Here is a 70062-nt window from a genome sequence, read left to right as displayed (position 1 = left end):
GCAAGGTGGGCTGGGGAGGAGCAGGCTGGCCAGCCTCCTGACCCTGGTTGTGTCTGAGCAGGTAAGCAGGCAGTGGAGTGCTGACTTCTGAGTCCTGAGTGCGTGGCTTCAAGCCGGGGGGTCCTCATTAAGTGGCTCAGGCAGCGCAGGGGCGGGGGAGGCACAGGCGATTAGGGAGGGCATCTGATCCCACCTACTGGGGCTGCTGCCCTAATTCCTGAGGATATCGGGTGTGGCTGAGGCTTAGCCTAAGCACTAGTGACAAGGGACACAAGAGGGCTAAGTCCTGGAGCAGGGCAGGGAGCTGGACATGCCCGGGGCACAGAATGGAGCTGGATCAATCATCACACACCCCCGAATTTCAAACAGGCTTTCAAGATCAGCACACTCAGAGCTCAGCCTGGGTTGGAGCTGCCCAGGCAGGCTCTGTACAGAAGGTTCCAGAAGGAGATCTGGCTCAGCCTTTAGGTCCCTGTGTTGACTGCCCTGGGTGGCCTAGAACTTTCTATATGGCTGAAGATGACCTTGAACTTCTGATCCTCCTGCCTCCACCTGCTGAATGCTGGGGTTGCCAACTAAACTACAGCCCCGGTACCAGCCTTTTTATAGAAATATATATACACATATAAATACATATATACACACACCGGGCTGGCCTCAAACTCACAGAGATCTGCCTGCCTCTGCCTCCTGAGTGCTGGGCTTAAAGGTGTGTGCCCCCATGCCCGGCCATACACAAATAAAGACATACATACACATATAATTTGCATTTTGAAGACTTTGGCTATGCTGTCAGTTTTGGAAAACAAGTACCCCAATTTACCACTGTGGAGAAATCAATAGGCTTTTTGGACCAGACCACTGAATATTTTTGCTGTTTGTACAGAGTAGCACACTGTACTAAGCCTGTAAGGTCAAATCTACATAGATCTGATTATGGAAACTAATAAATTATTGTTTATAATGGGGATAGTTGGGACCCAGCACACAACACCTGACCCATCCTGGAGGCCATATTGCTACAGACCCCCTGAGACACTCTGGATGGCTCTCATATGTGTCAAAACTTTGCATCCCTGGGCTAGAAAGTTCTGAGTGGGGTACCCGACCATCTGGGGATCCCTTGAGCAAAAAAAAGGGGGGGGGCTAGAAGAAATGAAGGTACTTTATTTATTCTACTGACCCACAGGTCAGTACACTGACCTAGTTGTCAGGTCTTGGGGTCTAATTGCTAGCCTAGGGGGCTCCTGTTAGCTGGTGGTCTAGAGGGGACTTTAATGAGCAGGCCAGAGTTAGGGGTGGGTGATAGTGGGGCTGGTGTTGGCCCTCCCTCTTCCCTTCCTCTTCTGGAGTCTTAGAGTTGGCTTTCAGAGCTAAAAGGCACGCATTTCCAAAAGCTGAATCTGACTCTCTCTGGAGGCCATTCTACTCTCCTGCTCCCTTAGGACAGTGATTCTCAACCTTCCTAATGCTGCGATCCTTTAATACACTTATTCATGTTGCGGTGACTGCCCCCATAAAATTCTTTTTGTTGCTACTTCCTAACTTTAATTTTGCTACTGTTATCCATCATAATATAAATATCTGTATTTTCTGACTATCTTTGGGGACCCCTGTGACTCACAAGTTGAGAACCACTACCTTAGGAGTTGTGACAATGGAGGTACAGCCCTCCTCACCCCCTTCTTTCTAAGCTCCCAGGAGGACACAGAGACTGGCCGACCAACTTTGTGTTGATGGATTGGGCTCCATCAGCCACTTGGGCTAACCTCTGTCTATCTCCTCCAGCATGGGCAAGTGTCCTGGAGCTTGCTTAACAAATGGCCACAAACAGCGTGACTTGAGACAGTGGGACTTTATGCCCCACAGCTCTGGAGACCAATAGCCTGCCATGGAGGTGGTGTTTGGGGCCAGGAGCCCTCGGGAGGCCCCAAGAGTGACTCTTTCCTGCCTCCCTGGTTCCAAGTAGCACAGGCTCTGCTGACACTTCTCATGGCCATCTGCCCATGTCTCTCTGTCCATGAAGACGCCAATCACTGGGTTTAGAGTTTAGATAGAGCCCCTCAAATCAAGTGTGAGCTCATCAAAGATCCTCAGCTAATACATGGACCTCATGTCCAAAAAAGCAAGGACCCTACAGTCTGTGATGCTTACCTGAGGGGGACCCTGTTCAGCCCTCCTAAGTCACCTCCCATCTCTACTGTACTGTGTCCTTGACCTCCTGGCTTGTAATGTCCCCATCTATAAAATGGGCTCCAGCTTTCAAGGGGAGTCCCCAACCTCAATGCCTGGCAATGCCACTACCATGGGGTAGGGATCGGGTGTATCTGAGTCCCCAAAGAAGCTAGATACACATGGGACTCCAGGAGGCTGAATGCCTGCTTTGGGAGTAGAGCCCACACCAGGATGGTAAAGGGGCAGGGTTTCTTTTACCAACAAGCATACTGAGTGTCCACTATGTACCATCACTGTGCGGGAACCCTGAGCGGAGGCAACCATGGACGGCTATGTGAACATACAGCCTAGGCTGACAGAGGAAGGGGGTACAGGAAAGAAGCTGAGGAGCCATGAGTGACCCCAACATTAGTTTGGACTGGACTGGAGCCACCCTGAGTATGGAGAGTTGTATCTCAGGCAGAGGGAGCAGCTGGTGCAAAGGCCCTGAGGCAGAAGGAGACAAAGTGGCGGCAATCAGACTGTGGGGAAGAACAGGTGTGGGAAGCAGGGGTCACTGAGGTAGGCAGCACTGTACGGTCCAAACTGTGCCACTGAGAAATTAATATCTGGGGATGGAGGCTGGGGAGATAGCGCAGTGATCAGAAGCATTTGCTGCTCCTGCAGAGGGCCTGAGACCTGAGTGTGGTTCCCGGCACCCACATCAGGCAGCTCACAACCACCTGTAGTTCTAGTTCTGGGGACTCTGACACCCTCTTCCGGCCTCACCTGAACTCACGTGTGCATACCCACACACATACACATACTTAAAAATGAATCTTAGCCAGGAGGTGGTGGCGTACACCTTTAATCTCAGCACTCGGGAGGCAGAGACAGGTGGATCTCTTTAAGTTCAAGGTCAGCCTGGTCTATAAAGCCAGTTCCAGGACAGCCACAGCTGTTACATAGAGAAACCCTGTCTGGACAAACAAACAAACAAACAAACAAAAGTCTTTAAAAAATATATTATCTCTTCAAAGAATATTTATCTATTTTATGTGTGCGAGTATTTTGCTTGCACATAGGTCTGTGTTGGCATGCAGCAGAAGACAATGTTGGATCCCTGGGACTGAAGTTATGGACAATTGTGAGCCACCGTGGGAGTACTGGGAATCAAACCCGAGCCCTTGGCAAGAACAGGTGCTCTTAACTGCTGAGTCATCTTGGCAGCCCAAAATTTATATATTTTTTTCTTTAAAAAATTTTTTTTAATTTATTTACTTTTTTATTTTATGTGCATTGGTGTTTTGCCTACAGGTCAGATCTTTGAGTTCCAGATAGTTGTGAGCTGCCATGTGGGTGCTGGGATTTGAACCTGCATCCTTTGGGAGAGTAGTCAGTGCCACTGAGCCATCTTTCCAGGCCCCAAAATTTATATTTTTAAAAACAAGGGTTCACTGTGTAGGCCAGGCTAACCTCTAGCCCACCATCCTTCTGCCTCCAGGATCTGCCACCATGACAGCTACAAATTTCTGAGTGTCCTGGCCTCTAAGGGGACGGTGCTCTCAGCTGGTGAACCCTCAGGAGAATCCACATGTGCAACTCAGTAGAATTCTCTAGATGATTCTCAAGCCATGGTGTGGCTGGGTGGAGGATGTCTCACTTTTCCCTGAAAATTCTAAGCCCAGAGACACACACAGGGGCGTCCTGTCATGGGGATTCACGGGAAATGAGTTTGGAGTGCTAAGCTGAGCCAGGCTCTGGGGTGGCGGGATGTTGTGCTATACACTGGAGAGTTAGCTGCTCTGTGCTGTGTGCACGCTCTGGATAAGGAGCAGAGCTGATCTGGAGCCCTGACCGTAGCCTGGAGCTGGGAATGTTACAAGGAAGATAAACTAGAAACAGCTGAGTCCCAGGGGCAGTCTTGGGGATGGAGGGACAGAGGATCCAGGGAGGTCCCGGCTGGGTCCTTGCCTGTTGCCCCATGAGTGACAGCAGCACTCCCCCACCTCTAGGGATGAACTGGCTCCAGGGTGAATCCAGCCTTGTTAGAACAAGGTGTTTGAAGGTTTAATCAGACTGAGAACCTCACAGAGACAGCGTCCTGGAACCGGGTGACTGAGCCCAGCACCTGCGCACTCAGAAGCGAAGAGGAACAAATGATGAGAGGGCAGCTGCCTGAGCACATAGAAGACAGAAGAGGACTGCGTGAGGATGGAGGCAGATGGTGGAGTGGCTAGAGCAAGGCTTCTGGAAGAATGCAAATACTGCCTGGGCCCAAGCTGTGTGACCCCAGGGAAGCCGGACTTCCTCTCTGGGCTTCAGTCTCCTTGTCTTGGAGACAAATGATTTAGTCCATGTAGAATTCACAGAAAAAAGCCTTTCCTAGGCTAAGCCCCCAAATAAAACAGCCATTTGATCATTCTGATTCCTGAGATTTATTCCAAACAAATCATCATCATCATCATCATCATCATCATCATCATCATCATCACCATAATGCCCAAATATCCAATGGCTTACCTATTAAAGCAACAGTATAGAACTCAAAGTCATCCTTGGCTACATAGAGCTTGAGGCTAGCCTGGGCTACATGAGACAGTATCTCAAGGAAACAAAACAGACAACATACAGTACCACACAGAGCCAATCCTGTGGCTGTGCTGGAGCAGGCCACACAGGAAACTGAGTCATGACTAGGCCAATGGGACAACATCACTCGTGTGTGTGTGTGTGTGTGTGTGTGTGTGTGTGTGTGTGTGTGTGTAACTAGGCTCTACTGTGGAGGAAGGTCTGCGCTGGTAGGTCTGGTAGGTCATTCTTGGCTTCATTATCTCCAGGGACCAAGGCTGGGTGGCTGAGGCAGACACACTCAAAGCATACAAGAAAAACTGCAAGAGGTGACGCCTTGAAGGGGCCCTTGGCAACCAGTGTGGCTTTTTGGCTTGTGGTGGGGCACGATAGAGGTGTATCCTGTTGGGGGAATTAGTCTATGTCCCAGGTTGAACCATCTTGGACATCCTGATATAACTAGGCAAGACTCCACTGATGGCTGGGAGAAAAAGAAAACATGTCCCATCCTGCTGGACCACAAGTCTACTGCTTTTTTGTTGAGATAGGGTGACAGTGTAGCCCAAACTGGCCTAGGACTCACTATGTTGCCCAGGCTGGCTTCAAACTTGCAGAAATCCTCCTGCCTAAGCCTCATGAATGATGAGATTACAGGTAAATGCCTAGTTTGATTTTTTTTTAAATAAAGATTTATTTATTATGTATACAGCATGTATGACTGTAGGTCAGAAGAGGGCACCAGATCTCATTACAGATGGTTGTGAACCACCATGTGGTTGCTGGGAATTGAACTCAGGACCTCTGGAAGAGCAGTGAGTACTCTTAACCTCTGAGCCATCTCTTCAGCCCCACCTAGTTTGATCTTAAATGTCCTAAAAGGCCCATGTGTCATAGTCCTGGTCCCTAGACCATGGGAATAGTTGTAAAAAGCAAGCCCAATAGGAAGTTAGTTCATTGGGGACATGCCTTTGAGGTGTATATTAGGACCCTGGCCTCTGTCCCAACCCTTTCTATCTTCCTAGCTGTCATAGACTGGCATCTCATTCTTTCTTTCTTTTTTTTTTTTTTAAGTTATGTGCATTGGTGTTTTGCCTATATGTATGTATGAGAGTGCTGGGTATCCTGGAATTGGAGTTACAGATAGTTGTGAGCTGCCATGTAGGTGCTGGGAATTGAACCCAGGTCCTCTGGAGGAACAGACAGTGCTCTTAACCACTGAGCCATCTCTCCAGCCCCGGCACCTCATTCTCAACACTCCTCAGTCCTATGACATACAGACACTTGCCACAACAGAGCCTGGAAAATGCACAGAGCCTGGAAAATGCGATGCTCAGTGAACAAAGCCAGAAAAAAAAAAAAAAAAAAAAAACCCTGGTCCATGCTGTTGTGGAATTTTTGTTTACACTGTGTAAAGATGTGTTACTGTGATTGGTTTAATAAAGAGCTGAATGGTCAATAGCTAGGCAGGATAGAATAGGTGGGACTTCCAGGGAGGAAGAGGAACTCAGGATCAATCTAGTGTGCAAGAGGCACCAGCAAGACACTGAAGAAGTCAGACAGAGGAGAGGTAACCGAGCCATGTGGCAGAACATAGATCAATAAAAACAGGTTAAGTTATAAGAGCTAGTTGGGAAAAAGCCTGAGCTAAGGCCAAGCTTTCATAATTAATAATAAGTCTTCATGTTGTTATTTGTGAACTGGAGGCCCAAAGAAAAGTCTGACTATACCCTGCATTTGAGCACTAGAATCTCTAAGAACCCTGGGGCCCACATATACAAGACCTTAGAGCTGTTGATACTGTAGAGAAGTAAGTACAGGATGTCAGGGGCACTGACCCCACAGTGGCACTAAATTGTGCACTCATTGGCATATCCCTAAACTGTGCACTCACTGGTATATCCCCAAACTGTGCACTCACTGGTATATCCCCAAACTGTGCACTCACTGGCATATCCCCAAACTGTGCACTCACTGGTACATCCCCAAACTGTGCACTCACTGGTATATCCCCAAACTGTGCACTCACTGGTGTATCTCTAAACTGTGCACTCACTGGTACATCCCCAAACTGTGCACTCACTGGTATACCCATAAACTGTGAACTCACTGGTATATCCCCAAACTGTGCACTCACTGGTATATCCATAAACTGTGAACTCACTGGTATATCCATAAACTGCACTCACTGGCATATTCCCAAACTGTGCACTCACTAGTCACCAGGTAAACTCTCCATTCTACATGGATACAGAAAAGTGACATCACAGAGATGCTTTGTGTGGGCCACTAGGAGGACCCACAAACACAGTAGAGACACGTGAATTCACAGCTACAGAGATAGAGGAGCCACAGCCACGATGAGGCTAAGACTCATGGCCACAGCAAGAGAAGGACCCACTCAGGCTTTAACCACCCTGCCACCAGCTGCCCCACGTTCAGCCACTCCCACACATGGGCACTTTCACCTGCTCCTGGGAGCCTGGGGTCTTAGAGAAAGCCAGCCCTGGAGTGTGGTGAGGGCTGACTGCTCCTCCAACATCTGGGCCATCCTGCAAGCTGCACAGTGCCCCCCTTGCTACAAGTTCTGGTGGAGCTGTCAGTCAAGATGCCCCACCCTCCCAGGCCAAGGTGCAAGACCTCAGTTGGGCCAATCAGATGCTGTCCTATATCTGCCCCTCTCCCACTCCACCCCCCACAAAAAGTAAGAAGAAGCTCAGGAGACATCCACCCACTCCTTCCCAGCCTTTCCATTTCTCCTGGGGGGAAGGTTCTATCTGTCTTCCTGGAAGTTCATCTTGTTCATGTGAACTGCAATCAATGCCTTAGCTGTACCCAGAGACCTCAAGTCTCCTAAGACCTCGGAGTAGGGGCTGGAAAGCCCAGGAAACAGAAGGGAATGGGGATGAGATAATCACAGGAGTTGCACTCCAGGGACAACCTGAGCGCTGGGAGCCTGGCACTCCTGAACACCACAGCCATGCCATGTCATGACCCCACTTTATGAACAAGGAAATCAGGTCTCCAGAGCTTTGAGCAGGTTGGGGAACACGAGACTCTGAGCAGGCTGATCTTGGAGGGCAGAAGTGCTTGAGAAGGCTGAGGAGGGGAGCCTGGGGTGGGCAGGGAGGAGAGTTCAGGCTAGTGGTTCAGCATGTGGGGTAGTGAGTACGTGTTTGGCAGTGGCCATCAAGAAAAACACACTGGGCTGGGTGTTGTGGTGCACGCCTTTAATCCCAGCACTTGGAAGGCAGAGGTAGGTGGATCTCTGTGAGTTCGAGGCCAGCCTGGTCTACAGAGTGAGTTCCAGGACAGCCAGGACTGTTGAAAACCCTGTCTCAAAAAACAACAGCAACAAAGAAAAAAAGAAAAGAAAAGGAAACACCCTAGGCAGTGAGAACTAAGACTGGGATGGCTCCTGCAGCCTGGGAGAGCTGTGGAGACAGATGGAGTCACAGCAAGCTGGATGCCAACAAGCAGTTGGGGGTGGGCCTCTGTTACCTTGCAGGGCTGTCCAGGGCAGGCCTGGACCTCAGGGCTGGAAGATGAGGGTGGGGACCATGCCTGTGTCACAGGGGGACATCAGAAGGTTCAGGTGTCTCCCACAGGGGCCATAATGCCTCAGGTTCCCTCTGGATACCAGAAGAGGTCTGTGCTGCCTCCACCAATACCACTCACTGATTCTGCACCCTTCTAGAACTTTTTTTTTTTTTAAAACTATTTATTTTTATTTTATTTGCATTGGTGTTTTGCCTCCAAATATGTCTACGTGAGGGTGTCAGATCTTGGAGTTAGAGACAGTTTTTAGCTGCCACGTGGGTGCTGGGAATTGAACCTGGGTCCTCTGGAAGAGCAGTCTGTGCTCTTAACTGCTGAGCCATCTCTCCAGCCCCCCACCTTCTAGAACTTTTTGATGGCCTTTTTTTCTCTCTCAGTCCTAGCCAAGCTGACCTCTTGCCTGGGTGAGGGCAGGCATCCAGGGTGTCCTGGGAAGCAATTCCCCAAGCTATGCCTGGCTTCTTGCTCAGGCTTCCTTCCCCCTTCCCAGGTACCCTCTTTTTCTGGGACTTCCCCTCTGAGTAGGAAGTTGAAGCCTTTGGGTACCAACCTCTGGTGAAGGAAGGCCTGGAGGGGCTCACAGAGGCAGAGTAAGCATTTATAGAGTACCTACTGTATATATGGTCTGCCTTTACAGACGGGGACCCATCAGTCTGGACCAGCATCCCAGGCCTCTGGGTCATCCCACACTATCTCCAGCCCAGCTCCTCCTTCCCTGCTCCCCCAGTCCCCTTGCCCCAGCACCCCCACTGTCTTACCTTTCAGACAGGAGGGCTTCAGCCCCATGGCGTCGCCTCTGCAGGCCTGTGAAGAGAGGAGAGCACTCAGAGAAGGGCGACGGATGTCACTGTCCCGGCCACATGTGGCCAGGCCCCTACTTGGCCAGCTGGGCACACAACAGGAAGCAGTGATGGAATAAGCCAGCTACGAGGTCACAGTGCCTGCTGACCACGTCTGGGCAGAGTGTGTGCCAGGGGCAGAGGGTTGCTGTCCAGGAAAGTTCAGGTGAGGTTGGTCAGGATTGAGGGTGTGGAAGCAACACTCCAGTCTCTGCTTTCAGGGGCCACAGGACAGTGGTCAGCCTCAGGGATAGAGGACCCGCAGGCTGTGGGGCAGATGAAACCCACCACGGCACGTAACCTCCCATCTGTAGCCTTCTCTGCTGACTTCTCAAGTGTTCTAGTCAGTGCCCACATTCTACTTCATTGTCTACTTCATTCATTCATTGTGGTGCTGGGGATAGAACCCAGAACCTCGTGCACAGCAGGCATGTCCACTGTACCACTGAGCCACAGCCCAGCCCCCCCCCCCTTCTCAGTACAGATTACTGGAATGGATTGAACTCTAACAGGCTAGTCCGTGTGTCCCTAGTCCGTGAAGAATCAGAACAGCTCCTACCCATGTTCTCCTGACCTTCCTGCCACTCCTTCCTTAGAACTCAAGCAACTGATCAATACAAGCAGGAGGCGGGGGAAGAGACACAAAGTGGACAATGAGGTCTTCCGTGGACCAGTGTCCATCAGGAGTGACTTCACCACCTGGCTTTCACAGGTTTGCAACCCAGGAAAAAGAAGTCATTATGGTATGCACCTGCTCACAGAAGGCGACACAAACCTAGAGCTGCTGAGGGATGGAGTGACAGGCCCCAGGCTGAAGGCAGGATGCCTGGGTCCCACATGTGGTTCAGTGGGGACCTGCAACTGGCCGGAGCTGGGCCTCTTCACTTTCTCCTTCAGAACCTTGGCTACTTTAGTCATAGCCCTGATTCCGACATCAGCTGTCTTGAGTGGAAGAATGAACAGTAAGTGGGCAGTTGGACTGGGAGCACCCTGGCCATGGTCTCTGCCCAGTCACCTCCCACATGAGATGAGAATTACCCTGCCAAGACAGCCTGAGTGGCACTGTGCCTGACCTCCTTAACAAAGCCCTCCTTTAAGGACCAGGCTGCGCAGGAGCAGTCAGACCATTGGCTACCTGAGAGGCTGAAGGAGGCTGGGCAGGACAACCTGGTCCCTTAGCTGTTTCCCAGCTCCCACACACAGCAGAGCCCAGCAGTTTCATGCTTCAAGCACCCTGGGCACGCTCACATCTGGGTTTCTTCCTTGCTTAGGAAGGTCACTTTGTGTGACAGGATTAGAATTCTTTCAATTCCAGCCCAGGCACCATGCTGAGAACAGATGCTGGCTGAGGTACCTCCCCGCCAAGGCCACCCTGCCAACCTGAAAGTCTCAAGGAAACTAGAGAGGCCAAAAGCCACCAAGACCCCACCTAGGGCTAGCCCCAGCTTCTCACCAGCCTGCTGCCTGCTCTGGGTCACTTTGTGGTACTTAATGCCCTACTCTCTCTTCATACCATTAAAAACATCTGCTAAACAATGAAGCCTACAGTGCAAGAGAGTGTCCTCATGGTTTCTGTAGCAGTCAAGATTGAACATGGAGGGTGGGATGGGGTGAGGGGAAGATGGCTCAGTGGTTAGGAGTATTTATTTCTCTTGCAAAGGACCTGGATTCTGTTCCCAGCATCCCATGGTAGCTCACAACCATCTGTAACTCCAGCTCTACGGGATCCAGTGCCCTTCAAGGGCACTAGGCATGTATATGGGGCAGACATACATGCAAGCAAAACATTCGTACACATGAAAATAAATTAAAAATTTTTTTTTTTCTGAAAGATTGAACACAGGGACATAGGAGAGGTGGGTACTATGACCTTAGTGACTACTATCAGGAAACCAAGGCTGTGTGGGGCCTGGAGAATGATGGGTTTCTTTTGAGTGGGCTATCCTCTATCAGTCTCTATGGTGGGTTTATTTCCCATGATTCTACAGGCCTGGCCTAGCTTTCCCACCCCAGGATGAGAGCCGTTCCCTGCTGCCTCAGGGCTGACACTTGGTCTTATCTACCTCCTTGCCTCAGTTGCCTGCCTTTAAAATGGGGACAAGAAGAGGCTTTGGTTAGAGGGCTGGCGTGAGTGTGAAAACAGCCAGTACAGGTCTGGCACAGGCCGACTGCTGGCTAAGCAATGACATCTCAGCGTCCTCCGCCCAGGAGGCGGACGAGGAGTCTCCTGAGTGACCTACGCCTCCCTAGGGGACGCACACTCCTGCCTGGTGCGTGCCCACCAGCTGAGGCCTTCCAGGGACAGATTAGACACAGCTTTCCAGGCCTTGGGGCTGGTGGAGGGATTAAGTCTTTCCATAAATACACCGCCTCTCTCCTGTGCAGAGGACCTGGACCCAGGGGAGGGGACCAGGACAGGACCGGAGGTGGGTATGGCCTAGACAGCACCAGTCTACATTGTGGCCTGGGTAGGAAAGGGGTCTGGACAAGTAAGGGGTTCTCTTAGCTGGTAGCACAACCCAAGACAGGGCCTCCTGGAAGTGTCTCAGGCTGGAGAGAGACATTAGAGTTTGCCACTCGGGAGAAGCTGCCTGGGACTCAGTTTCCTCATCTGTAAAACAAGGTGTGTTCTGACATTTCTATGCTCTCTCGGGAATGACTTCTACAATGCTGCTACACTGTTCTCTTGGCAAAGGCCAGAAGTCCCTCCTGCCTTCAGGGTCCCCCAGGGAAGCTGCGGGTCCTCTTTTAAATAAGCACCCTCCCCAGGTCTGCCCAGGCCAGCCCTGCCAGGAGAAGTGCCTGCTTTGCGCGGGTCGCCCTTTGCGGTCTCGCGGAGCTGCTTTGATGTGCTGGGCGCCCCTAAGCGAGGCAGCTCATCAATAATACATTCGAAACACTTGGTGGAGGGAAGCGGTTCCTCCCGAGGCCTCCTGCCCCCACCTCGCCCGACTGCTTGGCAACTTGACAGCCAAGCCCGGTGCATAGAGGGGCCTGAGGCTGCCACGCGCGGGACACGCCCCCGCCCAATGCCAGGCACGCGGCCAAAAGGAGCCGAGCTGGGCAGCGAAGTCTGCGGGAAGTTGTGGGACGCCTGGGGCCATAGGGTCCCCCAATCACTCTAGAGTCCCCACCACCTGGGGGTCTCCACAGCCCCTCCCCCGGCGTCTCCACCCCACCCTGGGATACCTACCCTCCCGGGTTCTGCAACCCTGATCTCTCCACCGTCCCGGCTTCCCACCCCACCTCGGGATCCCCACCGTCCTGGTCTCTACGGCCCTGGGGTCCCCTGTCCTGGGTCCCTCCCATGTCCCGATTCGTCCGCCGTGGCGCTCACGGCGCGCGCGCACTCACCTCTTTCTGGGGCGCGCTGGGCGCGGACGCTGGCGGCCTTGCGGGACACCAGGCGACACGCCTGCAGCCGCGGGCCGCGGGGGTCATGGCCCGGCCTGCTCTCCCCGCAGCGGCGCTGGCCTCGGCCCCCGCCCGGCACCTGGAGGGCGGCGCCGCCCAGGCCGCTCCGCCCCGCAGCCCGCCCTGGGAGCTGTCACAACCCCGGCCGCGGCGCCTCCCAGCCTTCCTCCCCCACCCCCTCCGCGCTCCCTGTACCCGGGAAAGTTTGGGCACCGGCTGGCTGTCCCCGGTGCTGTAGAGGGAAAGGGGCACCGGGCTCCTCCTCTCTTGCAGAGACGTAGAAGTAACGCCCCCAGCTCGTTGCTGCGGTTGGGAGGTTCAGGTGGCATGGTGACCCGCGGGCTTCCCCGCTGCTGGGTTCTGGCATTTTGACTGGCCACGTGCCTCCGTCCGCCACAGCTGGCAGAGGATCTGAAGGTGCAGGCTAAGAGGACTCGGGCTGCCGCCTCCCGACTCCCTACCCCTAAGGCTAGCTAGCGTCATGTTTTCTTTGTATGATTTGAGATAGGGTCTCTGGCAGCCCACCCAGTCTGCCCTTGAACCCCTGATCCTCTGGCCTCTATCTCCCAAGTGTTGGGATCACAAACACGGGCCAATGCCCAGTCTTCTTTGTTTTTATGTTTTCGGTGCCAGAGATACGACATGCCTTCCCCATTTCCCCTCCTCCACAAGCCCAGCAAACGTGCACTACTGAGTCACACACCCACACACTTCCAACCCCAGGCGTGGCTTCCAGGCCTGTCTCTTAATGGCTTTCTCAGGAGGCCCTCCTCGAAGCCCCACTCAGCTGCCTAGCTCAATTCTTTGTCACAAGCCTGTCCGTGCCATGCCCACTCTACAAGCTCCAGGTCTCCACACCCGGTGCTATTTCCCCAGGCATTACAAGGGGAGACTGAGTCCAGGACAAGAGAGTGGAATCCCTGTGGAGGCTACACAAGTATTCATCTTCCTACTTTGATATATCACTAAAAAAGAATGTAGTGAAGTTTCAGGCCCTGGCTTTGTTCAGGCCAAAGTGATAGGAAATGGATCATACATTCTTCAGAATTCCAACAGAAGTGGGCGGGTGGGCAGGATAGTCACTGCCCACCTTCCTCAGACAAGATGGGAGCTGCCCCAGCTTGAACCCCCAGGGAGGTCTTGGTGTGAGCTGGGCATTCCTGGCCAAGCATTATGCTCCTGCCTGCCATGCCTGTCTGCAGGCATGAACCAGGATGAGCAGAAAGTGCTTAGCACCTGTGGCAGGGCATTTGCTCTGGTCCCCAACTTCAAAGCACAGCATCTCACATCAGTTCCCCGACCCTGTTCCTTCACCCAGGGCAGGGAGGGGATGCTTTCACATGTGTGTGAGTATTTGATGAACATTTGCCTCTTCCATCCCCAACATTCTCAAGGGATCCCTGGTATCTCCCAAAAGCCAAGGTTATGTCCCCTAACTGTACATCACCTCCCAACAGGCTACTCTCTGAGCTGCCAATGGCTCTGTGTTCAGGTTTTGCCCTCTGCAGCAATGTGGCAGGGTTACTCCAAACTATCTCGTCTCATGGTAACAAAGGACATATGGGAGCCCCTGGGGACAGCAGCAAGAGTCCTTGAATTCCTGTTCTGGACGATAAAGGACCTGGGTTGACCAAATTCAGGTTCTGGTGGAGGTCAGCCTGTCTCCCAGCTTCCGAATTTCCCCAGAATTTGGGGTTGTTCTTTCCTACTAGTACTGATCCGGTGCCAACAAGTCAAGAGGCCTTGATATCACCATGTGCCTGTGACACCCCTCCAAGGTAGATGTCACTTATCCTCAATGTGGGAACCTTGGCTTAGGGAAGTCACAGGCCACCCAGCAAATAGAGCTTCTGGACTGAACATCTGAGTTGTCCTTAGGGAGGGAAAACCAGTCATTCTGGTGTGTGTGTGTGTGTGTGTGTGTGTGTGTGTGTGTGTGTGTGTGTGTAGGGGGGAGGCGATGACAGAGAGGATACAGGGTGATGCTCCTGTCACCTGCCTGAACTGAGATGAGGGCTCCTCCACATGGCCTCTGAGAACTTGGGTCTGAGCCCTCTGGATTGTGGCTTCTCTCTCCATCCCCACCCCCTCCCCCAGGTGTGGCTCCACCTCCCAACCTCCACCGCCGCTGGATGCCTGTAGCACTGTCCTCTGATGATAGTTAGGAGTACCAAAACTACCTCTGTCCCTAGGGCGTCACAGCTCGGAGATGAGAGCCCTGGAGTATTTCCCAGTTGCTCTCTGAGCCAACAACCTGCAGGAGTCACCTGGGGAGCTCAAAATGAGAAAAGTGGGTGTGGCTCATCTGGTAGTGCTTGCCTAGCATGGCAGGCACCAGAACCCAATACACTGAGACTCCAGCACTCCGGAGGTGGAGGCAAAGGGATCATCAAGGCTGTCCTCGGCTACATAACGGGTTCAAGACCAGCCTAGGCTACAAGAAAAGTCTCAGAAAAAGTAAGTGAAAATGGATGTGGTAATTGTCCCCACCTCTGTCCAGCCTGGAGTCTGACTTAGCTGGACCAAGCAAGGCTGGAAAGGAGTAATCATCACCCAGTGACAGCTGGCCACAATGGAGACCTGAAAATTTAGTGTCAAGAGCCCATCTGGCAGGCAGGCTGGGCCTTGTGCTGAGGTGCATGGCTGATTTTTCAGCAGGATGCTGTTGGAAGCTTCTGGGACACTGAGTTCTGGAGGAGGAGGGTCACCTTAACCTCCAGTGGTAAACAGCTGCAGAGACATTGATGACCAGGTCATACCTGGGAAGCCCTCTCTGAATCATCTGGAGCTTTAGGGCAGGGCAGTGGCCAGGTTGGGCATCCTAGGTATTGGCCTGGGTGGGTGGCTGTGAAGTCAGGTCCCCTTTTAGCTCTGGAACCCCTTCTATCTGTGTGGGCAGTGGGACAGTTGGTTCCCCACCCCCTTCTCAGCCCCAGGGATTATCAGCCTCAGGAGCAGTTTCTGTGTGCTATTCTACACGATCCAAGTACTTCCTGCGTCGGGTGCATCTGCCCTTCTTGGCATTAGACTCTGAGGACCAAGGAGAGCCAGAAACAGGCATCAGGAAGCTCTACAGACTGGGGTGGGGCTGGCCTGGTAGGGGAGGCAGACTAGAAAAAGGCTGAGAAAGTTCTGGGTGTGGCCAGGAAAGACGCAGATGGGAGTGGAGGCATGCCTGCCTCCCTGGCTGCCCCTCTTCATCCCTCTGCTCCTCCCTGTTTGGTTCCCTGCCACCACGGGAGTCCCACCCAGCACTCTGCCTGCTCCTCTGGCTGCCCTGCTGCCATGGGGCACTCAGTGTGAAGTGCAGGGCCTGGCTGGCATGCAGCAGCAGCAGCCCTCTGCAAGGGCATAAGTGGGAGGGCCAGGAAGGCCTGAGTCCCCAGGCCTAGGATGGGGTGTGATGGATGCCAGCATCCATCCTCAGAGGAAGCCACCCGTCAGCTGCCCAGCCAGCAGGGCTGCCTGAGGAGCCACAGCGGGCTGCTGCGCAGGAAGTGGGGCTGGCTCTGCCTGTGGCGAGGAAACTCTTGGAGCACCCCCCACCCCCCACCCCAGTGCATAAAGTGGCTGCATGGCAGCTGAGACGACAGTGGTGAGTCCGCAGGGAAACGGGAGCTGTGTGGGACCACAGTGGCAGCTGTGGGGACAGTGGTACAGGAGCCCTGGCCCCTACTGACCTGGGCTAAAGTCCCTGAGTCCCCACAGCTGGCTAAAGAAGCCTCAGGAAGCTGCTCAGGCTTTCTCAGACTCAAGGATCAGGCTTAATTTTTGATTCTGAGTAGTGCCCTACATAGCCCAGGCTGGCCCCCAAATCCCTATATAGCTAAGGCTGGCCTTGAACCCCTGATCCTACTGCCCCCACCTTTCAAGTGGTAAGATTAAAGGTGTTTGTTACAATGCTTGATTTTTCTTTTTTTTTAAATAAATGTGTCATCATCATCATCATCATCATCATCGCTGGGGACATATTGCTGAGGTCCACTTGTGGAGGTCAGAGGGCAACTTTATGAAGTCACCCCCCCCCCCCTTTTGAGACAGGGTCTCACTATGTAGCTAGCCATGGATGGCCTGGAATTCACTATGTACTCCATAGCAAATCCCACAGAGATCCACCCTGCCTTTGCCTTTGCTAAAATTAAAGGTTTGTTACACCTGCCTGGCCTTGGAGTCAATTCTCTCTTCTACTATGTGGGTCCCAGGGATTGAACTCAGGTCATCAGCTTGGCAGCAGCAAGCGACTCTATGGGATGAACCCTCTTGCTCCCTCCCTTTAACATTTATCTATCTATCTATCTATCTATCTATCTATCTATCTATCTATCTATCTATCTATCTATCCATCTATCCATCTATCTATCTATCCATCTATCTATCTATCTATCTATCTATCTATCTATCTATCTATCATGTATCTATCTATCTATCTATCTATCTATCCATCTATCTATCCATCCATCATCTATCTATCTATCTATCTATCCATCTATCTATCATCTATCTACCTACCTACCTATCTATCTATCCATCCATCCATCTATCTATCTATCTATCTATCTATCTATCTATCTATCCATCTATCTATCTATCTATCCATCTATCTGATTTTTTTTTTTTGAGACAGGGTTTCTCTGTGTACCCCTGGCTGTTCTGGAACTCACTTTGTAGGCCAGGCTGGCCTCAAACTCAGAGATCTGCCTGCCTCTGTCTCCCCAGCACTGGGATTAAAGGCGTGACCACTGCCGCCCAGCTTTAAATATATTTTAAAAATTATTTTATGTATATGGATATTTTACCTTCATGAATGTCTGAGCACCACTTGTGTGCCTGGTACCCACAGAGGCCAGAAAAGGGCATTAGGTCCCCTAGAACAGCATACTGCTGTGAGCTGCCATGTGGGTGTGAGACTCAAATCCGGGTTCTCTGGAAGAGTTGCCAGGGCCTTTAATGGTTGGCTCATCTTGCCAGCTTCCTGCCCATGTTTTGAGACTACTCCCCTCTGTAGTCCAGGCAGAGACTGAATTGAGGGAGTCTGCCTCAGCTGGGGTTATAGGAATGCTCCACTGTGCCCAGCTACTCAACTTCTCTGTCTCAATGGGGTGAGAAGTACCAGGATGGGGGCCACAGGGAGGGTGAGAATTGGGAGTCAGAGCATTCCAGAGATGACTGGAGTCCGGAGTCTTCCCTGTGGCCCATGCACAGTGCTGTTGTGCACCGCACACCAAGAACCCTGTGCTGGCTGGTTTCAATTAAGGAAACCTCAATTAAGGAAATGCCTCCATAAGATCTGGCTGCAGGCAAGCCTATAGGGCATTTTCGTAATTAGTGATCAATTGCGGAGGGCCCAGTCCATGATTAGTGATGCCATTCCTGGGCTGGTGGTCCTGGGTTCTATAAGAAAGCAGGCTGAGGCCGGGCGGTGGTGGCGCACGCCTTTAATCCCAGCACTCGGGAGACAGAGCCAGGTGGATCTCTGTGAATTCGAGGCCAGTCTGGTCTACAGAGTGAGATCCAGGACAGGTACCAAAACTACATGGAGAAATCCTGTCTCAAAAAACCAAAACCAAAAGCCAAAAAAAAAAAAAAAAAAAAAAAAAAAAAAAAAAAAGAAAGAAAGAAAAAGGCAGACGGAGCAAGCCTTGAGGAGCAAGCCAGTAAGCAGCACCCTTCCACATCCTCGGCATCGGCTCCTGCCTCCAGGTTCCTGCCTTGCTTGAGTTCCTGTCCTGACTTCCCTCAGTGATGTTTCCCTCAAATTGCTTTGGTCATGGTGTTTCATCACAGATCAATAGTAACTGAGACAGACCCCTTGGATGTAGAGCAGCAGGAGACAGTCCCAAAGCAGCTCAGGCCAATGCTTCACAAAAAATACAGAGTCAAGCTGGGCGTGGTGGCCCACGTCCTAGCACTCAGGAGGTGGGGGCAGAAGGAACATCAGGAGTTCAATCTTCAGCTACAAAGTGAGTTCAAGGCTAGCCCGGGCTACACGAGACCTTGCCTCAGAAAATAAACAGGACCTCAACAGATGGAAAGCCACAGAACTGATGGCCAGGTCCTCAAAATGAAGCCTTTAGAAGATGCCATAAAGAACATGAGAAGGGGGCAGGGAAATGGCGCAGTGGGTAACATGCCTGGCTGGGGGAGAGAAAGACAGGAGGACCCCTGGGGTTCCTGGACAGCCAGTCCAGCCAATTGGTGAACTCGGGGTTCAGTGACAGACCCTCTGGCCTTCACTTGCCTGCATGCACACGCTTGTACACTCACTCACTCACATCAGAAAAAGAGGGCTAGCGAGATGGCTCAGCAGTTATGAGCACTTGCTGCTCTTCCAGAAGACTCGAGTTCAGTTCGCAAGACCCAGATCAGGCAGCTCACAATTGTCTGTGACCCCAGCTCCAAGGCATCAGATGTCTCTGGCTTCCACAGGCACCTGCATTGACATGCACATACCCACATGCAGATATATACACCCACACATAATTTAAAATAATAAAAATGAAAAAAAAATTTAAGGGAGGTGGGAATCTGGGGGGAGGTGGGGGAAGGGAAAATAGTGATCAGAATATACTGTATGGAAAAACCTCCCCCCCCCCCCCAGACAGGGTTTCTCGGTGTAACAGCTCTGGCTTTCCTGGAACTCACTTTGTAGATCAGGCTGACCTCAAACTCACAGAGATCCTCCTGCCTCTACCTCCCGAGTACTGAGATTAAAGGGGTGCGCCACCATGCCTGGCTGGGAAAAATTTTCTTCAATTAAAAAAAGAAAAGAAAGAAAACAAAAAGTAGAAAAGCCACAGGCTGGGATTCAGAACTTACAGATTGTGTATCTGATGAAGGGCGTGTGCCAGAATACATAAAGAACTCTCAAAATTGAAAAATAAAACAGAGGGGCTGGCCGGGCGGTGGTGGCTCACAACTTTAATCCCAGCACTAGGGAGGCAGAGGCAGGCAGATCTCTGAGTTTGCTGCCATCCTGGTCTACAGAGTGAGTTCCAGGACAGCCAGGGCTACACAGAGAAACCTTGTCTCAAAAAAAACAAAAACCAAAAACCAAAAACCAAAAACCAAAAACAAAAAACCCAAACCAAAGCAAAAAATCCATTCCCTACCAAAGAAAGAAAGAAAGGGGCTAGAGAGATGGCTCAGTGGTTAAGAGCAAGAGCAGTATTACCCTTCTAGAGGACCCGAGTTTGATTCCCAGCACCCTTATCAGGTGGCTCGTCACTGTCTGTAACTATCTCCAGGGGATCTGACACCTCTGGCCTCTGTTTGCACGTGTTCCTATGTGCACATATCCACAGACACACGGCCATAGGCAGGATTTTTTAAAAAAAGGCAGATACCCATAGGCAATGGGACTAGGGTGGCTCAGTGGGTAGTGCACCTGACAAGAAAGCTCAAGGATCAGATGACAGAGTGCCTTCACCACACAGGAGACCTTGGGTTCCGTCCCCTGTACCCCAAAACCCGACCCAAACAACAAGTGAAGTGAGAGGTTTAGGAGACTCGACTCCAAGGAGCAGACTCTGACAGCAGCAGACAGAGGAGACGTCCACACACTCGGTGAGGACGCCTGGGGTCAGAGCCACTGTGTGGGGTGCTGTACTAACATAAGTCAACAACAAAACAGGTGTGACGGGCACACCTGTCACCCCGGCACTTAGGAGCTTCAGGGCACAAAGAACAGTATTTTAGACCAGCCTGGGCTATGTGAGAAACCCCTTTCTTAAAAAAACAAAACAAAGCCCGGAACGATGGCTCAGTGGTTAGAGGCACTTATTGTCAAGCTGGACAACCTGAGTTCAATCCCCAGGACACACATGATGGAAGGAGAAAACCGACTCCACAAAGTTGTCCCCTGACCTTTCCGTTCATGCTGTAGCATGCATGTGCCCACACACTACACGTAGATACATGTACAGAGTTGGGAAAAACAACAACAAGAACCCAAACGCAGCAGTTGGTGAGGATGTGGAAGTCGTCGCTGGGTATGAGGTGCAAGCTCTTGGAAAACGGTTTGGCAGGTTCTTCAAGAGTCAAGCATTTCCTTATCAGCGGGTCCTTCTTCTCTAGGCTCTACCAAAGAGAACGGCCACTCGGACTCTCGCAGCCGTGCTCCGCTAACACGCTTACAAAAGCTTGGAAGGGAAGCAACAGCCACTGTCCATCCAAACTCTGGAGTGCTGTGAGAAAACACGGACCAAGAGCAACCAAAACCAGAAGCATTTTACAGTTTATAGTCCATTGTTGAGGGAAGTCAGGGCAGGAACCTGGAGGCAGAAACTGATGCAGAGGCCATGGAAGAGTACTGCTTACTGGCTTGTTCTCCTGGCTTTCTTTCTTTCTTTCTCTTTCTTTCTTTCTTTCTTTCTTTCTTTCTTTCTTTCTTTCTTTCTTTCCTTTTAAATTTGTTTGTTTACTTAGTATCGTTTATTTATTTATTTATTTACTTTGTATACATTGTTCTGTCTGCATATATTCCTGCACGCCAGAAGAGGGCACCAGATCCCCTTATAGATGGTTGTGAGCCACCATGTGGTTGCCGGGAATTGAACTCATGACCTCTGGAAGAGCTGCCTGCTGCTGCTCTTAACCTCTGAGCCATCTCTCCAGCCTTCTCCATGGCTTTCTTATAGCTCACAGGACCATCAGTCCAGGGGTAGCACCACCCACGGTGGGCTGGGTCCTCCTACATCGTCAAGAAAATGTCCCACAGACATGCCCACAGTCCAATCTGATGGAGGCGATTCCTCACTTGAGGGTCCTTCTTCCCAGATGTGTCAAGTTGCTATATGACCAGCCATCACAAGTGACTCCAGGAAGCCTCAGAGAAAGGACTGGGTTACCGACACTGTCCTGCACACAGACCTCAAAACATACCGCCCAGTGGGTATGGAGCATGCCTATGATCCTCACTCGGTGGCATAGACAAGATCTCAAGTCCAAAGCCAGCCTGGGCTACATAACAAGACTTTGTCTCCAAAACCAAAGCAGAACAACCCTCCCTGTACCCCCAAACCCATGGTGCTCAGGGAAAGAAGCCAGATGACGCAACAGGCCATATAGTGTGTGATTTCACTGACAGGAAACACCCAGAACAGGCAAATCCGGAGACAGAAATCGGATTAGTGGTCGCCAGGGCTGCAGGTGGACCCGGGAAGGGCTGCGAGAGGGCTGAGAGAGCTGTGGGTTTACTGAAATTATTGAATTGTGCACTTATAACGGGTGGCTGTAAGGTATCAAAGTTACTCTTGCATAAAACAATGACCATACCACCCAGGGCCACCAGAGCCCCCAGCAAGGCTGGCCCACTGGCAAGGAGAAGGAAGAGGGGCACAGTGGTGCTGAGCAGAGGGTGCAGGAGAGGAAGAGGCCAAGAGAGAGAAGCTGCCCAGGAGGAGGGTGCAGAGTTGGCATGGGCGGAGAGATAAAGGCAGGGCTCTTAGGCACCTAGCTCACCTCAGGGCTCATGTTGACCAAGAGTCAGGTCTCCAACTCCTAGCCTAGAGCTAAAGTCATTCATTCATTCTTTCTTTCTTTCTCTCACTCATTCACTCATTCTCGGCTCACTCCGTCACTACAGACATGGCTTCCCACACCTCTGTGTCAGCTCTTTGAGGGTTCTGGCAGCCTGGAGAACAGTCAGGCAAGCCTCTACCTCTAGGGGCCACTAGGCCAGCAGGACAGAGCCCTACCGTGGGTAAGCCAAGCAGGATGGGGTGTGGACATCAAGCCAAGGGGTGGAAGGGGCGGACAGCAGGGTTTGGAGCTAAAGAGGTAGGCAAGCGTGGGAAGATGACAATCTCAAGGTTAGCCAGAAGGCCAGGCTGATAGACCCAAGCCAGAGTGCACAGGCAATGGAAGCCATGGCCAAGATCAGTGGTGGCTGGATTGTGGATCTTTGGGGTCACAGCCAGGAGTGTGGGCTCTGCACAGTCACTGCAGTGTTAGCAGAGCCGTGCGGGCAGAGAACCACCTAGAGCAGGCTCACTCTCTGCCTAGATGTACAAGTGAGTTGAGTCCAGGAAGAGAACAGATCTGGAAGTGCAGCGGTGTGTGTGTGTGTGTGCATGTGTGTATGCGTGTGTGTGTGTGTGTGTGTGTGTGTGTGTGTGTGTGTGTGTGTGTGCTGACTTAGAGGTGAGCTCTCAGGAGCTACAAGATGTCCCAGTGGGAGCCAGCCACATACATCTGCATTCCCAGCACCTGGGTCGGGGGGTGCAGGAGGTCTAGGAGTTCAAGGGCATCCTCAGCTACATAGTGAATTTGAAGCCAGCCTGGGCTACATGAGATTCTGTCTAGAAAAAAATTCCCATGGGCACCGAGTCCTGACTTCCTCACACACCAGGCAAAGGCTCTGCACTCGGCTACATGCCCGTCTCTTATTTCGTTTTTGGTTTGTTTGGAGCACACGTGTCTCTTTCTGTATTTTTTTTTTGTAATTTAGTTCTTTGTATTGAAGTGAAATTCGTATCTGATAAAATCAAGGGGCCATTGAGTTGGCTCTGCAGGTAAGGGTGTCTGCCACCCGCCCAGACAACATGAGTTGATCCCTGGCACCTACACGCAGAAGGAGGAAACTGAGTTCCACACATCTTCTGACCTCCACACGAATACTGTGTACACACACAGGTACACAATAAAAAAGTGTAAAATTAAATCAACAATTTGAAGGGGAAATAAGTCCCAGAGTTGAAGGAAGAAACCAGTGCCCGCCCTATGGCTACAAGACAGTGTCAACGCTCTCCCTGTCCTGGTGTGGAAGGTCCCAGGTAAAGAGCCTCAGGTCAGAATAAAGTGACTGTCCCTCAGTCACCACAGGGAGGGGATGTGGGTCTGCTCCATCTCTGTGTGGATGTGAAGCTGATCTGGAAGCTTCTCCCAGGTGTAGTGCTTGCTGGCTTCACCTGTGCCTCCCTCTGTGGCCGAAGAGTGGGGGTGGGGTGCTATTCGGCCCCAAGACTGGCTGGAAGCACGAGAAACTACAGCTCTAAAATATTGAGAAAAGTGTCAATCAAATACAAGTGACCGAAGTTTGTCCAGGACACAGTGCTCCTGTCATCTTCCAGTCTTCCAGACACCAGACATTCAAAAGCAAACGGATGCAATGTCACACATGGCCACAAGGAAGTCCAAACACTGCTTACACAGGTAACTTCAAATCAGCACTAAAGGGTGTCCCGTAACAAATGGTATTGAATGTGGGTTGTGGGTCGGCTCTGTGGAGGGACTTCCCAAAGCCAGGAATGTAGGGGTCCCAGATGGGTGGGGTGAGGCTAGGGTGAGGACTGCAGAGGCGAGTGACTCTTTGAGAAGCTCACCTGTAGGTATGAGTGGTGACAGGACCTGCCTGCTGGGTGTGGTGGGATCCGGACCTGCCTTCCTTCCTGTGCCTCCCGCAGCCCACGGAATCCTTCGTGAGTTAATGAACTCACAGTGCCCAAGTCAGAATTTGGGAAATCTTGAGCTCTTGTGACAAAGATTGGAGCTCTGCCACCTGAGAGGCGGCGGCTTTTTGCAGAATTGTCTTTCTGCTCATGTGCCAAGGTGTCCTTGGAGGACAGCAATGTCATCCTCCACCTGTCCACACCTCCACAGAGAACCAGGTGGCAGACGGCCTTGAAGGTTCCAAGCCCAGGCCAGAGCTCCATCCAGCCCCGCACATCTAGGGAGATCTCGGAGTGGGAGAGGGGGTGGGCGGGCTGTGGACCAGTGAGCTCAGGGCACAAAGCTACAAATGCTGCCAGGCCACGTGGGCAGGCCTCTCATCCCAGCTACTCAGGAATCTGAGGCAGGAGGATGGCCAGTTCAAAGCCTATCTAGGCTAAAGAGTGAGTTCAAGGCCAGAGTGAGTTCAGCTTAACCAGATGCTATCTCAAAATAGAAAGTGGAAAGAGGGGAGAGGATGCAGTTCAGAGGTAGAGAGCACCTGCCTCGAGGCCCTCAGTTCCGCAAAAAATGCAAACAGGACAGATTCCTCCAAGAAATCTTTCCCACATTAAGCCAGGCACGATGGAGGGCGGGGGGGGGGGGGGGGTTCTGCTGCTCCCAGACCGCAGCTGCACAAAGTGCATTGTTCCAGACTCTGGTCAGGAGCTTAGGCAACTTCATGTGTCCCAGCTCAGTGTTTGTGTGGCGGGCATCCATTCCCAGGCTACCCGGGTGCCAGCCCAGACCTTTGTGAAGTGCTGGCCCGGCCCGGCAGCTTCAAAGCCGACACCATGGTGTACAGACACTGCCCGCTCTGGCCTGGGAACTGTGCCCAGGGACAACCACATGCTGGCCTTTTCCTCCCTGAGAACTCAGACTGATGGCTGCACCCTTCCACAGGGCAGCTCTGCCCTGCAGGCTCTGGGCTCGTGCACTGGGGATGGAGCCAGGAAGTGTCGGGGGCGGGGTGGGGGGCACGGAGCTCTTCCCAGCACAGGAGGCTCTGATGATCATAGCTGCAGAGCAGAGGCTCAGCCCGCCTCCCCGGCACCCCCCTGCCCCCCCCCCCCCCGCCCTCTACCGGGCTACTGTGCTTGAGGCTTCCTGGGTATGAGGAGCAGGAGAGAAAGGCTCCTAGCCCTCAGTACAACGCTAGCCTAGAAGTCTGGGAACAAAGATGAAGCTGCTCTTCAGTTCATCCACCTTGCTTATCCACCTGTCCACCTGTCCACCTGTCCATCCTTCCATTGTCTGTGATACTTCCCTTGAGTCCCTGCTGTGACTGTGAGCAACATCAGACTGGTTGGGCAAAGGATTAAACGGTACCAGGCACCATTTAAGATGTACTAGAAGCCACATTAAAAAAGTAAAAAGAGCTAGGCGGTGATGGTGCATGCCTTTAATCCCAGTACTCAGGAGGCAGGCGGTTCTCTGAGTTCAAGGCCAGCCTGGACTACAGAGTGAGTTCCAGGACAGCCAGGGCTGCACAGAGAAACCCTGCCTCAAAAAACAAACAAACAAAAATAAAAGTAAAAAGAAATGGTATGGTGGTACATGCCTGTAATTTTAGTATCCGAGAAGTAGAGGCAGGAGGATCAGGAGTTCAAAGCCAACCTGGGTCACCTGAGACCTTGTCTCAAAACAAACAAACAAACAAACAAACAAACAAAAACAAAAAACCCCAAAATTAAATCAAAACAAAACAAAACTAAGAAGCCTGTGACATTCATTGGACCACCATCTTTCTTTAGCAGGGTCTGTCTAAAGACCTCTGCCTAGCACATCCTCACGGAGTACATCGTTACTATAAACATTATTCCAAGACTGGTCTTTCCTCAGTCTCCAAGCTGGTATCTGCAGCGGCCAGTTACAGATCCAGGCCTAGAGCCAGTCACTGTTTGCAGCCGGCCACGTAAAACAGGGCTGCCTTGTCACCCGGTGACTGGGCACAGCTCTTGGCCATGCTGTGCTTTGGTGGGCTAATCCTGAGGTATTTCCACCCTCTACCTAGCAACTCCCTAAACCGACAGAGCTCAGCCTGGGCAATGGGCAGAGACCTCACAGCTGGAGCTGTGGACAGGGGCAGCTCTCTGTTGTTCGCCAGTATCTAGGAAGCTCTTCCCTGGGGATGCAGTGGCTTTGTGTACACATGCACACACACACACACACACACACACACACACACACTCAATCAATCACACTCAATCAACCCATCAATCACGTCAGAAGACCAAAATCTGGGGAGTACTAGGTCTTCTGTGATTTCTTGTGCTTGGAAGATATTTGTTCGTTTGTTTTTTGAGACATAACAAAAACCCTTGTTCTTGGCCTGGTTCTGTAAGTCTAGGCTCGCCTGGTCCTGTGTAGCCCTGGCTGGCCTTGTATTTGAGGCAATCCTCCTCCCAAGTGCCAGGACTAGAGGTGTGTCCCACCACACCTGGTTTATGTGGTGCTGGAGATCAAACCCAGGGCTTCATGAACGTTTCGAGAACACTCTACCAAGTGAGAGTCATCCCTACCCCTCTTTTCGTTTTGTTTTGTTTTTAAAAGAGTCTCACTCCTGGCAGACCAGATTGGCCTGGAACTTGCCACACAGCCCAGGCTGGTGGCAACCCTCCTGCTTCAGCTTCCTGAATGCTGAGATGGCAAGTGTAAGCCACCATGCCCAGCTGGAGAATTATTTTAGTCTACAGGTGCTAAATCACCCCTCCGCCCCTGGCACGGGGAGCCCTTGGGAGTCAGAGGTGGCTGCTCTGGCTGCTGACAGGTCCTGCTAGACCTGTCCCCCATATGGACAAGCCTATTTGGAAGTCCAGAAAGCCACTCTGACTCATGGAGGCCCCGGATCGAAGGACTGCCAGCTCATTGAAGGATGCTGATATTGCTCACTAGTAGCCCCTTCCTCCTGTCTTCCAACTAGAAAGACATTCAGTGAGGCCGTCTGCATAGGCTGTCCTGGAAAGAGTGAGCTCGGTGCAAGGAGGCTGCTGGCTGCCTCTGCTGGGGAGGACCTCAGAAAACCTCTAAGGCAAGGGTTCATCTCCAGGAGCAAACGGACTGTGTGATAAATGCCCAGTCCCTTCCACACAGGGCACTGGCAGCCAGCCGTGAGAAGAAATGAGTTCTTTCCTCACTAACTTCAGCCAGGAGGGGAGCCAGCAGAGATCACAGCAGGCGAGTGGGAACTGCAGCATGGCAGGCCCCTTGTTCACTGCTGTGGACGGACATCTGTAATCTTTACCTTAAAATAATCCGACATGGGATGGTAGAGAGGACTTAGCAGACAAAGGTGCTCGCCATCAGGCTTGATGACCTGGGTTTGATCCCTGGACCCCCACGATGGAAGGAGAGAACCAACTCCTACAAGTTGCTCTCTGACCTCTTCACATGTGCACCATGGCACCCCCCCCCACAATAAATAAATAGATGTAAACTTTTTTTTTTTTTAAATAAAATAACCCATCAACAACTTACATGGTGGCCCCTTTAACAAAATAAAGATGACACTTCTTAGCCTTCGCTGGGAAAAGGTTCAAAGCTCATGGCACATGGCTGGGCACAAGGGGGAGTTAAGAGCCCTGGAGGCTGAAGACAGGCCCTCCACACGTCTTCCAGGACCACCCCCCTTCTGCCCCTCCTACCTGTTGGCACAGGAGCTCAGTGGCCGTCTTTAGTCTCAGGGAACTCGTTCAGGCTGGGGACAGTTGCTTGCTCTCCTGTGGTGGCCATCTGGGCCTGGGCTGCTCCCCGTCCCTCCTGGCTCATGGGGACTAAATGCCTGGCCTTTGCAGAGAAGGGAAATTATCCCTAAGCCCAGGCCTTGTGTGTGCCCTGTGGCGTTTGAAGCTTTAATCCCCTGGCTTTGGAGCTAGAGGGGTGGGCCAGTGGGGAGGAAGAGGAATGGGAGAGGGGAAGCCATTTGTGGGCGTCTGTCCCAGGAAAGGCAGGCGTGAGCATCTTGAATGACCCTGGAGGGGGACTAGACAGGAGTGGAGGTTTATACACGGCCTGAGGGTACGTGCCAGCAGTGGGGGTGAACTGCCCCAGACCCAGTGAGTCCCCTGAGTTTGGGGTGTTGAGCCTCTGAGTCACCACCACTCCGGATTGCTCAGGAGTGGTGAGTGAGCTCCTTGCTAAGCATGCCCCTGCCCCGAGCCCCATCCGGTCCTGCTGGCCGGTGTCTGAGCTGGTTGTTTAGTACACTGCTACCTAACCCCAGACCATTTCTGAATGAATCCTGGCTCCACATGGTGCTGCCCTCCCAGGAATGCCCTCCCCAAGGCCTGTGATGCTCGATCCACTTGGGAACCACAGGGCTGACTAGAGGACTGGTGAGTTCAGGACTCACACTGGGGAGGGAGCCATAGAGCCTTCTCTGCTTGTGACCATGGGTAGTGGGGCAGCCCCAGTGAAGGGCTGTGAGGCAACAGGGATGACTTGGGAAAGGGAGGCCGGGTGCTGTAGGTACCTTAATGAGACCAGGTCACATTCAGTGAGGGCACAGCTAGAACCTTGTCCGTGTTCCCGCTGGTCCTGGAACCAGGACGCACAGCAGAGAAGCCAGCCGCAGGGCCTGTCCCCAGAAGCACCTGAGCCTTGGGCCTTGAGAATGTTAGAAGACTTCGCTCCTACCTCCTAGGTGCAGGCCTGGAGTCAAAAGTGGCTAAGCCCATGTGGGGTGCATGAGGACCCATGTAGGCTGAGGGAGTGAGCTGGGGCCAGGGTATCCTGGGCTGTTCTTTTGCACTGTATTAGAAAGGCCTCGGATCTGTAGTAGACTGTAGGTCAGACTGAGGTGTCTCTCTGTCCCAACTCTGCTCCCCTAACCCAAAAAAAGCCTCAGCTGGGGGACCACACACTCTTTCAATGATCCTGGCCAGGTCAGATGTGGCCATGGCTTGTCCTGGGCACAAGTTTCTGGGTCTCATAAGATTGAGTGGATTGCACAGTCCTAGGATGTGATTGATAGCCAAGCTAGGCCTCTTTCTGACACAGCCACCCTAAACACTTGGCATACCCAGATATTTGTTAGTTTGTTTATTTATTATATATACAGTGTTCTGCCTGCATGTATGCCTGCAGGCCAGAAGAGGGCACCAGATCTCATTATAGATGGTTGTGAGCCACCACGTGGTAGCTGGGAATTGAACTCAGGACCTCTGGAAGAGCTGACAGTGCTCTTAACCTCTGAGCCATCTTTCCAGCCCCAGCCATTGTTCTTAACCTCTGAGCCATTTCTCCAGCCCCTCCCTCCCTCCACCCCCCACCATTTCCCTTTGAGACAGGGTTTCTCTGTGTAGCCTTGTGTCCTGGAACTTGCTCTGTAGACCAGGCTGATTTCGAACTCGGAGATCCATCTGTTTTTGCCTCCCAAGTGCTGGGATTAAAGGAGTGTGCCACCACCACCCAGCCCAAATCATTCTGTTAAAATGAGGTTTTCTGGCTTTTTTTTTTTTTTCTTGAAACAAGAGTCTCATCTTATATTCTAGGCTGCCTAGAACTCATTATATAGCTGAGACTGGCCTTGAACTCATGCTAATCCTCCTGCCTCAGCCTCCTGAGGACTGAGATGACAGGAGCTATCACATTCAGTTTAAAATTTTTTTTAAAAAAGCAAACAATGGGCAGTGGTGGCACACGCTTTTAATCCCAGCACTCAGGAGGCAGAGGCAGGCAGATCTCCAAGTTCAAGGCCAGCCTGGTGTACAGAGAGAGTTCCAGAACAGCCAGGGATATACAGAGAAACTCTGCCTTGGAAAAACAAACAAAACTGTTGTATGATATTTTGTTTGTGTTCTGACAAACAAAACTTGCCTGAAAATAAGAGGGTGGTGGAGCTAACCACTAGTTAACCAAAGAGGCCAGGCAGTGATGGCACACACCTTTAATCCCAGAACTTGGGAGGAGGAATCAAGAAGATCAGGAGTTCAAGGCCACCCTGGGCTACATGAGATTGAATCAGTCTAAAAGAGAAACAGAGCCAGGGGGTGGTGGTATACAACTTTGATGGCACTTGGGATCTCATGCCTTTGATCCCAGCACTAGGGAGGTGGAGACAGGAATATAAGGCGGGTGGAGACCGGATCTTGTTCCCCACTCAGTCTAAGGATTTGTAGAGACAGGATGCTCCCCATTTGGTCTGAGAATTCATAGAGGTCAGAAGTCTCTAGTGGCTGCTGCTCTGCTTCTTTGATCTTTCAGCTTTCGCCCTTGATATCTGACTCTGGGTTTTTATTGTTAAGACTAAATAGATTCATGCTTCACGAAACAACAAACAAACAAACAAACTATGGAATGTCAAAAGTGAAAAGAGCAAGAGCTGAGCTAATACCCGACCCTGCTACGTGAGCTAGGGGCCCCTGGGAGAACTGGGCTGCAGAAATGGCGGTGCTTCTCTCCTGGGACATGCCTTGGTGTTTAGAATTCTGTGGTCACACGTTTTTCTGAGTGCCTAGCTCCACTGCCCCTCCTCACTGGGACACCTGCATGTGGCTGTCCTCAGGGACAGGTTAGGCCTTCGCAGTGTGGCCTCTCTGGGATGGTGGGTAGCCATTTCTGCCAGTGTGTGGGGAAGGCCTCTTGACCTTGGCTGCTCCTCTCAGTCCTCTGGGGAGGGAGGAGATGGAAGTCTCGGGCTGGTGAGTTCAGTGTGTCACCATCAGCGTGCTTTCTTCCTGCCTGGGAGAGGGTGATGGGGCCATGAATCCGGGGAGAGAGACTGACTGGTGGTAGACAAATGGCCTGCTCAGTCCTCAGCCTTCATAAGACACTTGGCTGAACTGTCTGGAGATGTAGGGTCTTGCCCCAGCCGCAGACCCGGGGCGGCAGAGACAGTATATTAGACAGTGCCATGTTCAGCAGCGGACCCTTACTCTCCTACCCAAATCACTCCCAGGAGAGACAAGGCTTGTGTTGGATCGACAGTCTCCTCTCCAGGATCTGGTAAGAGATAAATACGGAATGCTTGACAGGGATGCTGGGCGGGAGGCTGGGCAGGAGGCTGGGAAGGAAGGTGGACAGGGATACTGTGTGTGGATGCTAGAGAGGATGCTGAGGAGGACATTGATTAGGGTGCTGTGGGTGCTAGGGAAGAAACTGAACAGGGTAGGAAGTGGGTAAACTTAGTAGGTACTGGAGGAGAGGGAGGGGTGAGTTCCTAGCCCTAATGGTGTTCTCTAGGTCCATGGCCCAACGATAGGGAAAATCTGGATGTGATCAGGACACTTCTCTCTTGGTTCTCTGGGAATACCTTTCCCTTCCTAGGTGTTCCTTGTGTGACCACTCATTAGATGTGTCCTGGGCACTCTGGATTACTCATATGAGACATGTTGGCCGAGATGCTGGCTCCAGGTCCACTCATTACTAGCTCTATCCACTCTCCAATGGTGGCCCCAGGGGAAGGAAACAGGAAGCAGGTGGTAGCTCACAGCAGGAAGAGCTTCTGGCTTCCTCTCAACTCTCCCCCTCACAACTCTGAAAGAGTGGGCATTCCCTGCTGTCTGGGGTGGGCAGGTGGGAACTCCATCTAGACTCCTCTTTTTTGGGGTTTCCCTCTGCTCTGAGCCTCCAGGGTACCACCTCATCATTACCTCCAGCCTGTCTATCTACATAGAGCTCTTCATGTGTTGCTGTAGCAGGGTCCCCATTCACCCTTCCTTGTGCCCTGTTTTCCCCGATGGTGAGCCCAGGAAGGCTGTGGTGATAAGAGTGTGGGAGTGGAGATGTAGCTCAGTGAGAGTCTTGTCCGGCATGTGCAAGGCCCTTGGTTCAAACACTATCACAAAAACAAAAACATGGAGAATGGTGGCCCAGATCAGATACTACAAAAGGGAGGCCCGAGAGCCCAGCTTGGAGCACCTGGACCAGGGACAAGGCAGCCATCAGCAGGGCTTCTGGCCGTCAGTAGGGCTCCTGGGCAGTTCTACAGGGGATGCTGGGATGGGGCATGAGGTTCTCGGGAAGCAGCTGTGCAGGGATGCTCTTAGTGGTCTGAACTTCTTCTGAGTTCTGAACTCCCCTCCCCACTCACTCCTCAGGCATCCTAAAATGTACACAGTCCCTTTCTCTACTTCCTGAGCTAGTGGCCCTTTGGTCACATGAAAATGCCCAGTTGGCCTATATGAGCAGGTGTACCAGCTCATGACAGCACACTGTGACTGTCACACTCCTGATATAGGTGATCAGATCATCTCAAGGCAAAGGGCCCTGGGCTGTTGTTGCTTTGAAAATGCCTGCAGAACAGACACTTCTGAGCACAGCTCAGTGCCCCTGGGCAGCAGTTCTCCAGCAGGCACCCAAATGGCTCTGAGTCCTTCAGAGTTGGTGCCAGCCCCAAGATCAGGAGATATTGCAGGGTCTAGGTCTGAGCCCTGGGACAGACAAGATGGAGGCAGGTGTTAGATGCGCACAGCTAATGTAGGCCTTCAGGAGTGCTGTCTGAGCAGTTGTGACTCAGACTAAGAACCCCATTCTCCATCCAGAGGTTGGTGTGGAGGACACATGCCCAGGACCCTCCACCCTGGCATGGGACAACTGGCCCTGTGGTTGAGTGTGGGTGCATCAGATGTAGATCTCAGGTATGATATAGCCTGTGGGGTGCTGGGACTGCATATGTCTGCCATTTCCTGTTAAGGAATTACCTCTCATTCCCCACTTGTTCCTGCTTGGGGACACCAATAAAATACATCTGTGCACCTGCTAGTTTGCCTTTAAGAAAGAAAAAAAGAAAATGCCTGATGCAGTGGTTCTCAACCTGTGGGTCACAACCTCTTTGGGGGGCTGAAAGACCATTGGAAAACAGATATTTATATTATGATCATAACAGTAGCAAAACTACAGTTGTGATGTAGCAACAAAAATAATTTTAATGTTGGGGGTCACCACAACATGAGGAACTGTATTTAAAGGGTCGCAGCATTAGGAAAAGTTGAGTACCACTGGGTTAGAGCCTCCTGACTTGGTACTTTTTATATGTGTAGATGTGTACACTGGATAGCTAGCTGCCTTTTGTTATTTTTAGAAACTTGTTTTTTTCTATTTCTATTTTATGTGTATAGATGATGTCTTAGATTTTTGTTGTTGTTGTTGTTGTTTTGTGGGTTTTTTAATTTTTTTTTTTTTTTTTTTTTTAAGACAGGGTTTCTCTGTGTCACAGCTGTGGCTGTCTTGGAACTCGCTTTGTAGACCAGGCTGGTCTCAAACTCACAGAAATCCACCTGTCTCTGCCTCCCGAGTGCTGGGATTAAAGGCTTGAGTCAACACAGCCTGGCTCGTGTATTAGTTATTTTTTTATTGCCCTGCTAAAACTTCGTGGCCAAAGCTAATTATAAAGGCATTGAATTTGGGGATCATGGTTCCAAAGGGTTAGAGTCCATGACCATCATGGTGGGGAGCGTGGTGGCAGGAAGGCAGGCATGGCACTCGAGCAGTAGCTGAGAACTTCCTTATCCACAAGCATGAGGCAGAGGCAGCACACTAGCAAGGGTGTGGGCTGGAAACCTCAAAGCCCACCCCCAGGGACACACCTCCTCCAACAAGGCCACACCTCCTAGTACTTCCCTAACAGTTCCACCAACTGGGAATCAAGAATTCAAACATGAACCTATGGGGGCCGTTCTCAATCAAACCAGCACAGGTGTTCTGCCTGCATTTATCTCTCTGCATATGCGCATGCCTGCTGCCAGAAAAGAGATCTTAGGGAACTGGAGTTAGACAATTAATTATGAGCCTCCATGTGGGTTCTGGAAATTGAAGCCGGGTTCTCTGCAAGAGCAAAGGTGCTCTTAACTGCTGAGCCATGTCTCCAGTTCCCTTGTTGTTTTGAGACAGTATTTCACACTGTAGCTTCTGGCCCTGAACTCACAACTATCCTCCTGCCTCAGCCTTCCAAGTGCTGGGATCACAGGCATGCACCAGCAGGCATAGCTGTAGAAGTCTTGTTAGGTGAACTATTACAAGTGTCTTCTCACTATGTGCTGCTTCCTGATTTTATTTTTTTGATGTCTATGTAGCTCAGGCTGGCCTCAAACTCTGAATCCTCCTGCTTCAGCCTCCTGAATGCTAGGATTTAGCAAGCATGCACCATAACTGTTGCATATATATATATATATATATATATATATATATACACACACACACACACACACACACACACACATATATTTGGTGCATGTGTGTCAACGTTGGATGTTTTCCTCAGTCACTCTCTACATAGTCTTGGCTGTCCTGGAACTCAGGGATCCACCTGCCTTTGACTCTAGAGTTCTGGGATTAAGGACATGTGTTACCATGTCCCACATCCCATCTTATTCATTTATTATTTATTTAAAAGATGTGTAACTCATGGATGAGTGAGTGCCCGGCAGAGGCCCGAAAACGGCGTTGGATCCCTGGAGCTGGAGTTCTAGATGCTGTGAGCCACCCAACATGAGTGCTGGGAACCTAACTCAAGTCATGTTCTTAACTGCTCATCCAACTCTCCAGCCACTCCACACTATTTTTGAGATAAGGTCTCTTCACCGACTCAGGCTCTGATTCAGCTAGACTGGCCAGCAAGCTCCAGGACCCACCAGTGCTTGAGTCACAGTTATTTGTGGCTCTGTCTGGTTTCTCATATGGGTGCTGGAATCTGAGTTCTGGTCCTCATGGCTCTCTCCAGTCCTGCTTTCCTGAATGCCAACCCAATTGTCCTTTTTATGAACAAGTTTCTTAATCTTAATGTAGTACAATCAATCATTTCTGCACGCATCCTGTTTAAAAATCCACGCCAAGTTTGAGGTCACAATCCCTGGGTTGTAACCTAGAAGTAGCATTTTCCCCCTTTGCTTTTTGTTTGTTTGTTTTGAGACAAGGTCATATGGTCCAAGTTGGCCCCAAATTCACTATGTTGCAAGGCTGACTTTGAACCCCACAATCCTCCTTTCTCAATCTCCCAAGTGCTAGGATTACAGGTATCGACCACCACACCTGGCTTAGAAGCCATATTATTTACTTTGGTATTTAGATTAAAAAACAAACAAACAAACAAACAAAAAACCTCAGACTTGGCTGCACACCACCAAAACAGCTAACATTGTGGGTGACAGCCAGGTAGAGGCAGGAGGACTGCGGGTTCAAGGCCAGACTGCACTACAGGGGAGGCAATGAACCAATAAAACCAACTGTGGCTCCACCTGCTGAAAACACTGGCTTTGGGCCCCTTCTTGGGTCTGAATCCTCTGGGCTGGAGTTAGAGACTGTTACCCACTACTTTCGTTCTTCACTGCAGGGGTCCAAACACAGGCACCTTGTTATCCACCTCTGCTCGCCAATACTGCTGCAGCTCTGACCACTTTGAAGTCTTTAGTGAAGGGGATGGCAGAAGGTACCTGCAGGCACACACATACACCCCCCCCCCCAGTGCCTATCCATTCCTGATTTCCTGTTGATTTTGTAATAATGAGTACTTGGACTGGGCTGGAAGGGCACTGACTGCAAAGAGGGTTTTCTGCAGTACAGGGTACCGACCCTGGGTCTCATACACGCCAAGCAACACTGAGCATGGCCAGCTCAAACGCCCTCCTCCATCACTTACTCTTGTGTGAACTTAAGAAGTCATTTCTGCAGGCTGGGCAGGCTTTGATGTCCTCATCTGTAAATGGAAACCCCACCACCATTAGGTGAAGGGGCAGCTGACACCAACAGTAGGAATGAGGTGGAAGCTGTGCCATCTTTTGAATATTTTATTCACTTATCTTTTCAGTCTGCCCTGACTGTTATCTATGGCCAGGTGGTGCCCTTGGATGTATCTGGCCAGTGACTTGTTCTAGATGTTAAGATAATTAGCAGCTAAAAGCTTTCTCAGTGTCACCTGAACGTCTTCTCTGCTCCACACGCTCTGAAGGTAGGGGTTCTCAGAGGGTGTGAGCAGTAACATGCTAAGGCCACAGAACCACAAAGTGGTGAATGGGACTCACCTAACTCATCCTGGGATATCCAGCGCGGTGTAGGGCTATTGGCACCAACTGACAGGCTCTAAGCCATCACCCTAAGAGGCAAGGCCTGTTGGAAGCCCAGGGATTGTCCAAGAAATGCATCCAATTCAGAAACACCCAGCTCCCTGCCAGGGGCAGGTGACAAACTAGAACCTGGCGGCGTGGTTGCTCCTCGGAGGCTGGACCCTGACAACTGCTGACTCCCCACTCCTGGTTGCTCCTGATGGGTGGGGGCTTTGTCCATGGGATGTCAAGTATTTGGAAGTACAATTCATTAGACTTACGATGGCATCTGGAATTTTCTCAGCCAGCATTCAACACAGCATGCTATTCCACTTCACAAGAGGACAGTTCGAGCCAAGGCTCACCTCCAGTGAGGGTCAGGTCCTGGCTGTGCTGGTGGTGTTTCCTGCTTGGAAAGCAGAGGCAACAGAGAAGGTGATCCCTGGTTGTTCTACGGCTGCCCCAGATCTGATTCCAGAGCGAGTACTTCAGATTCTAGAAACCTGCAAGTAGCAGCTCTCCAGGCAGGATCATCCAGGGGGATGGAAGCTCAAAGAAACAGCTTTGAAGGAATGTCATGGGTCCCACTGAGGATATCAGAGGCACACAAGCACGCAAGTGGCAAGCCAATTTGAAGAGCATGAAATATTTACAGGATGTAGATTACGGTGTAGAGCACTCACTGAGCATGTATGAGGCCCCAGGTTCACACTAACACTCTCTCTCTCACATAACTTTCATGCTCTCACATGTAAGCACTCTCTGGAGTTTCCTGCTAAACCTGAGATACAGGTCTCACCCAAAACAGTTAAGTTTCAGAAAGGAAAGCGACAGAAGTAGGCACCAAGTGGAAAATATGGTATTTTCCAGACAGAAATAAGTTTCTCCAGACATCAGAAAAATAACCTCCTAAAATAAATGATGCTAATTATACAAAGGCTTTAAAAAATAACATTTATTTATCAATTATGTGCACGTGTGGAGGTCAGAGGACAACCTATGCATTTATAACATGTGGGTCCCAGGCATAGAACTCACTCAGGCTGTCAGGCCTGAAAGGTGCATTTATCTGCTGAGCCATCTTGCTGGCCTTACAAAGACTTCCCCAGGATTTCCAACCTGCTTTCTATTGCATGGACACTGGACACACATGGTTTAGCAAACACCCCACACACCTCTATATTAGCCATCAGTTCTTTCTAAGCAGCACACAGTTTCTGATGAGGGTGTTGCCTGTTTTTCTATATTTGCATCCTTTAGTATTATTTCCTGTTTTTTGGAGACAGGTCTTCATTCTAGCTTTGTCTTGGAACTCACAATGCAGCCTAGGCTGGCTTCAACTTGTGGCAATTCTACTGTCTCAGCACGAGTGTCAACTTGTGGCAATTCTACTGTCTCAGCGCGAGTGCTAGGATTATGGGTGTATGCCTGGAATAGGATCTTTTTTTAATTTTGGAGTCAGGGCCTTTCTACGTAGCCCTGGCTGTCCTGGAACTATATCAAGCTGGCCTTGAACTCATATCTGCCGGACTCTTCCTCCAGAGTGCTGGGATTAAAAACAAGCACCACCATGCCTGGTTTAGTATCCTTAGGTTTTGTTTTGTTTTGTTTTGTTTTTTGAGACAGGGTTTCTGTGTGTAACCTTGACTGTCCTGGAACTCACTCTGTAGCCCAGGCTGGCCTTGAACTCAGAGATCCACTTGCCTTTGTTTTCTCAGTGCTGATAATAAAGGTGTGTGCCACCACTGCCCAGCAGTATCCTTAATTCTTAAAGGCAATTCCAGAAGTGAAAAATTCCTTTAAGACTAGCACCCAGGAGGCAGAGGCAGGTGGATCTTTGAGTACGAGGCCAGCCTGGTCTACACTGGCCTCTGCTTCAGTTCCTGCCTCCAGCTTCCTGTTCTTTGACTTGAGAGTTATAAGGTGAAAGAAATCATTTCCTCCCCACATGAGTTCTGGTGCTTCAATCACAGCAACAAGAACTTAACTAGGGCAGATGGGTACAAGTTCTCAATGTTCACCTGCGGCTGTGGGGTAGCTCACCAGTGAGGCCCTGTGCTATGCCCAGGAGTGAAGTCCACCAGAACCGTTTGCCAGCCACAGCTGGAAGGGACTTGTCTCTGAACACAATGTAGGTGACCTGCCACATTCAGATTTTGTTTTCAGAACATGCTCTCACTAAGCTGGCCTGAAACTCATTATGAAAAATTGGACTCAAACTTGTGATCCTTTTCCTTGGGAGACCTGGGAGGGATGCTGATCTCAGTCCTTGAGAAGCAAAGGCAGAGGGATTATTGCACATTCAAGGCCAGGCTCCTCCACATACTTAGTCAACACCAAAGCCAATCAGGAGAGCGAAAGGATATTCTCAATCAACCAAAACTAAACACTTTCCCCAAACAACGAACAAATACCAAGAGCAAAACAAAACAGTTAAAGGCAAGAGGCGCTCGAGTAAGGGGGAGGAACCACGCCCAGAGTCCACTCACTAAGGTGACCCTGGCTGTCCCACTTAGAGTCCGGGGAATGCTGTCACCAACCCTTGCCACCAGCCTCATGAAGCCTAAGGAAAGGCACTATTCTGTGTAAAACATTCACAAAGGACAACACACAATGTACCAAAGTCTGCTTACTATTTCCTAAGATGGTCAGAACACTTGGTCAAACAATCAAGCTAACACGCACATTGCTCAGAACATCCCGGGGACACTGCACACTAAGGATCTTTTCTATGTTTGTTTTTTGCTTATTTTCAATACAAAGCAGCTCTCATTCTGAAGACCCAGAGCAGCTGAGTCAGGCTTTGGGAATGTTCACAGGCTAGGCTTCCTCTCTCCGTGGGATCTCTGCATGGATCATCACCAGTGTGCTTGTGCTCACTGTACAGGGAGGTGTCTCAGGCAATGGCTCTGGCTCTTTCCCTGTGCGGCCCACAGATCCTAACCCCAACACCACCTTCGCTGATCAGATGATGCCCCAGCAGTCCATGAGGCTGCCTGGAGCCTGGAGTTGGCTCAGCCAAAGTAAAGACTTACACTCACCAGAGTAAAGACTGAAATGCATTCTCTCTAGATTATAAAAGGCTAGAACTGTTTAATGGGAACAACCTGGGACAAGCAGAAAGAGCTCTGATGGGCAGGATTGGGCAGCACAGGACTAAGAACCACACCTCTCCACAGCCCTGCCCTGAAGGATGCCGACCGGACTCCCCTTCCAAGGCACACATCACAGACTTGCAGCTTCCCATCAGGCTAACTCATTACTCCTCTAATTTAAAAATATGTTTTCCTCTTCTCTGGTGGAAAGTGTCCAGTTGTCAGGGCTCTCGTCTAGCACAGGTGCAGAACTGCTTTGTTGATCTCGGGGTTTGTCCAGTCGTTCCGAATGTCATCCAGGTGGTTATCGAAATCCACGAGCGTTTCATAGGAGCGGCTGTCCAGGAGGGACGCCAAGATCCTCTGTGCCTCCGGCCAATCTTCGCAGTAGTCGCTGCAGGGCAGACAGGACAGTCAGTCTTATCTACCTCAAGACCAACAGGCTGCTAAGGACAGAGCAGCTGCTGGGAAACACATAAAGATGGACCCAAGACATTTGCGAATGGACAGGTCCCCTCCAAACAGGGTACTGAAGAACCTAGGGGGACAAGGCTGAAGAATCCGTGTGATCAGAAAACAAATCAAACACAGGAGGAGCGTGGTGCCATGGGTCTGTGTGGAGACCAGCAAGTACCACCCAGACCCTGTCCTCCATAGAAACCCCCCAGTCTAGGCCCTGCAGGAGGGCACTGCACTCACTAGTGTGGGTCTCTGCATCTCCACCTGTTCTCATGGTGCTCGTACACATGGATGGTAGGTGCCGCGCAGTCCATCGTGAACTTGGCATTGTCCACCTGGAGAGAAGGTGAGGGTCACGACAAGCATGAGGAGTGCTGACACGAGAAAGCAGTGCCTTCCTGGGCTTCTATCAGAGCAGCATCAACAGCAGACAGGCTCATCAAGGGAACTCTGTGCTGCACAGGGTGAATGGGAGGCACTTACCCAACTTTCCACAAAGGCAGAGCGGAAGGCTCAAACCGGATCCCTCCCCACTCAAGACTGTGTACTCAGACTATGCAGGCTAGTCCCTACCCTGAGCTACACTGGCTTTTACCAGTGGTCCCTGTTTTTGCTGGGCCACCACCAGGGTTTTGGGTTCAGTGAAGTTGGGGAGCAGGCCAGGCCTGCTGGAGTTGAAAGCCTCCCTCCCCGCCCGTGCGTGCCTGCAGTAGTGCTCAGCCCACCACTGTGATGGGGGACGGCCCCAGGAGGAAAGCAGCTCACACAGCAGCAGGAGTGAAACTCACCATGATGAGTGCAGTGTCACTGAAGCCCTCGGCGATCCTGGAGGCCACCTTCTCTGCCACCTGGTTTGGGCTGTAGAGAAGGACCTATGAGCTCTACCACACTCCAGCTGAGCCAACAGTCCCCTCTGTCAGCACAATTCACCAACACCTGAATTAACCAGCAGCACTGGAGCCAACGGACTGCTGGTCCAGTGAGATGACTTGGGGGCTATAAATGCCATTGGGGCTGTGTGGCACACTGCCAGAGCGGGCCCCGACTCACTCCTCCAGCAAGCCCTTGTAGAGGGGACCTGGGGACATCTCCTGAAAGGGTAGGGCTTTCCTTCCTCTGAGGCTCAATGGAGTGTTGCCTAGGGCAGGCTGATGACCTGCTGGGCTGCAGACTGTACTAAATGTGAGTCTCTGGGGCCTGTACTCTCCACATGCCTGCTACTCAGGTGGCTTGTCCACAGCAACTAGTCACAGGAGGTTTAGGCCCTGGCAACCAAAAAAATTTTTTTTTTTTTTTTTTTTTTTTTGGTTTTTCGAGACAGGGTTTCTCTGTGTAGCTTTGCGCCTTTCCTGGAACTCACTTGGTAGTCCAGGCTGGCCTCGAACTCACAGAGATCCACCTAAAACCAAGCCACTTTTAGGACTCTAAGCCATTTCACATCTTCTCTATGCTAGGAGCTTTTAGTTTGGCACCACCCCAGTTTAACCACTGACACTTGTATCTCATGTTGACAAAGCTTCTCTAGCCATGCTGCTGGGTAGGTCTGCAACTTTTGCTGTTGCAGCCTGCCTCTTCCTTCAGGGCCCTCACAGGGAGACTGAAGGGCCCATTTGGCTCTGAACAGAGCTGTCTGTGTGGCACCCACAGCCTTCTCCACAGCAGCTTTTGTACAGGGTGGACAAGCACTTGTCAACCACCCAGAGGCAGAATCAAGGGCCAGAAGGCACAGAGAACGAGAGATAGCAGGGGAAACGGTGGACCTGAGCATAGGGCTTCCATAGGTTCTGGGTGGTACCAGAAGGTGTCCTGACAGACTCAATGAGCCTAGCATCTAGCTGTGGGATGGTCTGTATGTCAAACTGCTCTGATTGGTCAATAAATAAAACACTGATTGGCCAGTGGCTAGGCAGAAAGTATAGGCGGGACTAACAGAGAGGAGAACTGAAAGAACAGGAAGGCAGAGTCACTGCCAGCCACGGCCATGACAAGCAGCATGTGAAGATGCCGGTAAGCCATGAGCCACATGGCAAGGTATAGATTTATGGAAATGGATTAATTTAAGCTATAAGAACAGTTAGCAAGAAGCCTGCCATGGCCATACAGTTTGTAAGCAATATAAGTCTCTGTGTTTACTTGGTTGAGTCTGAGCGGCTGTGGGACTGGCGGGTGACAAAGATTTGTCCCGACTGTGGGCAAGGCAGGAAAACTCTAGCTATAGCTGTCATCTTAGTAAGAGTCCCTGGCTGGATGTAGGCCTCCAAGGATAAGGTGGGAATATCTTTTGAATATTCCTAAGCCTCATCAGTGATGGTAGTGCGGGTCCTCCAGCTCACTGTTTTATTTCTAAGAAGAGCCCGTGGGCCACCCCATCGTCCATACTGCATAAGCACACTGGGGTCTGTTGGCATCATGTGACCACACAAGAAAACCCCAGTACTTACTGTGTGGGCATTTTCCAGCTGTCCCCTGGCTTCTAGCTGGCTGCAGCCAAAGGAAGCCTCTGGAGGACAGCAGAGGGTATGGAAGAGGGACATCAGTACCGACTGATCTGGGTCTCCCTTCCCTGATGTGGGACCTATCAGGCTGGCTGCTGGCCATGTCCTGTGGCCAAAGGATGTTGCTCCTCTGGAGGTGGCCTTCTTTACCAGCTCTTCCTCGCTGGCCCTGGAGGGCTGAGGGATGGAGGCTGCTGTCACGGGCTTGGTCCTTGTACACAGCTCCTGAATTCTATCTATGGCCCGCCCCCTTAGGAGTCGTTCACCTGTGGGCTCCTTAAGTCGCTCTGACGGAAGGTGTACTTGACCAGGCTCTTGGGACCCAGCCTGAAGCAGTTATCTTTCTTGAGAGAGAGCTGAGGTGGTGGCATCTTGGGTGGAGGAACCTGGAGCCAATTCAGGTGCCAAGACTACACTTTTACCATAGGCCCCATTCTAACAGCTCGAAACTCCAAAAGAGCAACTCTGCTCTCCACAGCATCTTGTTTTGGAATGAGAGGAAGCAGGCTAGTGGACACAGGCAGACCTGGCAGCTGGTCCCCCTCTTTGAGTTCCCTCCCCACGCAACAGACGAGCCATGGATGAGAAATCCTGGCTACTCATCTGGCCAGTTGCCTGTCCATCTGATAAGCAGGGGTGGGGGATGGGGGCTTGCACAGGCTTTGAAGCCTGCAGAGAGAGAGGGTAAAGAGCACCTCAGCGATGGCTCTCTAGCTTCTAACCCACCATCCACAGTTGTGCATCCCGTACCTGGCATCCTTCACACGCTCATTAGCTTGATAATAGCCGGCGATCACATAGCTGTTCTCTTTGCACCACGAGTCAATCTGAAAGAACACAGATGGGAAAAACGACCTTAGCACCAGGCCTCGGTGCTGTACAGCCCCACCACACATGAGACAAGCCACACTACAGACAGCCCTTGCATTCTCCCTGCCTACAATGAAATGAGAGCTCATAGAGGTCAGGGAAACGCACAAGGGAAGGGCCCAGAAGCAGGGTCCTCCCAGACAGGCTGTACTGGGTTCAGTAGCTTAAGTCCTTGGCGGCCGACACCACACAGAGGCAGTGCTGTGTGGATCTGAGAGGAAGCTTCTGGATTCATTCCTTATTTTTTTAAAGCACACAGCATGCTGGGTGCTTCTGTAAGTCCAGCTTTCAGCAGCTCAGGGAAACTGGAAAGGAGGTGTGGTATCGGCAGAGCTGCAGACACACACAAGAGACTTTGAGGTTAAAGCTTAATTCTTCATTTTAGTTGTCTTTCTGTTGGTTGGTGTTTTTCTTCTTTCCAGTTGTCTCCCTTTCTACGTTTCCCTTATCTTATGCTTTTACTTCTTCTCTGATGGTTCCCTTTACACCTTTCCTCCTCCTATCTTGTTTTCCTCTTATCCCTTATACTTCCTAACACAAAGATTTTTACGCAAGAAAAGATTACCTCATAACCATAAGTCACATACTTTGTAAAAAAACAAATTAAAATCTTTACAAAAGAAATCACATTAAGAACACGTTATATGTTTTTCTTAGAAGCCCACAAGTAGTTAAATTTTTTTTCCATCCTAAAGCAATGATTCTTTATAACTGATTAACAAAGTTTGAGGCAAGCTAAATACATTTCAGCCAGTTCCTTTTGTGCTGGCAGGCGGCTGCTTGCGGCTTCTGTGTAGCAGATTTCCATTTTCTACTCTAGAGGAACGTTAAACAAGGGGTCAGTTCACCATCTATTTTCCTTTACACACAATAGGATCATTTAATTTCCTTTCACAATTTGTTTTTTCAAGGTGCATACTAGGGCCTGTGATTAATTCTGTACGTTACATGACCAAGGAACTCAGGCCAAACCCTGGGTGTAGGGACATAATTGCTCTTTTTGATCATCAATCAGCCTGTTTTTCCACAGGCAGAATTCATGGGTCTGTAATACACGAAACTTGTTTCCATCTTCTGTAAGTCTCACATCTAAAGGGGAAGGTGACTTTTAACCTATATTTGCCTTTTTGTATCTTTATTGGAGCAATTGGCAGGATAACCTAAACCATTTCCTTAATCATCCTTACTGTATTTATCTTAACCACCTGTATCTTAGGCTAACTCAGAAAGTCCAATTAAATCACAGATCTAACTAACTAATCATCATTGCTTAGAAAAACCATCTTCATTATGATCTGCAAGTAAACTGCCCAGTGAGGAGTGGGTTTTCCCAGGAAACAATCAAACTGCATTAGATACGGTGGGATCCCTTCACATGGTAATCCCCCCATGCCGAATACAGCAGGAACTCGGCAGCAGCAAGCAGGGGGAAGGACAGCAGAAGCAAGGGGCGCTCTGGAGACAATCCTCCGGGGCTCTGCTCTCCAGGATGCACCAGAGCAGCTCTGCTATCCTCTGGGTTGTATCCCATAAGCTCCGCTGCTGTCTGCAGCTCTGCTGACACAGACACCAGCATCTCCTCCTTTTAATTTTTTTTTTCAATTGAAGCATATGAATTTTTTTTCTCTGGGCTGAATGGATAGCAGATCCTAAACGTCTGAAGGTGACTGGACGGGAAAACAAGAGCAAGATGATTATTCCCACGATGATCCTTAGATTTAAGAACGCTCTATAAGGAATTATCCTTTACAAAATTTTTGACTGAGTTAGCAAAGTAATTGCCTATCTCTTGTTGAAGAAGCTTGTATTTTAGAATGACAAATCTGAGAATGGAGTACGTCCATATTGATGGCAAATTGTGAGCTATCCCAGATACCTCATAGATGTGCCTGTATTTGGTCCCAAGACATTTCTGATCTATCGTAAGACAGAGGAGTAACACAAACTAGCAGTATGCACCCTCTGAACTAAAACCATAAGCTGACACAGATCTCAAAATTGCCAATTAAAGCAGTTAACAAACTGCCCTGGCTGCAAGAATGCAGTAGCAACCTGTTTCAACGCACACACAGCAGGATCCTCATACCAGGGGAGTAAAGGATTAACAGGAAGCAGAAGTACATACGGAAGCTGTCTGATTACAATATATGTATCAGGACCATGGAAAGAATTTATACAATTAGTAATAAAACTTTTTTAAAGGGAAATCCAGATCAATTAAATAAAACTAGTTTTGCTGGGCGGTGGTGGCGCACGCCTTTAATCCCAGCACTTGGGAGGCAGATGCAGGTGGATCTCTGTGAGTTCGAGGCCAGCCTGGGCTACAGAGTGAGTTCCAGGAAAGGCGCAAAGCTACACAGAGAAACCCTGTCTCGAAAAACCAAAAAAAAAACCAAAAACCAAAAACCAAAAAACAAAAAAAAAAAAAAAACCAACCAAACAAACAAAACAAACAAACAAACAAAAAAACCCTAGTTCCATCCAGCCTTTCCACAGTGTGACACTGTGGTCTATGACTGTGTTGAGCACACTCATGCTATCTCAGGTTGGAGGTGCTAGCTTTGAAAATAAGGAAACTAATGTTCAGAGAGGCTCTGAGCAAGCAGAGTTGAATAGAAACAGAGCCAGAACTGGACTTCAGTCTTGTCTGAAATCTTTAATATGGCTTTAACATGAACAACTTGCTAGTGATGCCTGTCAGAGCTGCTGTACTGTAAACAGGCACCTGGGGCAGGGGCAAATGGCACCCACGTCTCTGCAGTGCAGCACACTTAGTCTCCTGTGCTGTGCTTCCAATAGGAGCGCAGCAGACTTCCAGAGCTGCACTTCTGAAAGTGCAGTTTGTCACAGCTGATACGGCTTTCTGCAGGTCTAATGCCTGCCTGTGACAGACTCACACAAAATAAATCTTAAACACCACCACCAACAAAGAACCAATGCCCAACAACATGAGCTGGACATGGTAGCATGCATTTGTGGCCTTAGCACTTGGGGGCTGTGGCAGAAGGATCTTAAGTTTGTGGCCAGAAGCCCGTTGACACCACAATGTGTGTGGGTACAAGACTGTCTTTTTTCCCTTGGTTTTTAGAGACAAGGTTTCTCTGTGTAGCTGTCTGCCCTGGAACTCACTCTGTAGAACCAGGCCTTGAACTCAGAATCCACCTATCTTTGCCTCCCAAGTGCCTCCTAGAGGTGTGTGCCACCATCGCCCAGTGCAAGAAGACTGTCTTAAAAAAAAAAAAAAAAAAAAAAAAAAAACACAAAAATGTTTGTGTTTAAAACCTGCTTACAACCCTGGACCTCAGTCTCCAGGTCCCTGAATCACTTGTGGACTAGAATATTTCCAGATTCCCGAGAATTCATTAGTTACCATGTTGGGTCAAAACCAGGGCTCATTGAACCAGCTAAAAATGCTGGTCATTCACCCAAAAGATTAGGGTTATGTCCCCAAATATTTATAATGGCTCCACTGCACAAATCCCTGCAAAGTTAGTCACATGTTGCCGTCTCCTCTTAAGGGAATAGGTGCTTGAAATGTCTCTACCTACAAGTTTTCCCAAACTTATCTCCATACAGCATCAGTGGGTCTTGTTCTGAATTTTGGGTTTGGCATCTTTACCTGAACTCAAATCTAAGTGATCTGCTGGCTGTTTCTTTTCTTTTTTTTTTCCTCTCGAGACAAGGGTTCCTCTTTGTAGTTTTGGTTCCTGTCCTGGATCTCGATCTGTAGACCAGGCTGGCCTCGAACTTACAGAGATCTGCCTAGCTCTGCCTCCGAATGCTGGGATTAAAGATGTGCGCCACTGCTGCCCAGCTCTGCTGGCTGTTTCTAATCAAAGCCGATCTTTTGAGCCGGGTCGGTGGTGGCGCACGTCTTTCATCCCAGCACTTGGGAGGCAGAGCCAGGCGGATCTTTCTGAGTTCGAGGCCAGCCTGGTCTACACAGTGAGATCCAGGAAAGGCGCAAAGCTACACAGAGAAACCCTGTCTTGAAAAACCAAAGGCTGACCTTCTGCGTGTCCTTCCTGCAGGTGACCCCACATCTGACCAGTTCTCTGAGCTCGTAGGCTGGTTCCCCTTGTTTCAGGGCCATAGAACAATGTTAATTCATTATCTCACAGGTGAGAAGTCTACAATGGGGACGAGGCTGGTTCTTTCCATGAGCTCTTCTAGCCTGTCTTCCTGGGCCTACAGTCACATCCTCCTGACCGCTTCGTCCTCACACCTTACCCACTGACTTGTTTAACAACTCCCTATGCTTACTCTGGTGACTATCTTTTAAAGTCTGTTCAGCTGACCATAGCTCTACTGTATTTATTACTGGGGCACAATGCATATTTTTACTCCCCAACAACCCAGCATCAGCCTTCAGCAAGCAGTCTAATCTGGCTCTTTGGCCAAAAAGTCCAGGACTCACTCCCATCTGCCTCAAACACTCATGGTACCACCCTGAACTTGTCTTCTGAGCACAGACAGTACTTGACAGGAGACTAATTCCTGTGACAAATACAATACAAACTTCAACCTATCCTATGTCTGCTGAGGACAAACTCCTCTGTGAAAATTCCAAGCACCTAACCAAATTCCAGTGGGAGAAATAAAGCTGTGACCTGGAACTTCTAGAACTCTGTGGGGAGGCTTAAAAGTAAACCAGGCCATAAAAGCTCTGCGTTGGCTTTAGGAACTGCAACAATTTTTTACACCATGTGTGTGTGTCTCCACCAACTCAAATACCTAGGACCCACACACCGCCTCTCGCTAATCGAGGAACAGACCCCCTGTACCAGCAGAGCTCAGAGGCAGGGAAACACATTTTAAGAATAGAGAAAGAGGGGCCTGAGAGATGACCCAGTGGTTAGAACACTGGGTACTCTTGTAGAGGACCTAGGCTTAATTCCCAACACCTACATGGTGGCTCACAACCGTATGTAACTCCAGTCCTAGGGGATTTTTTTACACTCTGGCTTCCACAAGCATGCAGTGCACATACATACATGTAGGTAAACACCCATATGCATGAAATAAATTTATTTTTAAAGATTTATTTACTATTATTTTTTAATTATTATTATTATTTTTTTTTGTTTTTCGAGACAGGGTTTCTCTGTGTAGCTTGAAGCCTGTCCTGGAACTCACTCTGTAGACCAGGCTGCCTGTCACAGAGATCCACCTGCCTCTGCCTTCTAAGTGCTGGGATTACAGGCGTGTGCCAACACCGCCCAGCCCAAGATTTATTTTTATTATGTGTAGGTCGTTATCTCTGTGTGTAGGTATGTGTATAGGAATGCAGGCACTTGTTGAGGCCAGAGGCATGAGATTCCCTGGAACTGGAGTCACAAACTGTTGTGAGCACCTGACATAGGTGCTGGGAACTGAGCTGGGTCCACTGAAGAGCAGTCATCTCTCTAGCTCTTAAATAAAGCAAAATTAAAAAAGTGGATGAGGGCAGCTTCAGATGAGCAAGGTAGCAGAGGATGGGGATAGGCTGTTAGACAAGAGTCTGCAGTGGACAGGTACACAGGTCTCAGACCTGAGTTAGCCCAGCAGGTCCCCTGAAAAGCAGGGTGGGGTGTGGCCTGGAGTGGTGGCATACATTCCTCCCAAGAGGGCCACGACAAAGCACAACCCTGAAGCTGACCTCTGCTAATGTCCATCTTCCTGACCCTGCATGACCACCAAGTGGAGGGTAACCTGGCAAAACTTCCTGTTTGTAGCAAGAAGCAGGCCTTGACTGAGTTTCCTTTTCAGGTCAGCTGTGACTTCTCCTTGAAGAGAAGCTTGGGAGGCTAATGAGCAGGGAAAAGGGGGGGGGTTTATGCCGAGGAAACACCCAGGGCAGATGGGACAACAGCTGTGAAGCATGGAACGGAGACAGCAGGAAGAACACTGGCCTGAAATCACATCATGGTGAGCAAGAAAGTCACCTGAGCAGAGTGTACAGAGAACTGCCCACAGCAGCAGAAATCAAGGCGGGGTAAAAGACAAAGGGCTTAGAGAAACAGGGTTATGCTAATTTTCCTACCAACATTTTTATGGGTTTTTTGCTATTAGAGGTAATTCCCTCATTGCCTACGTCAAAGGGTTGAGGATAAATAATAGGCATAAGTACTTAAACAAATGAAAAGCACCCAGAAATGCAAGGATTTTTTTAAATGGAAAATAAAAATAGAAATCCCTTCAAAGGAATCTCATGTTGCCCTCTGGCAGTCCACATGTTAAGAAACGGCTAGCTGAGCTTTCCCACGTTCAACAATCATTCCAGTGTGAGCTCCCCAGCAGTGGGAGCCACCATGACGGGGCCTCACGACACAGCTTAGATCCTGCTGCTGTTAAAACTTCCACAGTCCCATTTTGACAGGGGCAGGCTCCAAACCCAGAGACTTCTCACAGCCTTCAGCGTGCAAGGCTGCATAGTTGAAAAGTAAACAGCACAAATTTAAGAAACTTAATAGCTGCAATGGGGGCTGAGGAGACAGTCCCGGGATGGGTGGGTGGAACACTCAGGACAGAGGGTGTGTGCAGGAGGAACAGGAGTGAGGACACTGGGGGGGGGGACACTCAGGACAGAGGGCGTGTGCAGGAGGAACAGGAGTGGACACTGGGGTGGGGGGAAACTCAGGACAGAGGGCGTGTGCAGGAGGAACAGGAGTGGACACTGGGGGGGGGCACTCAGGACAGAGGGCGTGTGCAGGAGGAACAGGAGTGGACACTGGGGGGGGGACACACGACACACTCAGGACAGAGGGCGTGTGCAGGAGGAACAGGAGTGGACACTGGGGGGGGGCACTCAGGACAGAGGGCGTGTGCAGGAGGAACAGGAGTGGACACTGGGGGGGGGGGCACGTGCCGGAAGAAAGAGTAGTGGGAACACTGGGGGGCAGGGTGTTTGGGAAGAGTGGGCATATGGGGACTGTACTGCTCCCATGGGCATGGGGCCACATCCTGGGGACAGGCAGAACACCAGTCTGGAGAGGTGCTGCCAGACTCCAGGTCTTCAAGTAGAGTCTGCAGGCTGCTGCAAAGGTGAGCATCATCTGAGACTAGAGGCTGGCAGGAGAGGAAGGGATGGAGTCAACCCAGAGCCCGAGGGAGAACAGTCCACAGGCCGCAGAATTCATCACAATGGAGCTGAGGCCCTAGAACTACTAATTTTGTGCTGGGAACTCAGCAGTGCCACATTGTTTAAGGGACACCACAGAGGACAGTGTTAAAGAGTGGTCACAGCAGTTGATACACAAAGAATCTGAGACAGTCAAAGAATTCCTGGTACTGAACATTGAAAAGTGGGTCTGGGCTTGAGGTGGAGATGGAGAGAGGCAGAGCCTCCCAGTGCCTGAAAGCCTCAGGGCAGGTCACATAGCCTGGGGTGACAGGCTGGCTAGAATGTCCTGGCCATCCTAGCCCCCCAGGCTTAGATAAACTGACTTTAAGGGGAAAAAAAATATTACTTTTTATGTAATTATTATTATTACTATTATTTTTATTATTTACTATTATTATTATTATTATTATTAAATGCTCTCACTATTGTGTCTCTGGTTGTCCTGGAACTCGCTCTGTAGACCAGGCTGGCATCAAACTCAGAGATCCTCCGCCTGCCTCTCTAAATGGGCACTTGAGTGCAGTGCCCACAGAAGCCATAAGAGGGAGTCAGAGGGGGCTGAAGAGATAGTTCAGTGGTTAAGAGCACTGGCTGCTCTTCCAGAGGACCCAGATTCAATTCCCAGCACCCACACGGCAGTTCACAGCTGGTAACTCCAGTTCCAGGGGATCCAACACTCTCATACAGGCGAAACTCCAATGCACATAAACAAAAAGAAAGAAATCATTAAAAAGGGTCAGATCTGGAGATAGTTACAGGCTGTTGTAGGCATCTGACTTGAGTGTTAGGAACTAACTGGTCCTCTTAAGAGCAGTAAGTGCTCTTAACCACTGAGCCACTTCCCCAACCTCTCTATTAGTGGCTGTTTCCTCTGTATAGAGCTTGTTAGCTCACTGCAAGTCACACTCAGTGAGAAACGGAGAAACCTGCTGGACTACAGAAGGCAGGGCCCTGCCAGGTTCAGATTCAGCCACCTTCGTTGCTAACAGAACAAGACTGGCCTGGGACATGCACAGGAATCCTCAATGATACTTCAGGCACCAAAAGCACACTTCTCCAGGAACTAAAATTCTTGAGTTTATAAATATCACCCACATATTTGCCTCCTCCCCCACGATTCTTTAAGACACTCAAAAAATGTGCTAATAAACTTAATTCGCCTAAAGGCACTTGTAATTATTCACAAGCTTCCTTTGGTGTTGTGATGCAAATTAAGAGGAGCTGGGCGTGGTGGGGCACACCTTTAATCCCAGCACTCAGGAGACTGTGTCAGGCTGATTTCTGTATTTTGGAGGCCAGCTTGGTCTACATAGAGGTTCCAGACAGCCAAGGCTACAAAAGTGAAACACTGTTCCAAAACCCACAAAAATAAAATAGATAAGGAATGCTAATGCATGTCCCAGTTCTCAGGAACCTGGAGCAGGAAGAGTGTTGAGAGTCCAAGGCTAGCCTGAACTACATACATCACAAATCTCCGTCTCAATGAATTCATTTTACCTGGGGAGACAGGATTGGCACCTCAGCCCTGCCAGCTCATATTTTATCTTCAGAGCTCATTCTGAGATGTAAATGAAGCTGTACTGAGCGTTGGTGTTCAGAGTGTAAGTTGTGAAAGTGAATGGTATCGCTCAAGACCCCCAAGACCCAGTTCTCAGCATAAAGGAGATTTATTTGCCCCAGAGGGACAGAGGGCAGGGAACAAAAGACAAAAACAGGAGATAGAGGATGAGGGAGAAGAGGAAGAGAACAAGGGAGAGGGGGTAGAGATAGTTGTCCTGGAGGGGACAAAGGACTGCCTCTGGATAGACAGGGGCCCATAGGAAAATGGCGCTTTATAAAGGTACAAGGGGAAACAGTGTTAAGATGAGGTGTTTAACTTTAACTGGGCATGTTAATTAGGTGAGCCAAAGGGGGCTTCTGATTGCTGGACTTAGTTAATACTTTGATAGCTGGATCTTGGTGAAGCTTGAGCCTAATTAATTAACAACACCTTGGTAATCAGCTTCAGAAGGAGGAAGTGGCCAAATAAGGGAACAGACCTTGGTGGCTAGCCATTTGTTTTGTTCTGTCTTTTTTTTTTTTTTTTTGAGACAAGGTTTCCTGTTTAGTCCTGGCTATCCCGGAACTCACTCTGTAGACCAGCCTGGCTCACAGAGATTCCTGGGCCTCCCGAGTGCTGGGATTAAAGGCGTGTGCCACCACACCAGGCAATTTAACAGTTTTTAAGCAAGGCAGAGGGAATGGGAGAGGAGAGCAGAGCCTGCCAGGGTCATGCCTTCCATGCTCAGGCCGGTGAGTCTCTTAAGAAGGGGCTACCGTGTACTTCACCTTTTGTTTATTTACTTTTTTGAGACAGAGCTGGTATAGGGTCACTCATGAATACATTTTAATTAAGACGAGGCTTTTTATTCCGATACTGGTACCAGGACTCATCTGTACCTGGCATCATCAGGGCTGCACCTGAGAGGATTCCCAAGATGCAGCACGTAGCCATTATCAGCCCAGGGCTTATAAAGGCAGAAACCACAAAATTATAATTTTGGGTCTTGCAATTGTTTTTTGAGCAGAGAAAGCAAGTTTGATTACAAAACCACAGATAGTCTTAAGACTGACAATCTTGCTGGAACAGCAAATTCTACAAGTTCAGTCAATTTTAAAAACAGTCTTCAACGTCTGGGAAAAAAAAGCAAGTGGGATGACAGGGTACAGCCTGTACATGCTAGAGGCTATTTTTTTTCCTTTTTGGTCTCTCAAGCATAAGTTTAAACTTGAAATGTAACGGTAACTATCACAGGTCTTCCTATGTAGACCAGGCTGACTTCGAACTCATAGAGATCCACCTGCCTCCACATCCCGAGTCCTGGTTTGAAGAATGCACACCACACTCGGTTTCTTGGTAAATTGCACAGAGCCTTGAGAGCACGCTACGCTGCCTACCCGGGAGGGGACGCTTCTCGAACGAAGGGCACTTGACTTCGCCCAGCCCAGAATCCCGCGTGACCCCGAGCTTACCAGAGTGAGCGCCACCTCCAGCATGGGCGCTAGGGCCAGCGTGCCGTGGAAAAGCGGGATGCAGTCCACGAAGAGAGTATGGGTGCCTGCGCCCGGCGGGTGCTCCTTGCGTGGCCTCTGCCTCTCGGCCACCAGAAGCCCGTTGACGGCGCAGTGCGGGTACTTGGCGCCGTGTAGTACCATCTTGCAGTAGGCCTGGGTGGTCAGCTTCACGCCCGGCATGCTGAGTCTGGCTGGCGACGTCGCAACGGAGACCCACCGTACGAGGAACACCCTCGCAGCACCCTGTGGCAAACTCACGCCTCCACCGGCTACCTTCCGCTTCTACCCTCCCGCCGGAAAGCGTAGTCGCCAGCGCCTGCCAGAAAGCAGCGTGGCCCGCCCGGCCTTTCGCGACAGTTGCGAGGCCGCGATCTCGGCCCGACGAGTGTGGGCGGGGCTTCCTCGATCCCGTGGTGCTCCGCGGCACCGTCTTGCCCTTCCGGTGCTGGCCCTACTCTTCCGGTCGCGAGCAGCCGGGGTGTAGAGGGCGATCGCGGCGGTCGCTAGGGCAGCGGTGGCAGGTGACAGCGGGTGTCGGCCTTTGACAGCGGGTGAGGGCGGCGTGGCCGGGGGCCGAGGAGCTGGAGCGCCCGGGCGGGTGCGGTGACACTCGGGCGCCTCCGGGCCCGGGATTTGAGCCGCTCCGTGACCTTGGCGCGCCCGCTCCCCGGGCGGATCTGTTGTCCTGGGTCCCCACTGGCTCTTCGTCTCCGGCCTGGCCCGCATCAGGCTCTCCCGCTCCGCCAGGCCCGAGGCGCAGCGAGCTAAGCCCTGACGTCACGCTGCGGTTTCTGCCGCCCCGGGCGGTGTTTTCTCAGGCTCGGACGTTCGTTCCTGGGGAGCGTATCTCGAGGGGTTGTGCTGAAGTGAGGCGTGGAGCTCGGGTCGCGGGGGCGGGTGACAGGGGTCATTCTGGTCGCCCGTGGGCCGCAGGGACGGGAAGCAGGCCAGGGCCTGGAAGGCCTCCTCCGCTTGCCCTTCGTAGTCCGCGCAAGTCGTTTTTAAGTAAAACCCAGTCGCAGGTGGTGATACCACCACCAGAGCGAGGAACAGCTCGTGGCTGCACTGTGCTCTGCCGAGTTCTAGCCATTTTAGTCATTTTTCTTTCTAATTGTCTTCCCCCTCCCCCCAGTTGTTTTTTTAAGAAGCCGAGTTTTCTATTGAGCCCTTGGTTTGATATCAGGACGCTTTGTAAAAACCACCCCATCTTGCACTACTTCATGCATTGGCATCAGTTATAAAAACGGATCCTGGGCACGTGCTGCTGGCCTGTAATGCTAGCTCTAACGGAGTAGAGGAAGATAGAGTGCAAGCTGCAGGCCAGCCTATGCCTTAAACATCTGACGAAATCATAACAAAAAATCATTTAACGTTGGAGGAGTGAGTTGCATATACCTCCTTAATGCTCTGTGGCAAAAAGAAACACTAAAAGGTGTTTTCTCTCATTGTTAGAAGTGTGTATTTTTGTCTTTCAGAATGTTGGCTACTAGGGCAATTAGCCTAATTGGCAAAAGAGCCATTTCCACCTCAGTGTGTGTTCGAGCACATGGTAAGTGAAGTGAGATTTTTGCTTTCTTTTCTTTCTGTCTGTCCTTTTGTTTGTTTGTTTTTGTTTTTCAAGACAGGATTTCTGTGTAGCCCAGGCTGGCCTCAAACTCATGCCTCTGCCTCCCAAGTGCTGGGATTAAAGGCGTGCACCACCATGCATGGCTAAGGACTTTTACTTTCAAATAGGCCAACTTAATGTCATTTTGCTCCTATGTCTAAGACCCTGTGTTGGGGTTTTAAACCAAGATGCAGTTTGACCTTGTAGGGATTTTAGGGAGAGATAAGAATTTGAGCAGGGCGTTTGTCTGAGCATGGATGAATCCTATTAGTCTGGGTCTTTGCTTGCTGTTATTTCCCTCATATTTTTTTTCTAGTCCCCTTCCTCCTTTCCTCCTTCCCTCCTTCCCTCCCTCCCTCCCTCCCTTCCTCCCTGTCTTACTATGTAGCACTGGCTGGCCTTGAACTCACAGGGTTCCTACCTCTGCCTTCTGAGTGCTGGGTTAAAGATACACTACTATACCTGTAAAGTACTGCCTCTTCTAGAGAGCTTCTCCATGTTTGACTTGAATCTTTTTCCCACTCTAAACTTAACTAAGCCCCCTCCTGTTGACGTCACAGGAACAATGGAAGCAAAGGGTGGTGGGCTTGGGTCTGAACTGTATTTGAATTTCATTTCAATCATGGACTAGCTCCTGAAGTCTAAGAATCTGCTTTCTCACCTGAAAAGTACAGACACACAAGTTTGTAGTTCTGAGCCTGGCTTATCACCATTTTAGCTTTGCATTTATGAAGCATGTTTTCTGTACCAGTGTCAGGTACTGAGAATAAGATAATATGGGAGGTGGGCCTTTTCCAGGGAGCTTGCAGTATGGAGTGGGCTCCTAAGGTGAAAGCAGTGTTAAGACAGTGATAGTCCCAGAAGTGGACTGTTTAGCCTGGCTAGCACTCAGGAAAGGCGTTGAGAAGAGAGGTTTTGCTGCTGAAGGGCTAGCAGTCTAAAGTGTGAGACTTGGGCTGTAGATGCGAAGATGGAGAGCAAGGCCCAGACGCCAACGTGTGTTCTTGCAGCTGCCTTACAGTGTGGGTGTGTCAGTAAAGCCATCTTGCAGTAGTGATGGTGTTCTGTGTCTGCCCACTCCCCAGGGGGCAGGTTGAGACATTGTTATCAAAAGGTGTTTGGGAAAGGAAAGCCCCTCCCTTTATTAACGCACACGGAAAGACATGCTCCATCTCCAAGCATAGACATCAGTGACGGGACCAGTTTGGCTTGGCTATCATTTTTTGATTAGTCTGGCCAGCAGATGAAGAACTGAAATCTCTGGGGTCTCTAATAAGTCACAGTAGTCCTCAATGGGTAACACATGCTTACAGTATTAGGGTACTGTGGAACTCCACTGGGGCACTGTGGTCAGTTGAGATATTAATAGTGTAACATGGGAGAATGGGAAGTGAGCTGAGACCTAACAGGTCTGACAAGCTGGGTTAAAACTCATCTTGGTTGAGAACAGAAGTGACCTTAGTGAATGCAAAGTCTTTGCTTTTGTCTCCCTTTTATTGTTGTTTTTTAATTTCCCCCCAAAGATTCAGGTTTATTAGGGGCATGAAGGGCCACTGAGAACTGCTAATGTCCAAGGGTAAGGCCTGGCATGTGCCTAGGCAGGCCGGGAGGGTTTCCACAGCCTGGGTCTACTTGAAAGGAAGTCTGTCAGCTCTACCTCACCCACAGCCTTTAGGCCCAAACATGACTGAGTAGCAGGGATGGTTGTGGTAGGGCTTGCCTTCATGCTTGGCATAGCCTTAGAGGTCGGTGTCTTTGCACATTTCTCACGCTTTAGGCGGGGATGATGCCAATATTTACCTAGTGAGGTCATTCACTCAGCCAAATACACCTCCTTGTCACACTTGGAACACTTGGGCATGGTGGAACTTGGTCCTGCATAAGTACACCTCCTCGTCACACTTGGAACACTTGGGCATGGTGGAACTCGGTCCTGCACAAGTACACCTCCTTGTCACACTTGGAGCACTTGGGCATGGTGGAACTTGGTCCTGCACAAGTACACCTCCTTGTCACACTTGGAGCACTTGGGCATGGTGGAACTCGGTCCTGCACAAGTACACCTCCTCGTCACACTTGGAGCACTTGGGCATGGTGGAACTCGGTCCTGCACAAGTACACCTCCTTGTCACACTTGGAGCACTTGGGCATGGTGGAACTCGGTCCTGCACCAGTGGCTGCAGCTAGGAGGAAGTGGGCTGTGGGCTCTGGATCCCCTGCCCCTTTCAAAAGAAGAGTGTTTGGCTTGTGAGCCTTTGCTTTCCTCTGATCCCAAGGACAAGCACAAAGCTCTGAAGTGTACCAGAAAATAAATTAACCACTCTTGGTCTAGAATATGCCGTTTTATGGCTAGTGTGTTCTAAGACCAAGAGAGTTTATGGCAATCTAATAGCTGAGCTGTAATCTACACAATACATTGATTCACTTAAATTGCACACTTATCATTGTTTTAGTACAGTCGTTGGTATGTTCTATTATCACCATTGTTGATTGGTTCTAGAACATTCTCATCCTAATTTACATCTACTTGAATAACCTGTAATCTAAGTGTTTTATGCCTGGAGAAATAGGGGTGGGGAGGGGTGTGTGATGAACTTGGTAAGAATGTTCAGTAGCCAACATTCTCTTTCTGATCCTTTTCCCCTGTGTTTTGAGACAGTGTTTCCCTGTGTAGTTCAGTCAGGTCTTGAACTTGAGATCCTCCTGCCTCAGCATGCCTGTGCTTAGATTATAGGCATGTGCTGTCATGCCTAGCTTTATGGGATGCTAAAAGTTAAAATGGAAAAGTAATTCTGTCTGTTTTGGTTCAGCTTCTGTTGGGATGAGGTTGAACAGAAGAAGGGAGACTCACTCATCATTTGTGCACCAAATAAACACCTGGAAGGATCACAACCTTGCTTAAGGCATAGTGTTCTTTACCAACATGACTTGAGAGATTTATCCATGGGCTGAGCTTATGGGGGCAAAGCATTTCTGCAAGGCTTTATCCCTATGGACCGGTGGGGCAGAGTTAGAGCTTTTAGCTACAGGAAACCCTGGGGGGAGGGGGGTGGGCAATCCGACTTGGTTTCCTGTGGCCTGAGCTTTGTCCTGGTGTGTCCTGTGTGACGCCCACATGCATACTCATGTGTCAGTGGAACAGCAAGAGCCCCCACTCAGCTCTGGCTCTTTCCATGGCTCAGTTTGGACTTGCCTGTCCTTGAGTGTGGAGTTAGTGTACTTTCGAAGGAAAACAGAACCGAACTGATCTGGCTCTGCTTTTTGAGCACATCATCTTCCTTGGAGTTCCCAGGGCCACCTCCTGGCATGTTCAGGATCTGCCTCCTGCCACATGGGTATTCCTAGCATGTGGCCCCATATGTTATGTCTTGCCTGTTTCTCACTTATAGAATGTGAGCCCATGGGGGTAGGTAGGAATGCCAGTTGTTTACTGACAATCCCATATGTATAGAGCTAGCCTTGGTGAACGGTAGGTGAACAGTCCTTAATAAACAAATGAGGAGGTGGCTCCGTGATGGATAGCTTCTGTGTGAGGCCAACAGTTTCTGAGTTGGCCTCTGGAGTCTCAGTGGCCCATCACTGTACCCTGCAGCAGCCACCTTTCCCTTTTTGAGTTTCATGTTCTGAACATGAGTCCTTGCAGTTGGGACTTCATTTAGTCCAGTTGCCTGTCCAGCAAATAACCCTCAGCCCTGGTCCCACTTCTGGTGACTGAACCTGAGAGTTTGGTTAGGTCAGGGGCTTCCATTTAACTGTTGACTGCCATCACCCGTCTGCCTGGATTCCTACCCACATGCATTTTCAGCTTTATCCACTGTGTTTTAGGGAGTGTTGTGAAGAGTGAAGACTATTCTCTCCCTATTTATGTCGATCGGCGTGACTATCCCTTGCCTGATGTGGCCCATGTCAGGCTGCTGTCTGCTAGCCAGAAGGCTCTGAAGGAGAAGGAGAAGGCAGACTGGAGCAGCCTGTCCAGGGATGAGAAAGTCCAATGTGAGTATCAGGGTGTGCACAAAAACTCAGTAGTGTGTATTGGGGTGTGGGGGGGGGTGGGCGGGGAGAGAATTACTTGTGCTAGAGCAGATTTCCCTCCTGAGTTTCTGGGTATTCCTGTAGATGCTGCTGGCTTAGCCCTAGTGAGGAGCAGAGCATGGAGATTACAGTTTCTCGCACACATGCTCAGTGCAGCTTTGCTGCAAGATCAGTTATATATGCACCATGTGGTGTGAAAGCAGCACAGAAGAGCCAGGCTGACCTCACATCCAGAGATCTTTGCATGCAGTCAGCTCTGCATTTTCTCTCCTGTATGTGTGCGAGGGCAGGTTTGTGCACACTTGTGTGTCCTGGCCTAACCTGTGCTGTCCCTGGGATGGGTTGTCTTGGGAAAGGGGTTGAGTCCTTTGCAAGTTCTTTACCTTGCACATATATATTTCTGTTCAGTGTACCGCATCCAGTTTAATGAGAGCTTCGCTGAGATGAACAGGGGCACCAATGAATGGAAGACAGTTGTGGGCCTGGCCATGTTCTTCATTGGCTTCACTTCCCTCATTCTGATTTGGGAGAAGCGCTATGGTAAGTGGAGAGGGAGAAGGAGTGGTCCAGGACAGCTTTGGTGCTTTGAGGGCCTCACATAGCCTCCAGGCCCAGAATGGCTAGAGAAACTGTAATCAAGGGAACAGTTATAAGCTAGAGCTTGCCTTTTGCATAGCCAGCCATCCTTGTGGCAGGGCAAGGTAGGTTTGCTTTGTACAGCATGCCATGTTTTTGAGTAGCACTGGATCTGCTTAATAAACCATAGTGTTGTGAGCTAGGAGGTCCCATTTGTTGCATGGCTTGGCTGTACCTGAACATCTGGAGTCTTGGCGCCTTAAGCCTTTTCCATACTATTTGGACATTATTGGGCTTGCCTGCTCTCCAACATGAATTCTTTCTGGGTCAGGTCGTGTTGCATTCTGGGTAGGCCCACCTTAGTAAAATGGTTGCAGATTAGTAACAGGTGCCAGCTCTCTGAGTGGCACCCCCTGGCTGCGTGCTGGGCCAGCCTGCAGAGGCTGCCACTGGCAGCTGGAAGGAAGATGCCCAGCTAAATACCTAATGACTTCCCTGCTGACCTTTCACAAGCAAGGGATGGTTCTGAGATAGGAATTATCAGTGCTCTGGATAAAAGCCTGTGTGTGAGTGGGGTTGGGAGGCAGGTGGCTTGGCTTGAGCTGTGTCATCCCAGCAGGACACCCTGCCTCACCTAATCATTTTGCACCACAGTGTATGGCCCTATCCCTCATACCTTTGATCGTGACTGGGTGGCCATGCAGACCAAGCGGATGCTGGACATGAAGACCAACCCCATTCTGGGCTTCTCTGCCAAGTGGGACTACAACAAGAATGAGTGGAAGAAGTGAGACCTGCTGCTTGCCAGCTCCTCCCCTCACTCGGCATGCTAGAAGCCGCTGTGTCCAAAGGTCCATGCTAATAAATGACCTGTTTACGTGATGTCTGTGTGTTTCATTCTTTGATAATCATTAAATGAAAGTATCTGAATTGAGATGCTAGGTTTCTCATAGTGGAGTAAAGAGAGTTTTAAGTTTTTTTGCTAGTTGTATTACTGTGTATGAAGTGTATGTTGTCAGGATGCATGTACAGAGGAAAGAGAACAATGTTGGAGTTGATTCTCTCTCCATTTTGATGTGGTTCTGGGGATCAAGTTCAGGTCACCAGGCTTGCATGGCAAGTACTTCTGCCCACTGTGATGGGTAAATATGTTTTGAGTAGGAGTCTTGAGGGAGAGTATATAAAAATTGAAACTGCCAGGCAGTGGTGGCACACACCTTTAATCCCAGCAATCAGGAGGCAGAGGCAGGTGGATCTCTTGTGAGTTAGAGGCCAGCCTGGTCTACAGAGCGAGTTCTAGGCCAGCCAGGGTTACAGGGATCCTGACAAAACCAAACTGTGGTAATAGAACTGGGGTGTGATAGGTGCCCAGTGTGCCGGAGGCCCTGTGTTCCAACCTCTGCTATAAGATGGCAGCACAGCTGGATCTTGGTGAGCCATGGCTTCATGAGCACCCTCCTGGCCTCTGGCAGACACTTGGGGAACACACCCTGCTACCTTGTCCCAAGTAAGCACCAGAGATCCTGTCCAGAGTGGAAGAGATCCTCAAAGAGTAGTCTGCAGATAAGGGGTAGCTGCGTCCCTGGGGCCTCCTGTTTGGATTGGTGGCGAGAATAGGCATTGTCAAGAGGTGGGCCTAGAGAAGCCTAGCTGTGACAAAGACAGATACTGGCCTAAGAAGTCTGAGGAGAGGGGGTCCGGGCTTTCTGGACCTCATGAAGTGAGCTAACCCAGAGCCGTGGTCCTGCTTGTAGCTTCTTCATGCTGCTCTAGAAAAACATCCTTGTTTTTATTTGGCTTATTGAGATTTTCATTTTCTTTACTTTTTTTCTTTTTTCTTTTTAGTAGCTGGAGGGACAGCTGTGGGTGCTGGGAACTGAACTCTTACATTTTTGATTGTGAGCCTAGCCTTTATTAATGGCTGAGCCATCTCTCTAGCCCAAGATTTTCATTTTCAACATTGTTTCAATTTGGATTTTCTTCAGCAATTCTAGCCTTTGTTGAATTGTGTTTTTATATCTTGGGTTGACATCTTTATTACATTTGTTTCTTTTTTGTTTCTTGAGAGCATATTCATGTCTTTAGTTTGGACATACATAGTCATTCTTTTAGATTGTTTAGTTCTTCTCGGTTGTTCTCGTTGGGAGCCTTATTGTAGGATTAGTGATTGTGGAGGAGACAGGTCTTGGTTTTTCACTGAAACTTAAGCACCTGATAATAGTTTTCTGGTTGCATTTTTTCTTTTGTATTTTTTATTACTTAAATTCAGGTCCTAATGGCGATTGTAGTGTTCAGTGGAGGACTAAGTCCATGTGGAGGTGCACTTCTCTGGGACTTGATGCTGTAGGCACCAGCCCTCAGCAGCTCAGGAATTGAAGGGGAGCCTCAGAGATGGTGGACTAATCACTCAATTGACTTTTCTATCTGAGGGAGTAAAACTTAGTTCTCTGGGGCTGGCGGAAAAGGGAAAAACACAGACACACTCGCCCTCCAACATGACAGGATCTCACCTAGGGTGCTGATGAATGGCAAACCTTCAGGTCAGAGAAACTGAAGAGGAGATGCAGAGCAGATGAACTACTGGACAGACAGACGCACAGGGACTTTTCCGAGGGTCAAAGCTTAGTTCTTCATTCTGTTCTTTCTGTTGTTTGTTCTACTCAGTTCTGTCTCTGATCTGTTTTTCTACCATTATATTCTCTGGTCTTTATTTTGAACTTACAGCTTGAATAGCCCAGCAAAATCTTCCATGCAGTATAAAAATTACAGTGTAGTTACATTATATTTTTTAAGTGGATGATTACAATGAATACAGTAAAAAGTGGCATATTCCCCATATCACTTACATAATTAAACAGGTGAAAAACAAATTATCCCCAAGAACCCACATACATTCATGACCAAGCAACCTGTTGTAGATTAACAAAGTAAGCAAGGAAGGGACTTTTCTCAGCCAGTTTTTACTGGCAGGCCGCATTTTGCAATTACAAAGGATCAATCATTTTACTATCTCAAAAGGTAATTATCTCAAAATGTAATCTTATAAAAAAAAACCCCACAAATCTGAACTTTTATGTATGAAAAACAGTCATCTCTAAATCCTCAGGGTATACACCTGCTCAACAGTTTTTTTTTTTATTAAATTATATTAGGAAGCTGAGGGCAGAAATGGGTACAAGGAATTAATCATTGCCTTTGATCACCAACCTATACTAGCAAGAAAGGTACATCAGCCAGCAATAGCCAGGCTGCCATTGTTTTAAACTTTAAATTGTTCCCCAAGATTTTCCACCTCAAAGCCATTAACAAAAACCTCTTAACCTAACAATCTACATGTCTAAATTCTAAGGGTGGTGGTTGAATCATTAATCTGCTGCAGCAGCAGCAATGCCTGGAAAAGTCAGTCACTACTATTGTTACGTACCAGTGACGCTGCCCAGTGAGGGGCTAGAAGCCCCTAGAGTTTTCTTACAACTCAGACATGAGGGACATGGTGACTGTGAGGGCAGTAGGCAGAGCTATGCTCTAATAACAGCTGAGGGCCTCAGGACATGGAGTCCCTGGGTCGGCCTCTCCAAGGCTTGCTCATCTGAGGAAGCTTTGCTGACTGCCAAACCTCGATGCTGCCTGCCCCTTGTTTCCCTTGTATGGCTCCCAACAGGGACTGGTGCTTAAGACTGAGGGCTCTATCTCAGGCTTTCCTCCAGTGTCAACGTGGGCCTTCTGCCTGGGTGTACAGGCTCCCTGTGAAGAATTCTTACACTCTAGGTCTGCAGCTTCTGTCAAAGCCACAGAAAGATCTGCAACTTCTCTGGTGCATGTGGACCTAAAAGAGTCAAACCTGGTCTCTACCCTGGGCCTATTGCTTCTATTGAAACATCTGTAGGATGTGGAAGCCCCTGAGTGCCAACTGACCCTACCCCAGGTTCAGGACTGGTCTCCACCCCCACCCTTCTGCTGAAACTGCTGGGAAATGTCCTTTTTTTTTCCAAGATGATTTATGTATGCTGGCCAGGGACTCATGGCAATCCTCCTGCTTTAGCCCCTCAAGTGTTGGGATTGCAGGTATGTACCATGCCCAGCTCTACTACACTCAGTTTTACTCCGGTGCATTTAGCCTGTGTGTGCTGCATGCCACTGGCCAGATGGTGGATGGTAGGCTCTGCACCTGTTCCACTGTGACTGCAGCTTGTTGGCCTTCTGGTGCATCCAGGTGTGGCACCTTTGTTTCTGAGGGAGGCCAGCTGCAGTGGGGCTGCTGGTTACATTATACTTTCACACTTATTCTTTGCTTTCTAACTGGGTGCCACTTTACATTGCTACCAGCATCTGAGAAGGGGTCACTGCTGAGCACAGGCAGTTGGGGAGTTACCTTGGACCTCCTGTGAGGCTTTCAGAGGCCTGGGGTCAGGGAGTTCTGGATCCCATTGTAAGGTGCTCTCCAAGTCTAAAAGGGAGGGTCACAACAAGAAGTGTGTTCTAACTCTTCTTTGGGCAATACCAGGCCTTGAACCTGGGGCCTCTGAGCAAGTATTGGGCCACTGAGCTATAGCTCCAGGCTTTGTGCTTGTTCTTTTTATTTCCTTTTTATTAAGAAAAATTTTTCATTCATTATACACAACCGTCAAAGATCCTCTTCTTCCCTCCTCCCACCCCCCAGCCTTCCCCTCCCAACCTACTTCCCACTACCCCCAACAAGAAGGTAAGGCCTCCCATGGGGAGGCACCTCCAGTAGAGGCAAGTCCAAGCCCTTCCCCTTGCCGCAAGGCTGTACCAGGTGTCCAATCATAGGTAGGGGGCTCCAAAAATTTCTACCACCAGGGGCCCCCCAAGCAGATCAAGCTACACAATTGTCTCGCCATGCAGAGTGCAGGCTCCACAGCCATTGATCCAACTTTCATGAGTTCTACTAGTTTGGTTTGGTTGTCTCTGCAGCTTTCCCCTCATGATCCTGACGCACTTGCTCATAGAATCCCTCTTCTCTCTCTTTGACTGGACTCCTGGAGCTCTGCCTGGTGTTTGGCTATGGATCTCTACATCTGCTTCCATCAGTCATTGGAGAAAAGCTCTATTTCCCCTTCCCAGGGCAATCCATGCGTCTCTCTTTGGGTCTTCCTTGTTAGCTAGCCTCCCTGGAGCTGTGGGTTGCAGTCTGGTTATCCTTTGCTTTACATCTAGTATCCACTCATGAGTGGGTACATACCATGTTTGTCCTTCTGAGTGTGGGTTACCTCACTCAGGGTGATATTTTGTAGTTCCATCCATTTGCCTGCAAATTTCATGATGTCATTGTTTTTCCCTGCTGAGTAGTACTCCATTGTGTATATGTGCCACATTTTCTTAATCCATTCTTCAGTTGATGGGCATCTAGGTTGTTTCCAGGTTCTGGCTATTATGAATAATGCTGCTATGAACATAGTTGAGCATGTGTCCCTGTGGTATGATTGAGCATTCCTTGGGTATATGCCCAAGAGTGGTATAGCTGGGTCTTGAGAAGATAGATTCAATTTTCTGAGAAACCGCCCCATTGATTTCCAAAGTGGCTGTACAAGTTTGCACTCCCACCAACAGTGGAGGAATGTTCCCCTTGCTCCACATCCTCTCCAGCATAATCTGTCTTCAGTGCTTTTGATCTTAGCCATTCTGACAGGTGTAAGATGGTATCTCAGAGTCGTTTTGATTTGCATCTCCCTGATGAATAAGGATGCTGAGCAATTCCTTAAATGTCTTTTGGGATTTTGAAATTCTTCCTTTGAGAATTCTCTGTTTAGCTCTATAGCCCATTTTTAAATTGGATTGTTCATTATTTTGATGTCTAGTTTCTTGAGTTATTTATATATTTTGGAGATCAGCCTTCTGTCAGATGTGGGGTTGGTGAAAATCTTTTCCCATTCTGTTGGCTGTCATTTTGTCTTATTTACTGTGTCCTTTGCCTTACAGAAGCTTCTCAGTTTCAGGAGGTCCCATTTATTAATTGTTGCTCTTAGTGTCTGTGCTACTGGTGTTATATTTAGGAAGTGGTCTCCTGTGCCAATGTGTTCAAGATTACTTCCTACTTTCTCTTCTATCAGGTTCAGTGTAACTAGTTTTATATTGAGGTCTTTGATCCACTTGGACTTGAGTTTTGTGCATGGCGATAGATATGGATCTATTTGCAATCGTCTACATGTTGATGTCCAGTTATGCCAGCACCATTTGTTGAAGATTCTTTCTTTTTTCCATTGTATAGTTTTTGGCTTTTTTGTAAAAAATCAGGTGTTCATAGGTGTGTGGGTTAATGTCAGGGTCTTCAATTCAATTCCATTGGTCTACATGCCGATTTTTATGCCAATATCAAGCTGTTTTTATTACTATAGCTCTATAGTAGGGCTTGATGTCAGGGATGGTAATGCCTCCAGAGGTGGCTTTGTTGTACAGGATTCTTTTAGCTATCCTGGGTTTTCTGTTTTTCCAAATGAAGTTGAGTATTGTTCTTTTCAGGTCTGTGAAGAGTTGTGTTGGGATTTTGATGGGGATTGCATTGAATCTGTAGATTGCTTTTGGTAAGATTGCCATTTTTACTATGTTAATCCTACCTATCCACGAGCATGGGAGATCTTTCCATTTTCTGATATGTTCTTCAATTTCTTTCTTCAGGGACTTAAAGTTCTTGTCATACAGGTCCTTCACTTGCTTAGAATTACCTCAAGGTATTTTATATTATTTGTGGCTATTGTAAAGGGTGATGTTTCTCAGATTTCTTTCTCGGCTCATTTATCATTTGTATATAGGAGGGCTACTGATTGAACCTGGGGCCTCTGAGCAAGTATTGGGCCACTGAGCTATAGCTCCAGGCTTTGTGCTTATTCATAAAAACAAGGAGCTGGAGAGATGGATCAGAGGTTAGGAATGTGCTGCTCTTCCAGAGGACCTGAGTTTGGTTCCCAGCACACGTCAGGTGATTCATAATTGCCTGTAATTCTAGCTCCAGGGGATCTGATACTCTCTTCTGGACTCTGCAGGCATGTGTGCTCCTATACTCATACCTCCCATAAGCACATAATTTAAAAATAAGTCTTTAGACTGGGGTGTGGTGGTATCTGCTTTTAATCCCAGTACTCGAGAGAGGTGGGATCTTTTGGGGTCTGAGGCCAGCCTGTTCTACATAGTTCCAGGGCAGCCAGGACTACATCCTGTCTAAAAAACAAAACAAAATAACAAAACAAAACAAAAACCTTTAAAAATGACTTGTTTAGTGTGTGTTCTGTATGTGTGAGGTGGGTGCATGTGTGTTATGGTGAGTGTGTAGCAGGCAGAAGACAGCTTGTGGGTATCTGTTCTCTACTACCCTGCGGGTCCTAGGGGTCAAACTCAGGTCGTCAGGTTTGGCAACCAACGCCTTTACCTGAGGAGCCATCTTGCCGGTGCATGCTTATATTCTTTGTCATTCCTGAGACACAACTCTGGCCCCAGAGAAGGGGCTCAGATGCCTTTGAAAGGGGCTGTCTGCTTCCAGGCATCTCACTGTCCCCAGCTCCCAAGTTTGGCACCTACCACATCTTGGAAAGTACTATTTTCATGCACTGTGTTCTCATCTCTGGGCAGCAGAGGGCACTCTGAGACCTAAGCAATTAGTGTAGAGCTGGGCATCAGAAATCTGAGTCAAGACTGACCCGTCTGGGGCCCAACTCAGACATACCTTTCCCAGGTTGGTTTTGTTGGAGCACCTGGTACATACAGTGCCTGGCAAACACCAGGTACTTAGTAAGTGCTTAGAGAGTAAGTGAACACATCCGATCTCTAGGGATGGGCGCATCTCCCAGGGGCTTTTGAAATGATTTTATCTTTTTTTTGGCCTTTTGCCTTCCTTTCTCCATGAGTCAACCATGAAAGCAGCCAGACTCAAATACCTAAGGGTCTCCCTCAGCTGCCTGCTGAGCTAGAGCAGGCTGTGGGCAGCGCCTTGCTTTAGGATGGATGTTCTGGATCCCATTCCTTTCTAACATGCCTTTGTCAGGTTGATCTAGGCATTGCCAAGGTGAGACCTTGGGGGGAGAGAGTACAGATTTCTTTAAGAATTTTATGGGGCTGGGTGGTGGTGGCGCATGCCTTTAATCCCAGCACTTGGGAGGCAGAGGCAGGCAGATCTCTGTGAGTTCGAGGCCAGCCTGGTCTACAGAGTGAGTTCCAAGACAGCTAGGGCTACACAGAGAAACCCTGTCAGAGAGAGAGACAAGGAGGGAGAGAGAGACAGAGAGAGAAAGACATAGAGAGGAGGAGTGAGGGGGAGGGAGGGAGGGAAGGGAGAGAGAGAGAGAGAGAGAGAGAATGAGAGAGAGAAAATATCCATTGGTCATTGGTTACTTGCTCTCCAAAATGGATGGTTTGTACAGACAGTGAAAGTCTGAGGCAGCAAGGTCTCCCCAAACCTTCCCAGTTTTAGCACTGCAGTTCCATGACGTGGTCATTTAACCAATCAATTCAGACTATAATTGTGACAAGACAGCTCTGAGTGCTGCTGGTGATTGGCTGACATCCATGGGGTCCTGAGTCAATAATGGGGTAGAATAAACTCACCAAATATGCAATATGTTCACATAGGACACGTGAAGCCCACATGCCCCTGAACTCCTGTGGTTCCTGGTGGACTAGAAGGGATGGTCACCTGAGCCTTCTTTGGAACAGAACACAGGACTATATGGACTGTCTAGGGTTTGCTCGGCTGTCACAGAGCAGGTGGCGTTAGGGCCATCCGGCAACAGGCGCTCAAAGGTGGTCAGCCTGCGTGTATGGGCTGTCAAGCCCCCCCCCCTCCAGTTTTCCAATGGAGGTTCAAGACACTGCACTCACTCCAGAATGGCTTGAGCCTAGGAGTCCCCTGGGAAACTGGCTGGACACAGCTTGGCCTCTCCACTGCCAGGCTCAGCAGGATCAAGGGAGCAAACGGATAGTAACAAACCGGTTGTTTTCCTGGAAACTAGGCAAGGTTGGGGGGTCACTGCCCTAACTAATGGGGAGCCCTTGCCTTGAAACAGGAAGGTAGGGAGGTAGTACTGAGGCTGCCACCATCTAGCAACCAGCTCCCCCAGGAGCCAGCTGTTGGTGCATAATCTAGTGACATGCACAGTCTGCAATGGTTAATATTAGCAATTCTACAGGACCCAGAACCACCTAGAGAATCCTCTGGGCATACCCATGAGGAATTGTCTAGATTGGGTTAACTGAAGTGGAAGGCCTCACCCTAAAAGTGGGCAGCGCCATTCCGTGGGCTGGGGGCCTGGACCGAAAAAGGGAGACCGTGAGCCGAGCACCAGCATTCACTGTTCTTTGTTCCCGACTGCAGATGCTACATGACCAGCTGCCTCATGTTCTCGCCATCATGGATGACTTCTCTGCCACAGTGGACCTATCCTTGAGTTATGAGCCCAAATCAACCCTTTCTTCTTAAATTGCTTCCTTGGGTAATTTCTCACAGCTTCAGAAAAAGTAGCCGTCACATCCTGATTGAACAGCAGGGGGCGCAAAGGCGCTGTGCTTGTCTTGGATCTCCAGTGGCCCTCCTGCTCCTCTACTTTGCCTTCACTGCTGTATTCAAAGGTCTGAATTATTAGACGCCCCCCTTTTTTTAAAAAAAATAAAACTTCACATTTAAATGTAAACATTTAAAATGATATTTATTTAATTATTTTAGAGGATGTGTACCCCAGCATCTGTGTGAGGCTCAGAGGACAGTTTGAGGGAGTTGCTGTCTCCTCCCACCATGTGGGTCTTGGGGAATGGAATCAGGTCCACAGGCCAGCCTTACCTGCTGGCTCTTCTCACTGGCTGCATCCTGTAAGTCCTATGCTTGATCGAAACATTCCATGGGCATTGTGTTGGCTGCTCCATGACACTGCTGTCGTTTTAAAATAGAAATAGCTGCTTCCACAGATGATGCAGAGCCACCCCCAAGGAAGTGACCCAGGTGTCACCATCTGCAGGACCACAGACCTATCTGGCGCACAGGGGAAAGGGGACTGCAGGCCTCCCTATGTTTATTTCCTCACGCATACTACAAACTCTGTCCAGGAAACGGTGGGATGTTCATCCTCAGGCCCACTGAGAAGCATCGCCAGCTGCTTCAGACATTTCATCTTACCTCTGACCACATGCCGCCATTTGATCCAGCTGTTTCCACCTCACTCTGCTGCAAACAGCCCTGGAGGAACAGGAAACAGAAACTCAGGGAGGTTGGCCAGTATGTGGAAGGCGATGTGGGGCTTGGGGCAAAAAGCTAGGCCTGCTGGGTCCAAGGCTTTCCTTCTTGTCTTGATGTCCTTTGACCCTGAATACAGAGTTGCTGGGGTATAGCCTCACTTCAGGTCCACTCAAAACACAGAGTTGCACTCCAGCTAGCTGAGAAGATCTCTCTTCCACAGGGCCAGCCTTCACTTCTTCTCACATGCAGGACAGTGGGGCCAGAGGGGGAAGTGCTTTTTCCACAGTGGCTCAACACTCCGTGTTTGCACTCCAGACCTCAATTTCTGGAGACCTCTGGACACACGTGGTGGGGGCCTGAAAGGGCTTAGAAGGATGTCAGTGTGTGTGGGCTATGTGTGTCCCAAAAGCTATAAACAGGGCGTGCTTTCTTGGGGGCATCATTTTCATTCAAAGTTTGGAAAAAAGTTCTTGTTTATAAGTAAGACAAACATGGCTGTACCACAGAATGGAATGAAAAGCTCAGCTTTACAGATAAAACGTACAGCTTCAAAGGTGCTTGCACTGGGGACAGCTTGTGTGGGAACTCCTTTGCTTTGACAACTTGAACATACTAATCCATCAGCAACGTTTTGAGCATCTACTACACGCAAGGCACT

General features: G+C 49.8%; 3 protein-coding genes and 1 pseudogene across 4 annotated transcripts in view; 1 reads left to right on the top strand and 3 right to left on the bottom strand.

Annotated features, from left to right (window-relative positions):
* The window catches only part of C5H16orf74 (chromosome 5 C16orf74 homolog), a 23508-nt gene extending 10934 nt beyond the window's left edge, over positions 1–12574 (bottom strand). Inside the window, exons 1-2 of the mRNA XM_059263910.1 lie at positions 12474–12574; positions 9039–9084 (exon numbers count right to left, since the gene is read on the bottom strand). Coding sequence (XP_059119893.1) covers positions 9039–9084; positions 12474–12560 — 133 coding nt within the window. The 5' untranslated portion in view covers positions 12561–12574. The remainder of the gene's footprint in view (positions 1–9038; positions 9085–12473) is intronic.
* Positions 12575–39011: 26437 nt separating this feature from the next.
* On the bottom strand, positions 39012–53307 carry Emc8 (ER membrane protein complex subunit 8). The gene is made up of 5 exons (XM_059263907.1): positions 52972–53307; positions 42738–42814; positions 40281–40350; positions 39733–39827; positions 39012–39427 (listed from the first exon to the last, which is right to left on the bottom strand). The coding sequence occupies exons 1-5, from the start codon at positions 53191–53193 to the stop codon at positions 39268–39270; spliced, it is 624 nt and encodes a 207-aa protein (XP_059119890.1). The 5' UTR covers positions 53194–53307; the 3' UTR covers positions 39012–39267.
* A 95-nt stretch (positions 53308–53402) lies between these two features.
* LOC131911646 (cytochrome c oxidase subunit 4 isoform 1, mitochondrial) lies at positions 53403–60109 on the top strand. 2 transcript variants are annotated; one of them, XM_059263908.1, is made up of 5 exons: positions 53403–53534; positions 54489–54562; positions 58445–58612; positions 59060–59191; positions 59882–60109. In XM_059263908.1, the coding sequence occupies exons 2-5, from the start codon at positions 54490–54492 to the stop codon at positions 60016–60018; spliced, it is 510 nt and encodes a 169-aa protein (XP_059119891.1). In that variant the 5' UTR covers positions 53403–53534; position 54489; the 3' UTR covers positions 60019–60109. The 2 variants fall into 2 exon arrangements, with proteins under 2 accessions (XP_059119891.1, XP_059119892.1); XM_059263909.1 differs by having other exon boundaries at positions 53443–53564.
* On the bottom strand, positions 56248–56480 carry LOC131911650 (cysteine-rich protein 1-like; annotated as a pseudogene).
* Positions 60110–70062: the final 9953 nt, after the last annotated feature.

This window comes from Peromyscus eremicus, chromosome 5, assembly GCF_949786415.1.
Source record: "Peromyscus eremicus chromosome 5, PerEre_H2_v1, whole genome shotgun sequence".
Lineage (NCBI taxonomy): Eukaryota > Metazoa > Chordata > Mammalia > Rodentia > Cricetidae > Peromyscus > Peromyscus eremicus.
Note: the sequence above shows the minus strand (reverse complement) of the source record. Positions and strands in the feature narration are given on the sequence as shown.

Bases quoted from the DNA above. Each gene is read 5' to 3' on its own strand.
- Emc8 (XM_059263907.1), bottom strand. From the start codon at position 53,193: ATGCCGGGCGTGAAGCTGACCACCCAGGCCTACTGCAAGATGGTACTA. The intron at 42,815-52,971 runs GTAAGCTCGGGG...GTGTTCTTTCAG, and splicing joins TGGAGGTGGCGCTCACTCTG to ATTGACTCGTGGTGCAAAGA. The intron at 40,351-42,737 runs GTACGGGATGCA...CCTTCTCTACAG, and splicing joins GAGCGTGTGAAGGATGCCAG to CCCAAACCAGGTGGCAGAGA.
- LOC131911646 (XM_059263908.1), top strand. From the start codon at position 54,490: ATGTTGGCTACTAGGGCAATTAGCCTAATTGGCAAAAGAGCCATTTCC. The intron at 54,563-58,444 runs GTAAGTGAAGTG...ACTGTGTTTTAG, and splicing joins AGTGTGTGTTCGAGCACATG to GGAGTGTTGTGAAGAGTGAA. The intron at 58,613-59,059 runs GTGAGTATCAGG...ATTTCTGTTCAG, and splicing joins CAGGGATGAGAAAGTCCAAT to TGTACCGCATCCAGTTTAAT.